Below are 72,089 nucleotides of genomic sequence, written 5' to 3'. Positions count from 1 at the left end.
CGCACCCTCCTGCCGCCCCAGCCCTGGGTCACTGGTAACTCGCTCCCAGGGCGGGTCATTCAGCAGGAATTTTGGATGTGCACAGAACACAGACAGGATTGGTTCCCATATGGTTACAGAACTGCAGTAAAGTGGAACAATTTTCAGCTTGTGTGATTGGAGGATATCTGGATGCATATTATAAGACTGTCCTACATAAATGAGGAAAAGTTGAGGTGCCTTTATTATTCTTTTGTTCTTCTTTGTTTCTATGGGGAATTTGCCAATGCAATATCACTGTTTTCCTTTTAAACAAATAAAACTAAAACTTAATAATAATAATAATAATTTAAAAAAAAGCAATGGCTGTTGAAAATAGCAATTCCAGTCCTAATAACCACTGGGAAGCATTTCTTGCTCAATTTATTCTACGTTTTCCTACAGCAAGTTACAGTGGATCAGTATATTTGATTTGGGAGAAATGAAGTAACAGCTGCCCAAATTGAGCTTGAGCACTCCTGAATTTTGAGGGTGTTCAAATCTGGAAGGCAGGTGCTGGATTCCCTTTCTGAATATTAGCTAAATCTGGAAAAGAAAAGTCAATTTCTGCTTCCATGGCTCAGAAGTGTAAATCTTCCTACATGCCTGGTACTGTATCTAAAGCTGCCCAGTCTAGTAGAGCCTCCCCTCCCTTACTTTTCATTTTAAATTCTAGTGGGATCCACGTACCTGCCTTGCTAGGCTTCAGATAGAGAGGTGCAATGTCCATTTAGTCCACCCAATTCTTTCTTTAGGGGAGAACCCAGGGCTGGGGCGGCAGGAGGTGCAGGTGCGGGGGGGGGGGAGGGGGAAAGCCCAGGCTGGGGCGGCAGGAGGTGCAGGTGGGGGCCAGAGCTGGGGCAGCAGGGAGTGTGGGTGCAGGGGGGGGAGAAGAGCCCAGGGCTGGGGTGGCAGGGGCGGCAGGGGGTGTGGGTGGGGGGAGAGCCCAGGGCTGGGGCGGAAGAAGGTGCGGGTGGGGGCCACAGCTGGGGCGGCAGGGGGTGTGGGTGCAGGGGGGGGAGAAGAGCCCAGGGCTGGGGTGGCAGGAGGTGCGGGTGGGGGGAGAACCCAGGGCTGGGGCAGCAGGGGGGGTGCAGGTGGGGGCCAAAGCTGGGGCAGCAGGGGGTGTGGGTGGGGGAGAGTCCAGGGCTGGGGTGGCAGGAGGTGCATGGGGGGGGGGGAGAGAAGAGCCCAGGGTTGGGGTGGCAGGAGGTGCGGGGGGGGGGGGAGAGAGAGAAGAGCCCAGGGCTGGGGTGGCAGGAGGTGCGGGGAGGGGGGGAGAGAAGAGCCCAGGGCTGGGGTGGCAGGGGGTGCGGGTGGGGGCCAGGGCTGTGGTGGCAGGAGATGTGGGTGGGGGGAGAACCCAGGGCTGGGGCAACACAGGGGTGCGGAGGTAGACCAAGGCTGAGGTGGGGGGCAGCAAAAAACCTAGAGCTGGCTCTGTCCCTACCATTCACAGCAAGTTGTAGCATGAGGTTTCAGTTCTACACTCCTTCCCCCTCCCTTTCCTGTTAATTGCGGCCAAGGGAATGCTGGGAAATGTAGTTCTTTCCCTGCTCCAGGGCTGGCTCTATAGGCAGGGAGCTAACCAAGAAACTACAGCTCCCAGGGCCCCCTGTTGGTTCTCAGCTCTCATGCTGGATTCTTGTGCCCCTGCAAATTTGCCGCCCCAAGCACCTGCTTGCTTTGCTGGTGCTTAGAGCCGGCCCTGGTACTGGGCAATGGTGAAGCCAGAGCACAATGTGCTTCAGTAATCCTCTGCCAGTGGAACAGTCCCCAGGGGACTCTAGCTGATGTAACTTGGAGCTGCCGTTGGCTGCACCTGGGGTTCTGTGCATATGAATGCAATGTAATTTCATAAGCAGCTACTTCTATAAGAGCCACTCTCTTTCCCGTGAAAAAGTCTTAAATTTCCATTGATCACACAGATCATACCATTTCACTAATCAAAATAATTAGCTTTTAGAACAATAATATTTTTACAGATCAATATCACAGTCCGTTGCAAAACATTTTTACAGCTACACACACATACCCACAAACACATATGCAGAGAGAGAGAACCCCACTGAAATGTAGAGTGGTAGCAAAGCAGTGAGCAGCACCTTGCACAACAGTAGGAGAAAGGAGAAAGTTGTCCCAGAGCAAATTCCTCTTTTTACAAAAGTGCCACAGATCTTAAATGTTCAAGCACAGCAGAAAGGACCTTGGATTTTAACATATGATACAAGAGATACATGGACTCAATTTATCTACATCAGAAGTGTACATCAGTGAGTATTTTGAACTTGGAACTTGGCTTCCAACAAATGTCAAGACAGGTACATGTCATATTTTTTTCCTCAGAGATTTTGTTCTGAATTGCATAGATACAAATGTAGCAGCCAACATTTAAAAACTCATATGTAGAACCAAGTGAAAAATTGATTTTTTCAGTTTGCTGGCTGAACCCAAAAAATTCCCTACATTCATTTACTTTCAAACCAAAATAGATTTTTTTCCTTCCCTCTCCCCCTTCCCCCCAATTGCCAAATTTGACCCAATTTCATGAATAGTTTCAGTCACTCCAAAACTACATTTTTGGGGGCAAATTTGCTATTTGACTGAAAAATATCACACAGCTTTACTCATGTAGTAAATACAAGCCAACCCAAATTAGTTGGAGACATGAACTGGAGAGTTCTTTTATTGTGAAGGATAACAAGCAAGGGTCCCAAGAATCCACTTGCACATATATGTCTCCTAACTTTTTGTTTAATTATGAACATCATAAATATAGTACAAACACTGGGCACTTTACCACATTGTGATTTATCATTCTTTTTAGCTGAGGAAGCAGCTTCTGCATGAAGAGAGTCAGCTACAACAAGCATAGATCACTTTCATGCCTCCCATCAGCAGTGGCATTTCATTATTTTGCTGCTTCCTTAGCTTATAAATGCACTTTCTTATTTACTCTTCAAAGTGCATGAAGTGACTACATGATGAAAGCTCACTCTTTCCTGGAAGTTTATAGTGGCATGCACTTACTTTCTGCTGCAGAAGCCTCTGTGGCTCTTTTGAAATTGATAAGATTCCCCAACTTTAAAATAAAAAAGTCTAAGTTAGCAAATAGTAAACAATAAAATCAATAGCCTTCACCTGGATTTTTAGTGTGCATTAAAAAATATGAACTAATAATTAATTACTGTGTGCTACACGGCTTGGGGTTTTTTTAGCCCACCAAAAAATTAATGGCTCTGGCCCATATTCTCAAAAATTTAACCATTCAAGAGGAAGGAATATGTCCTTTATTGCTGTGAAACTAGTCATAACTCACACAAAACTTTAGGGCTACCCTGATATTGCTCTGCTAAAACTCAGACTTTCCAATCTACGGTTGTTTAAAATGAAAATGCTACAATTTATTTAAAATGAATCATGATCTCCACCCCTCACCCCCTCTAGCAAACCACTCTTTCCTTTCTGGATCATTCACTGGGAACTAATGTTAGACTGATGGTCAGGGGGCTACAGCAAAAAAACTAAAACTAAACTGAAAACAGCCTCAACTAGAAGTGCCCTGGTAGCTGGCAAAGTGCCATGAAAGCAAGAGATCCAGCTCACCTGAGTTTGGATTACCCAGGTTCTGAGCAAGAGATTAAAATCCAATCAGAATTGAAACTTGATAATGGTTAGGCAGCTGTTGTGCTGAGACCACTGCCTATTATGCTAACCATTATGGTTGCTTTGTGTCCTTACATCCCACCAGTCTGTCTTTCTGTAGCCACCTATTAACTCTTGTCATGTACTTAGAATGTAAGCTCTTTGGGGCAAGGACTCTATGTTCTGTTTGCAGAACACCTAGCGCAGATGGGGTCCTGGTCTCTGACTGGGAATCCTATGCACTGCTGCAATACCAGTAATAGATACTAATAATAGAATTTGGCCCTTCTCTTTCCTGGAAATTTTGTCTTGGGGGTTGATGGCATCTGTCTCTACTGCTGGGCTAGATTCTGCTACAGATTGAATAGTACCTTACTCCACAAGTATTCCCATGCATTTCGGTGGGACTTCTCATGGGGGAAGGTACTATGCTGCATATGTCTACACTATGAAATTAGGTCGAATTTACAGAAGCTGGTTTTATAGAAATCGGTTTTATATAGTCGATTGTGTGTGTCCCCACATAAAATGCTCTAAGTGCATGAAGTTGGCAGACTTAGTACTTCATTGCTACACAGCGGCAGCTAATTGCCTTTTGGCAGTAGACGGTGCAGTATGACTGGTAGCCGTCATCGGCTATCTGGGTGCTGGCAGAAGTGGGGCTGCATTGCTATATAGCAGCAGCTCCTTGCCTTTTGGCAGTAGATGGTGTTTTACGAGTGGTATCCATCGTCATCGTATTCCTCAGTGAGTTCGGTCAGAGGCACCTGGGCAGACATGTTTTGTCTCCTGGAGACTCAGTCCTGCCGGCAGTCCTATTGAACCGTCTCTGACGATGATGGCTAGCAATCGTAATACAGCATCTTCTGCCAAGCACCCAGAAGATGCCGATGGCTATCAGTCATGCTGCACCGTCTGCTGGCAACCTAAGATGTAAAAGATAGATGAACCAGATTTGTTCTGTATTCATTTGCTTCCCCCTCCCTCTGTGAAATCAACGGCCTGCTAAATCCAGGGTTTTGAGTTCAATCTTAGGGGGGGCATTCTGTGTGACGGTTTGTTTGTGTTTCTCCCTGTTGCACTGCCACCTTTGTTGATTTTAATTCCTTGTAAGCCATGTCATCACTCGCCCCTCCCTCCCTCCGTCAGACAATAGCTTCACGCCTTTTTTCAGCCCAGACGCCATAGCACTGGGATCATGGAGCCCGCTCAGATCACCGCGGCAATTATGAGCACTATGAACACCACGCCCATTGTCCTGGAGTATATGCAGAGCCAGAACATGCCAAAGCAAAACCAGGCGAGGAGGCGATTGCAGCGATTGCAGCGCGGCGACAAGAGTGATGAGGAAATTGACATGGACATAGACCTCTCACAAAGTACAGGGGGGGCCCCAGCAATGTGCAAATCATGGTGTTACTGGGGGGGGTTCATGGGGTGGAACGCCGATTCTGGGCCTGGGAAACAAGCACAGACTGGTGGGACCACATCGTGTTGCAGGTGTGGGACGATTCCCAGTGGCTGTGAAACTTTTGCATGGGTAAGGGCACTTTCATGGAACTTTGTGACTTGCTTTCCCCTGCCCTGAAGCGCCAGAATACCAGGATGAGAGCAGCCCTCACAGTTGAGAAGCGAGCGGTGATAGCCCTGTGGAAGCTTGCAATGCCAGACAGCTACCGGTCAGTCGGGAATCAATTTGGAGTGGGCAAATCTACTGTGGGGGCTGCTGTGATCCAAGTAGCCAGCACAGTCAAAGACCTGCTGATATCAAGGGTAGTGACTCTGGGAAACATGCAGGTCATAGTGGATGGCTTTGCTGCAATGGGATTCCCAAACTGTGGTGGGGCGATAGACGGAACCCATATCCCTATCTTGTCACTGGAGCACCAAGCCACCAAGTACATGAACCGCAAGGGGTACTTTTCAATGCTGCTGCAAGCCCTGGTGGATCACAAGGGACGTTTCACTAACATCAACGTAGGATGGTCGGGAAAGGTACATGATGCTCGCGTCTTCAGGAACTCTGGTCTGTTTCAAAAGCTGGAGGAAGGGACTTTCTTCCCAGACCAGAAAATAACCATTGGGGATGTTCAAATGCCTATATTTATCCTTGGGGACCCAGCTATCCTTTAATGCCATGGCTCATGAAGCCGTACACAGGCAGCCTGGACAGTAGTCAGGGACCTGTTCAACTATAGGCTAATCAAGTGCCGAACGGTGGTAGAATGTGCATTTGGACGTTTAAAAGGCGCGCTGGTGCAGTTTAATGACTCGGGATAGACCTCAGCGAAACCAATATTCCAATTGTTATTGCTGCTTGCTGTGCGCTCCACAATATCTGTGAGAGTAAGGTGGGAAGACATTTATGGTGGGGTGGGGGTTGAGGCAAATTGCCTGGCTGCTGATTACGTGCAGCCAGACACCAGGGCAGTCTAGAAGAGTACAGCAGGGTGCGGTGCGCATCAGAGAAGCTTTGAAAACCAGTTTTGTGACTGGCCAGGCTACGGTTGTGAAACTTCTGTTTGTTCTCCTTGATGAACCCTCCCCCCCCCCCCCGTTCACTCTACTTCCCTATAAACTAACCACCCACCCCTCCCACCCTTCGAGAACTACTTGCAGAGGCAATAAAGTCATTGTTACTTCACATTCATGCATTCTTTATTAATTCATCACACAAATAGGGGGATAACTGCCAAGGTAGCCGGGAGGGGTGAGGGAGGAGGGAAGGAAAGGACACACTGCAGTTTAAAGCTTTAAAACTTTAACACTTATTGAAGGCCAGCCTTCTGATGCTTGGGCATCATCTGGCGTGTAGTGGCTGGGTGGCCGGAGGCCCCCCCACCACGTTCTTGGGCGTCTGGGTGAGGAGGCTATGGAACTTGGGGAGGAGGGCTGTTGGTTACACGGGGGCTGTAGCGGTGGTCTCTGGTCCTGCTGCCTTTCCTGCAGCTCAGGCCATATGCTGGAGCATATTCAATTTGATGTTCCAGCAGCCGGAGCATCGACTCTTGCCTTCTGTCAGCAAGCTGACGCCACCTATCCTCTTCAGCCCGCCACTTGCTCTCTTCAGCCCGCGATTCCAGCCTGCCACCTCTCCTCTCATTCATATTGTGCTTTTTTGCACCCTGACATTGACTGCTCCACGCATTCTGCTGTGCTCTGTCAGCGTGGGAGGACATCTGGAGCTCCGAGAACATATCATCTCGAGTCCGCCATTTTCTCCTTCTAATCTTCTCTAGCCTCTGCGAAGGAGAAAAATTTGCAGCTGGTGGAGGAGAAGGGAGAGGTGGTTAAAAAAGACACATTTTAGAGAACAATGGGTACACTCTTTCACATTAAATTTTGCTGTTCACATTACACAGCACCTGTGCTTTCATTACAAGGTCGTATTTTTCCTCTTATATGAGTGCCTGATGGTTTGGTGTGAGAGATCACTCATGCAGTGCCAGGCAACAGAATTCGGCTTGTAGGCAGCCATGGTAAGCCACAGTCTTTTGGCTTTTTTTAACCTTCATAACATGTGGGAATGGTTTCAAACAGCAGCGCCCTTATTTCTCATACCAAGCACCCGTTGGGTTGGCCATTTAAAATGGGGTTTGCAATGTAAAAGGAGGGGTTGCGGTTTCCGGGTTAACATGCAACACAAACCCAGCTACCCCCGCACACCACACAGACACACACCCAATTCTCTGGGATGATCACTTCACCCCTCCCCCCCACCACATGGCTAACTGCGGGGAACATTTATGTTTAGCCAAGCAGGAACGGGCACCTCTGAATGTCCCCTTAATAAAATCACCCCATTTCAAGCAGGTGACCGTGAATGATAGCACTCTCCTAAGGATAACAAAGAGAGATAAGGAATGGATGTTGTCTGCATGCCAGCAAACACCGGGACCATACGTTGCCATGCTTTGTTATGCAATGATTCCAGACTACGTGCTACTGGCCTGGCATGGTAAAGTGTCCTACCATGGCAGACGAGATAAGGCAGCCCTCCCCAGAAACCTTTTGCAAAGGCTTTGGGAGTACATCAAGGAGAGCTTTCTGGAGATGTCCCTGGAGGATTTCCGCTCCATCCCCATACACGTTAACAGACTTTTCCAGTAGCTGTACTGGCCGCGATTGCCAGGGCAAATTAATCATTAATCATTAAACATGCTTGCTTTTAAACCATGTGTAATATTTACAAAGGTACACTCATCAGAGGTCTCTTGTGTGCCCTCAGGATCTGAAAGCATGCCTTGGGTGAGTTCGGGGTTACTGGTTCCAGGTCCAGGGTGATAAACATATCCTGTCTGTTGGGGAAACCGGTTTCTCTGCTTCCTTGCTATGAGCTATCTTCATTGTCTTCATCATCATCTTCCTCGTACCCCGAACCTGCTTCCCTGTTGCGTGATTCTCCATTGATGGAGTCAAAGCACACGGTTGGGGTAGTGGTGGCTGCACCCCCTAGCATGGCATGCAGCTCTGCGTAGAAGCGGCATGCTTGCAGCTCTGCCCCGGACCTTCCGTTTGCTTCTCTGGCTTTGTGGTAGGCTTGCCTTAGCTCCTTAATTTTCACGCGGCACTGCTGTGCGTCCCTGTTATGGCCTCTGTCCTTCCTGGCCTTTGAGACTTTTTTTAATATTTTGCTATTTCGTTTACTGCAATGGAGTTCAGTTAGCACTGATTCGTCTCCCCATATGGCGAGCAGATCCCGTACCTCCCGTTCGGTCCGTGCTGGAGCTCTTTTGCGATCCTGGGACTCCATCATGGTTACCTGTGCTGATGAGCTCTGCGTGGTCACCTGTGCTCTCCACACTGGGCAAACAGGAAATGAAATTCAAAAGTTCGCGGGGCTTTTCCTGTCTACCTGGTCAGTGCATCTGAGTTGAGAGTGCTGTCCAGAGCGGTCACAATGAAGCACTGTGGGATAGCTCCCGGAGGCCAATAACGTTGAATTCCGTCCACACTACCACAAATCTGACCTCAAAGGCCGATTTCAGCGCTAATCCCCTCATTGGAGGTGGAGTAAAGAAACCGGTTTAAAGGGCCCTTTAAGTCGAAAAAAAGGGCTTTGTCGTGTGGACGTGTCCAGGGTTAATTCGATTTAACGCTGCTAAATTCGACCTAAACTCGTAGTGTAGACCAGGCCTAAGAGTGGCAGAATCTCACCTTCTGATAATATTTTCAGACATTGACACAGTGGTCTAATTCTGCTATCCTTACTTATATTGACTTCAATGGGCCAACAGAGTAAGATACTATCCAGCACGAATAAAGGTGGCATAATCAGCCCCAATCACTTTTGAGTGAGCACAGTAAATGATTTTTTGCTGAAAAATACTAAGTTTTTGCTTCTCTATTTTGCTTGTATTTAGTGGGGAGGGTTTGGGTACTTATTTTTCTGGGTTTTGTATGGCCTGGTCTACACTAACCCCCCAATTCGAACTAAGGTATGCAACTTCAGCTACATGAATAACGTAGATGAAGTCGACGTACCTTAGTTTGAACTTTCCGCAGTCCAGACGCGGCCAGCAGGCTCCCCCGTCGACTCCGCGTAGTCCTCGTGCTGAGCAGGATTACGGGAGTTGACGGGGAGCACTTCTGGGTTCGATTTATCGCGTCCAGACAAGACGCGATAAATCGAACCCAGAAGTTCGATTGCCTGCCGCCGACCCAGCGCATAAGTATAGACAAGCCCTATGTCTTCATGTTTGTGTCTATGTTTGTAGTATTTTCATGGTATTCCTAAGTCCTGGATGTCAAGAATTTTTAATATACATTCTTGGTTGCATAATGTGAGTGTAATACATATGAACTTATTCTTTATGTGCACGTTGTCAGAATTTCCCACCTCTGGCAGGTTACTTGACTTGTTAATTAATTATATGCGGAGATGAGGGCATATATTGCCTACAGTAATTACACATTAAAAATTATATCAGTGCTGACAGGAGGAAAGTACAAATTTAAAAAAAAAACAAACTAGTTCTAAACCAAAGGTGCTTTGAGTTTCTGACATTTTCTCTCCCCCGAACGTTACAGGAGCATTAGTTAGTGGCTTTTGTCTCTCTTGGTAAGGCTGCACTTACAGCAGCATGTAGAGTGCAGACACTGCATGTTCACCTAGCATGAGTGCAAATAGCAGTGTAGATGGTGAGGCACGGCTTGGGTGAGGAGACTACAGATATGCCAGCATTCTACGGTATATACCCTAGACAGTGCGCTATCTACCCAAGCATTGCCTTCCACCTCTACACTGCCGTTTTTAGCAATGCAGTGTCCTGCTGCCTCTCTGGTGCTGAAGACTTTCCCCCACCTCTGTGAAAGGCTTTGGCTGCACGGAAAGACTCTGGCAGCAGGCAGCCAGAGACTTCCTCTGCCCCTGCCAGAGCCTTTCACAGCCACTTGTAGCTACCCGATGCAGTGTGGATGTAGCCAGTCTTTCCCTGTGGCATGTATCTACACATGCCCTACATGCTGCCATAAGGGTGGAACCAGACTGCTGGCACTAAACATTAAAAAGGTTGTAGAGCAATTTTTAAAGTAGGAGATGGGGGAAAGCCAACTGCTGCAGAGGAGCATGTGGATCGGACAGAGACTTCTCTTAGGGGAGAGTCTAATGATAGAGAATCTCCAGGTTATAGTCAGGAGCAGAGGATGGAAGAGGATAATGTAAGGGCCAGATCAGATGATAAATGTTCAGATAAAAAAGAATCTGACACATCAGAAAAGAGCAGACAAATAAATAGTGACACGTTTTTAAAGTGCTTGTACACAAATGCTAGAAGTCTAACTAATAAGATGGGTGAACTAGAGTGCCTTGTGATAAAGGAGGATATTGATATAATAGGCATCAAAGAAACCTGGTGGACTGAGAGCAATCAATGGGACACAATCATTCCGGGGTACAAAATATATTGGAAGGACGGAATGGGTCGTGCGGGTGGGGGGAGTGGCACTATATGTGAAAGAAAATGTAGAATCAAATGAAGTAAAAATCTTAAGTGAATCCACATGTTCCATAGAATCTCTATGGATAGAAATTTCATGCTCTAATAAGAATATAACATTAGGGATCTATTATAGACCACCTGACCAGGACAGTGATAGTGATGATGAAATGCTAAGGGAAATCAGAGAGGCTATCAAAATTAAGAACTCAATAATACTGGGGGATTTCAATTATCCCCATATTGACTGGGAACATTTCCCTTCAGGACAAAATGCAGAGATAAAATTTCTCGATACTTTAAATGACTTCTTCATGGAGCAGCTGGTACGGGAACCCACAAGGGGAGAGGCAACTCTAGATTTAGTCCTGAGTGGAGCGCAGGAACTGGTCCAAGAGGTAACTATAACAGGGCCGCTTGGAAATAGTGACCATAATACACTAGCATTCAACATCCCTGTGGTGGGAAGAACATCTCAACAGCCCAACACTGTGGCATTTAATTCAAAAGGGGGAACTATGCAAAAATGAGGGGGTTAGTTAAACAGAAGTTAAAAAGTACAGTAACTAAAGTGAAATCCCTGCAAGCTGCATGGGCGCTTTTTAAAGACACCATAATAGAGGCCCAACTTCAATGTATACCCCAAATTAAAAAAACACAGTAAAAAAACTAAAAAAGAGCCACCGTGGCTTAACAACCATGTAAAAGAAGCAGTGAGAGATAAAAAGACTTCCTTTAAAAAGTGGAAGTCAAATCCTAGTGAGGCAAATAGAAAGGAGCATAAACGCTGCCAAATTAAGTGCAAGAACGTAATAAGAAAAGCCAAAGAGGAGTTTGAAGAACGGCTAGCCAAAAACTCCAAAGGTAATAACCAAATGTTTTTTAAGTACATCAGAAGCAGGAAGCCTGCTAAACAACCAGTGGGGCCCCTTGATGATCAAGATACAAAAGGAGCGCTTAAAGACAATAAAGCCATTGCGGAGAAACTAAATGGATTCTTGCTTCAGTCTTCACGGCTGAGGATGTTAGGGAGATTCCCAAACCTGAGCCAGCTTTTGTAGGTGACAAATCTGAGGAACTGTCACAGATTGAAGTGTCACTAGAGGAGGTTTTGGAATTAATTGATAAACTTAACATTGCCATCTGGTCCTGGTGACTTGTTATTCACCCAAGAGTTCTGAAAGAACTCAAATGTGAAGTTGCGGAACTATTAACTAAGGTTTGTAACCTGTCCTTTAAATCGGCTTCTGTACCCAATGACTGGAAGTTAGCTAATGTAACACCAATATTTAAAAAGGGCTTTAGAGGTGATCCCAGCAATTACAGACCGGTAAGTCTAACATCAGTACCGGGCAAATTAGTCGAAACAATCGTTAAGAATAAAATTGTCAGACACAGAGAAAAACAAACTGTTGAGCAATAGTCAACATGGTTTCTCTAAAGGGAAATCATGTCTTACTAATCTATTAGAGTTCTTTGAAGGAGTCAACAAACATGTGGACAAGGGGGATCCAGTGGACATAGTGTACTTAGATTTCCAGAAAGCCTTTGACAAGGTCCCTCACCAAAGTCTCTTATGTAAATTAAGCTGTCATGGGATAAAAGGGAGGTCCTTTCATGGATTGAGAACTGGTTAAAAGACAGGGAACAAAGGGTAGGAATTAATGGTAAATTCTCAGAATGGAGAGGGGTAACTAGTGGTGTTCCCCAAGGGTCAGTCCTCGGACCAATCCTACTCAACTTATTCATAAACGATCTGGAGAAAGGGGTAAACAGTGAGGTGGCAAAGTTTGCAGATGATACTAAACTGCTCAAGATCGTTAAGACCAAAGCAGTCTGTGACGAACTTCAAAAAGATCTCACAAAACTAAGTGATTGAGCAACAAAATGGCAAATAAAATTTAATGTGGATAAATGTAAAGTAATGCACATTGGAAAAAATAACCCCAACTATACATACAATATGATGGGGGCTAATTTAGCTACAACAAGTCAGGAAAAAGATCTTGGAGTCATCGTGGGTAGTTCTCTGAAGATGTCCACGCAGTGTGCAGCAGCAGTCAAAAAAGCAAACAGGATGTTAGGAATCATTAAAAAGGGGATAGAGAATAAGACTGAGGATATATTATTGCCCTTATATAAATCGATGGTACACCCACATCTCGAATACTGCATACAGATGTGGTCTCCTCATCTCAAAAAAGATATACTGGCACTAGAAAAAGTTCAGAGATGGGCAACGAAAATGATTAGGGGTTTGGAACAGGTCCCATATGAGGAGAGATTAAAGAGGCTAGGACTCTTCAGCTTGGAAAAGAGGAGACTAAGGGGGGATATGATAGAGGTATATAAAATCATGAGTGATGTGGAAAAAGTGGATAAGGAAAAGTTATTTACTTATTCCCATAATATAAGAATTAGGGGTCACCAAATGAAATTAATAGGCAGCAGGTTTAAAACAAATACAAGGAAGTCCTTCACGCAGCACACAGTCAACTTGTGGAACTCCTTACATGAGGAGGTTGTGAAGGCTAGGACTATAACAGCGTTTAAAAGAGAACTGGATAAATTAATGGTGGTTAAGTCCATTAATGGTTATTAGACAGGATGGGTAAGGAATGGTGTCCCTAGCCTCTGTTTGTCAGAGGGTGGAGATGGATGGCAGGAGAGAGATCGCTTGATCACTGCCTGTTAGGTCCACTCCCTCTGGGGCACCTGGCATTGGCCACTGTCGGTAGACAGGATACTGGGCTAGATGGACCTTTGGTCTGACCCCGTACGGCCGTTCTTATGGTCTTATGTTCTTATGTTAAGGGTAGACAAAGCCTATGTTTTGGGGTATTCCTACAGTATAGGCTCTATTCGCAAAAAAATAATTAAAATGCCCATTCAGGTCAGGATACATTCAAAGTTCTGGTGTCCATGATTCAAGAAGGCTGTTGATAAATTGGAGAGGACTCAGAGAAGAGCCAGGAGAATGATTAAAGGATTGGAAAACATGCTGTATAGTGATAGACTCAGAGAACTGAATCTGTTCAGTTTAACAAAGAGAAGGTTAAGGGGTCACTTGATCACAGTGTATAAGTACCTATGTGAAGAACAGAAATTTAATAATCTTCAATCTAGCCAACAAATGTATAACAAGAGAGAAGGGGGCGGCCAGGGCTACAGCAGGGGCGCTGCCACGCGATCCCTCCCGCTGCGCCGCCTTCTACCGCCTACTGCAAGGGCTCCGCTCTAGTCGGCAGGAAGGGAAGGAAGAGGAGTGCCCTGCAGGGCGCTCTGGTTCTCCGCGCTGCCGCCCCCTACAGGGTGGCCGGAGCGGAACAAGAACAACAACAACAACAAAAATGGCCGTGCCACCCTAGGATTGGGCAGAATGCCGCCTCCAACAATCTGCCGCCCCAAGCACCAGCTTGCTCAGCTGGTGCCTGGAGCCGGCACTGCACCTGAATGTAACATTATGGTTGTTCCTCTATATCTACATCAGCCATATGAAGAAGAAGTGGACAGCGCATGGGGTAAGCCATGACTCCTCCCTGCTACTCACCAGCCAAAGTAGCTGGCCAGGTGCACACAGGAAATAAGCTGTCCAATAAAGAGGAGGTGAAGTAACACTCCCAAAACAAGAGGGAATGATGACTTAGAGGGGTGGCTTTGTGTCACAGTGTGTCCTGGGGCCTCTCCAGGTTCACGGAGCTTATGCATCAAACTTACTTGAGGCTGTGGCTAACCTCAAAAACTAGCCCAAAAAGAATAAAATAAACAAGTGATTTAGAGTTGTGCACTTTCCTGCTGAAATGTTTGCGGCCGCATGTGCCAAGAGAGGCCATGTATTGGTACAGTAAGTGCATAGTGTGGTTACAAAAGGCCAATTCTTTGTGCTACTGGTGAGGGAGGGTGCCAGCTCCCGTAAAACAAATTGTGTCTGTTCAAACTCACGCGCAGAGGCAGCAGAACTGCAATTGAGTGCTCCAACTGTCTGTACACTCTCTAGGGATAACTGACTGCCATGAAAAAGACAGTTACTTTATCTCTACAATGCAGCACATCTGGTGAGTGGTACAGGTAAATGAACCTTATTTTACTTACACCAGAAAAAAAATCCTTAGGTCTTAGTCTGTGATTTTCCCCTTGTGGTCCAAAGAGGACTTCAGTGCCCACTGGCAGAGGGCCCATCATATGTAACTCATATCAAGCCTGATATACACCCCCTACACACTGCTGTCATAGTATGTATCCAAAAGGTATCAAATGTAAACTGGTGATGTGCTGGTCATGAATATTATTATGTGATGTAGGTATGGTAAGCATGTAAAGAATTGTGTATGTGTGCTGGAAATATGGTCTTACAATGTGTTTCGGTGGCAGTGCATAAATCAAGCCTGTCCTGGACAAAGGAATTTGACTTTATCTGTCTGATCAGCTTGATTACAGGCAGAGGACAATAAAGGTACATTTACATATAATGTAAACAAAGCAATCAAGCTAACAAGCAGCAGAGGAAAGAGCTTATTGAGGAAACAGCTCACTGGAGAGACAGAAGTCTGCACCCGCAGGAGGTCTTCCTGGCTCTTGAGACAAAGACATTGGACTTTGGAAAATATAAGGAGAGCAAAGACATTCTGGTCATCCATCATGTAGGGGACATAGGGACCAGCATCCTCCAAGCCTGCAAACTGTAGATCCTCTTGGCCTGAAGGGCAGGAGCTGCTGCTGATTTGCTGTAAGTGAGAACTTATTCTAGGCAAAGGCATGGCGTGCTAGAATTAAGTTTTAGGCTCTAGAAAGCCTGCTATTTGTCTTTTGTTTGCAACCCTTTTCTATATCCTTTATTCTTGTCTGATATCAATTAAGTCTGTGTTCTGTATTAACAAACTTACTGTTGTTTTATTGTAAAACCATCTCAGTGCTGTTATATTGAAGTAAAGTGAGATTCTTCCACTAAAGTAACGGACTGGCATGTGCGATGTCTCTTTGGAGGCGGCAACCATTATAATTTATGTGAATGTGCAGTGAGAGGAACTGGACACTGCAGGGAGACATCCCTGGGGAACTTGGTTTCACTGAGTGTTACCTGCAAGGCAAGGTTCCGACTGGCAGAGTCTCAAAGAGTTTGCTGGCAAGGCAGACAGTCCAGAGTGTCAGGGACCTGACACACAGGTTAGCAGCAGCAAAGCTCTCACTTGCTGAGGTGAGGGGTAATACAGTGTGTCACAGGACACTCTACTCACCACTAGGGGTGCCTCCTTGTGTCCACATCTGGGATTAGCTCCACTCAGGTCTGATGCCTCCTTCTGCTGCTTGTGGCATGTCCTGCCAGCTCTCTCTCACTCCCTGTGACTTAGGGTACTCTGGCTTCGTGGCTCGGCTCCCCAGCCAAGTAACTATTGTCTTCCCCTTCTGGGACATCAAAGTCTTTCCATACCAGTGTTCTCAGGCAGTCTCCTTATGCACTGTCCTGATGGTACTACTTCCCCAGTGGCTGGTAAGGGAACGCGGGCCCACCCACTACTGTGGGTTCAAGTCCAGGGACCCTACACCTGGCAATTGTGGTCTGGTTTCCCTCAGCCCCTGTTGTTCTTTCCCTGAACTCCTTCCTACAGCTTCTGGTTTCCCACCTCTCTGGGTGTACCACCTCGAACTCCCTCCTCCCAGGAAGTAACTGCAGACTACTGAACTTGGCCGCCTCAAACACCACTCCCAGGGAGTAACTGCAGCTACTTCCCTGCAGCCCCTTTTTGTTGCCAGCTTCCTGTCTTTAAAACCCAGCCCCGCTCCTCCCGCAGCTGGATTTTATGAGCACATTAGGTAGGTTGCCAAGTGTCTGCTTTTCGACCAGAAAGTCCAGTTGAATAGAGGACCTGGCAGTGACTGGACACTAACAGTCCGGTTCCCGGAGTAACAGTGATCAGCCTCCCTGCCAAGAGGGCGGGAAGAGCAGCAGTTGCTCAGCTGCTGATGAAGAGAACTGGCTGGCTCCCAGACCTGGTTCCAGCTTCTCCAGTGGAAAGGTGGGTATCGGTGCTGGTGCCACCCGGTGAGACATTTAATGAATGCTCCTAAGACTGGAGGTTTTTTTCTACATGATTTTTCTGTGGAGAATTTAGTTGTAGAAAGGAATCAAGTATGAGAAAAAAAAATTCCAAAAGGCAAAGAACAAACACTTCTTTTAAACCTCTCATGCTCAATGACACCAGCTTCCTGGGAGCGGGAGAAGGAACAGCGGAGGGGAGAGCACAAGCCATGGCAGGAGCGGGGAGAGGCGCAAGCTGGGGGAGGGGCCTCGGGAGAAGAGGTGGGGTGGAGGTGTCTGGTTTTCAGCAGTTAGAAAGTTGGCAACTCTAACATTAGGATTTAGGGAGTGCCCTGGCTTTCCTCCAGGTGCAGCTTACAGGTTAATTGGCATAATTGACCTCTTCAGGCCTTGTGTGAGGTGGATACCCCTGTCATACAGTGTCGGATGGTTCTGGGTTCCTTGAGGAGAGCATCACACACCTCCATCCAGTTGATTACATTTTTCAAATCAACATCAAATACAAGTGCTATTTGACGCCATGAATTCAACTTACGAGAATGAACAGAAATGACAGACTAATGCAAGCTCATGAAAAAATGCTCTCATTACAAGTCGCTCTGCAGTACAGAAAAAGCATTGCCTCTACTGTAGTTCACTACAGAATATTACTTTGGCCCTGGGGGAGCAAAGCACTGAATTGACAGATGTGTCTTATTTTATTAAACACATTTTATTACTTACTTTTTGATTACTGTTCCTTAGCTGATGGAGTTGCTCCCTGAGAAATCCCGTTTGATGCCAGAAAGTCACGACAGTCCCTTTTGCCTGCGCAAGCAGAACCATGACAACAGAAAGCACACCAGTTTTCAGTCAGGTGATTCCTTGGTTCTGTGCCTTTCCTGCACAGCATAGTACTATGCAGTAGAAACAGACAGAGAAGCCAAATGCAGGATAGCACCCTTCCCAGCTCCTTTTCTGCTACTACTTTCTACTAGACCTGTGATTAACTCTGTGTGGTTGGACTTCTGGGATTAAACAAGACCAGGGATTCAGTGTCAAGGTACCTAAGATCAACAGAAGGGTCCCTCAAGTTCAGTTCAGGTATTTTAGTTTAACAAGAGAGCCTGCCTCAGATAGGCCTTCTTTCTGGTTCAACCAACTGGTTCAGTCTCATTAACCCTTTCCTCACAGGGAGGAGGGGCTTAAGCTGAATATTGTTTATTTGTGATTATACAAAGGCATAGGCCCTTCAGAGAGTTAATGGAACCAAGCCATGTTCTCCTGAAGAAAGGAACATGATGTTTCAGGAGTTTGGTAAAATGATACAGAGACAGCCGGTGGAGCCAGTGGGTCACATGCACTGGGCTCCTTGCCCCTGGCACCCAATGGGAATTCTGCATTAAGTTGCATTACCTCTTCTGTAGTCATTCTCTGAATAGTAGAACTCTCTTTCATGAGAGTCTCAGGAGCAGTCACTAATGGAATTAGCCCTACTCTGTCAGCCAGTTTGAGAGACCCACAGTGGGCCCGAGAGTCAGTGCAGAGACACAGGGTCTGCAAGGGTATGTCTACATTGCATAGTAAACCCACACTCAGTAAACCCCTCTAGCTTCCACACACGAAGCCTTCTGACTCACACTAGAAACCTCTCAGTACTCAGACCTGCAGACTTGCCCAGGAGTATGGCTCCAAGCCCAAGTCTTACTATGGCACGAGGCCATGCCTGCTTATTTTGTAGTGTGAATGTAGCTGAAGCCCAAGTCTCTAGGCCAGTGTTGGCTGCCGCTTCCCGCAGCTCCCATTGGCTGGGAACGACGAACCACAGCCACTGGGAGCTACGGGGGGCCATGTCTGCAGACAGTCAATATCAGCAAAACATCTCACAGCTCGCAATCAGATTACCCTGATGGGCCGCAATTTGCCTACCACTGCTCTAGGCTCATGGAGAGTCAGCCAACTCTACTCACAATCTCCTAGGTCTGTTTGTCCCAGCCCTTCTATCCCCAAACTTCCCACTCAGTTCCTAGGAACTGAAAGCCACCTCCTAGTTCAAATACAGCTGCTTGGCATTTAACCCTTTCTTTCCATGCTGACTGCTCACCTGTAAACAGAGTTAATCTTATTGCATATTAGCTGCGGCCAGCACTACAGAGAAGCCCTCCACCAAACACACTGCTAGCTGGCCAGAGGAACACAACTGAATTGTGGTGTAAAGCGTCAAGTGAGCAAGACATTTGACTTCAGCAAGAGTGCAAGAACTGAGCATGTGTACACAGAGATATTAAAATGGTTGCTGGCATTGAGGAGCCACCAAATCACCAGTCAATGCAAAGAATGAATGAAGCACCTCAAGGCCAACTATCACAAAACCAGAGATGATAATCACACCTAAGAAAACTTCCCATCTACCTGCTTCTTCTATGAGGAATTCAATTAGAGGACAAAGGGACGCACAGAAACAGTGAAACTGCGATGGTGTCACTGTATGTAGTGTGACTGCTTTGCACTTTGTTTGTTTTAATTTTTTAATATGCAATGTTTTTGTTTACTGTTTTTATGTCTTCAGGCAGCTGGTCTGTCAGGTTTTACTTTGTTATTTATATGCATGTTTAAAATAAAGTGTTCCATTTGCACAAAAGGTTACAAAAATGGGATTTATTAAAAAGGAACTTTATCACAGCAATCCATAAACTGTGTGTTGAGGTACATGAACAGTTTTTTTAAAAAATACGTAATAAAACTTCATTAAAAAATAATCTTCTTGAACTGCCCCAGCCCCAGAAATTGTGGGATGAATGTGGCACAATTATAAATACTATGTCATTCCCCATCATCCATGACACTATGCAAAATCATTCTGTGGACACACAAAGTATCCATGATTTCTGTTGTGCACGTGAATACTGTTCCAGTAATGACAGGGACCAGCAGTATCTTGGATCCATTCCTGGTGAAATGGCTCACCTTTGGCCTTGCAGACATTGAGTAGTGCACAGCAGGCCACAATAACGTGGACAACATTGACATCGGCATCCAAACAGTTCTGAAGGCAGCGCCATCTTGATTTCAATCTGCTAATCCCACATTCCATCACCATTTTACAGCTACTGAACAGGTAGTTGAACCTTCTTTTTGCCAGGCCTTCTGCAATCAGGTTACAGATTCATAAACTATGGCAAAAAGAGGTAAGCAGGGTCCACTAGAATAAAGTGGGGACAGTTACTCCATTTATAACAATGTCATTTGGTAGAAACAATGTCCCATCTTGTTCATGAAGGTACAGTCTCAATCTCCAGAAAACACTGGCACCATGCACCTTGCTAATACATACTATACTGGTGTCTATGACCTTGCCTCTCTGGTTGTCCAGGGTCTGCAAAATGAACCACCCTTGTGGTTTATGTACTCATGTGTTCCTTGCAGAGGGGAAATTCTGGGCACATAAGTCCCCTCAATAGCCCCAGGCTAGTCTGGGAAGCCCATTCTCTCAAAGCCAGCCATTATTTCAGGAACATTGTTTACGTTTGTGTAAATCACAGTCATGATTGCCTCTCAAGCCTCCACAACCACCACCCTATCAGTTGACTTGCCAACACCTAACTGGTAAGCTACAGACCTGTAACAGGCTGGGGAGGCTTCTCTCTGGTGGCTATAGAGACCCACTTCTGAGTTTGCATGGACACTGAAGGGTCATGGCAAGCTGATTACACAGCTCCAGAATGTCTACTTCTTCATACAAACGTTCTGGGAGCTACTGCAGGTCATTCCAGGTCCACGTGATGATGTGATCCCACCAGTCTGTGCTTGAGGCCCTACTCCAGAAGTGCCAGTCTACATATGGAGAATCTGCAGTTATGGCAACAGGCATGAGCATCATCACCTGGGTTGTGGCTGCCATGTCTGTACCACTCCTCTGAAATGTGCTTTCAACGTGGCAAATACTGCTGCTGAAATGTCCACCAATATCTCACAGATGCTCTGCCTGCTTCCCAAAATAAGAGTGAAAGTACAAGCAGGAGCAGTTCGTCCACTGGTTCTGACTTTGGATGCTGGGAACATGCCCTTGAGCAGCTACAGCTAGCAAAAGATCTAAGAACCCTAGGATATGGCCCCAGAACCAGCCATGTCTGACTCCTGTTTATGTAGTGCAGTGCAGATACGTCTGTCAGCATGGGTCTGAGGTTCACATAGCAATTTAGTGTGGACACTCAAGCACAAGCTTGGAAAAAATGGTCTGCAGGCACGCGTATCACAGACCTGGGTTTACTATGCAGTGTAGCCATACTCCAAATGGCTGGCTCTCCCCTCTGTCTGATCTCCGGAGATTCCTGTGGATCTCATTTTGATAGCAAGCGGCCATTTCTTTAAACATGCATGAGGCTGGTTAAGATGCTATTTGAAATGATTGACTGAAAAGTATTGATTAGGGTGGCGTGAGAGGCATAACAAGAGCGAGGGGAGGAAATTACACAAAGGAAATCTAAGTTGAATGTCAGGAAGTGACCTAATGGAGGTGCTTCTTAGACTGGGGAATAGTGTCCCAAGGCAAGTACTAGGAGCTTCTAGTGCAACATGACACTAGAGAAAGCACTCAAGAGAACAATCCTATGCTGGCAGAGAGGAGTAAGATGACCTAATAAATCTTTTCCAGCTCAAGCTGTTCTGATTGTACAGACTATCCATAGATCATGGGTACAGATTGCTGGCACTTAAAATTTAAAAGGTCATAGAGCAGTTTTTAAACTACAACAGTTAAATGAAAAAAAAGTCCCGTTCAATTACATCATGTAATGGCAGACAGCTAAAAAGTGACAAGTTTTAAAAGTGGTTTTATACCAATGCTAGAAGTCTAAATAATCAGATGGGTAAACTAAAGTGCCTCGTATTAAATAAGGATATTGATATAATAGGCATCACAGAAACTTGGTGGAATGAGGATAATCAATGGGACACAGTAATACCAGGGTTCAAAATATATCGGAAGGATAGAACAAGTCATGCTAGTCGGGGAGTGGCGCTATATCTGAAAGAAAGCGTAGAATCAAATGAAGTAAAAATCTTAAATGAACCAAACTGTACCATAGAATCTCTATGGACAGTAATTCCATGCTCTAATAATAAGAATATAGCAGTAGGGATATATTACCGACCACCTGACCAGGATGATGATAGTGACTGTGAAATACTCAGGGAGATTAGAGAGGCTATTAAAATAAAAAACTCAATAATAGTGGGGGATTTCAACTATCCCCATATTGACTGTGTACATATCATCTCAGGAAGGGATGCAGAGATAAAGTTTCTTGACACCTTAAATGACTGCTTCTTGGAGTAGCTAGTCCTGGAATCCACAAGAGGAGACACAATTCTTGATTTAGTCCTAAGTGGCGCACAGGATCAGGTTTAAGAGGTGAATATAGCTGGACCGCTTGGTAATAGTGACCATAATATAATTTAATTTGACATCCCTGTGGTGGGGGAAACACCACAGCGGCCCAACACTGTAGCATTTCATTTCAGAAAGGGAAACTACACAAAAATGAGGAGGTTAGTTAAACAGAAATTAAAAGGTACAGTGCCAAAAGTAAAATCCCTGCAAGCTGCATGGAAACTTTTTAAAGCCACCAGAATAGAGGCTCAACTTAAATGTATACCCCAAATTAAAAAACATAGTAAGAGAAACAAAAAAGGGCCACCGTGGCTAACCAACAAAGTAAGAGAAGCAGTGAGAGGCAAAAAGGTATCCTTTAAAAAGTGGAAGTTAAATCCTAATGAGTAAGATAGAAAGGAGCATAAACTCTGGCAAATTAAGTATAAAAATATAATTAGGAAGGCCAAAAAAGAATTTGAAGAACAGCTAGCCAAAGACTCAAAAAATAATAGCCAATATTTTTTTTAAGTACATTAGAAGCAGGAAGCCTGCTAAACAACCAGTGGGGCCACTGGATGATCAGAATGCTAAAGGAGCACTAAAGGACAACAAGGCTCTTGCAGAAAAACTAAATGAATTCTTTGCATCGGTCTTCACGGCTCAGGATGTGAGGGAGATTCACAAACCTGAGCCATTCTTTTTAGGTGACGAATCTGAGGAACTGTCCCAGATTGAGGTGTCATTAGAGAAAGTTTTGGAACAAATTGATAAACTAAACAGTAATAAGTCACCAGGACCAGATGGTATTCACCCAAGAGTTCTGAAAGAACTCAAATGTGAAATTGCAGAACCACTAACTGTAGTCTGTACCCTATCATTTAAATCAGCTTCTGTACCAGATAACTGGAGGATAGCTAATGTGATGTCAATTTTTAAAAAGGGCTCCAGAAGTGATCCTGGCAATTACAGGCTGGTAAGCTTGACTTCAGTACCGAGCAAACTGGTTGAAACTATAGTAAAGAATAAAATTGCCAGACACATAGATGAACATAATTTGTTGGGGAATAGTCAACATGATTTTTGTAAAGGGAAATCATGCCCCACCAATCTACTAGAATTCTTTGAGGGGTCAACAAGCATGTGGACAAGGGGGATCCAGTGGATATAGTGCACTTAGATTTTCAGAAAGCCTTTGACAAGGTCCCTCACCAAAGGCTTTTAAGCAAAGTAAGCTGTCATGGGATAACAGGGAAGGTCTTCTCATGGATTTATAACTGGTTAAAAGATAGGAAACAAAGGGTAGGAATAAATGGTCAGTTTTCAGAATGGAGAGAGGTAAATAGCAGTGTCCCCCAAGGGTCTGTACTGGGACCAGTTCTATTCAACATATTCATAAATGATCTGGAAAAAGGGATAAACAGTGAGGTGTCAAAATTTACAAATGATACAAAACTACTCAAGATAGTTAAGTCCCAGGCAGACTGTGAAGAGCTACAAAAGGATCTCTCAAAACTGGGTGACTGGGCAACAAAATGGCAGATGAAATTCAATTTTGATAAATGCAAAGTAATGCACATTGGAAAACATAATCCCAACTATACATATAAAAGGAAGGGGTCTAAACTAGCTATTGTCACTCAAGAAAGAGATCTTGGAGTCATTGTGGATAGTTCTCTGAAAATATCCACTCAATGTGCAGCAGCAGTCAAAACTGAGAACAGAATGTTGGGAATCAATAAGAAAGGGATAGATATGATATTGCCTATATATAAATCCATGGTACACCCACATTTTGAATACTGTGTGCAGATTTGGTCACCCAAAAAAGATATATTGGAATTGGAAAAGGTTCAGAAAAGGGCAACAAAAATGATTAGGGGTATGGAAAGGTTGCCATATGAGGAGAGATTAATAAGACGGGCTGTTCAGCTTGGAAAAAAGAAAACGGGGGTGGGGATATGATAGAGGTCTATAAAATCATGACTGGTGTGGAGAAAGTAAATAAGGAATTTGACCCCTCAAAGAATTCTAGTAGATTGGTGAGGCATGATTTCCCTTTACAAAAATCATGTTGACGATTCCCCAACCAATTATGTTTATCTATGTGTCTGACAATTTTGTTCTTTACTATAGTTTCAACCAGTTTGCCCAGTACTGAAGTCAGGCTTCCTGGCCTGTAATTCCAGCTCAGGTAGACGTATGCGCACTAGCTTTGATCAAGATAGTGTGCTAAAAATAGCAGTGTAGCTATGGTAGTGGGATGGGCTAGTCACCTGAACAGGTAGCTAGGGTTTGAGACAGGATTGTACTAGCCTGTGCCACTGCTCATATTGCCATGGCTACTCTGCTGTGTTTAGCATACTAGCTTGATCAAAACTAGTGCATGTGTTTGTACCCAAGCTGGAAAGCACACCTCTAGCTGCAGTGTATCCATAGTTATCAGTGTAATTCCCCTCTCCCCTGTAAACTCCCACTCCAGTATAAGAGTGCCTTTTTCGGTTTAGTTTGTCAATTGGGAAGGGATTTAAACTAAACCGAAAAACACTCTTGCAAGAGTGTCCGCATGCATGGGAGAGGGTGTTGCTTTCCTCTGTAGACAAGGCATTAAGAGGGAAGTGTCACCTATTGAATTGTCAACCCCATGTTCAGCTCACACTGAGTTCTCCATGGAAGTCTCCCATTCAATGACACACCAAGCCAACCATACTTAGCTGAAAAGTTCTGAGAAGTTTGTGACTGGAGGTAGCATGACCACAGGGAGCTAATCTTCATGGAAAGTTATGACTCAGAGTGCTCAGTTTTTTGCAGTATCGTGTAGGCAGAAGTCAAACTCCTAATGAATTGCAGTCTAACACTTTGAATGCTGAGAATGAATTAAAATCATGTTTTGAAGTTTTTATAAAGGAAGTCATCTTATCAGATATTCAGACAGCAGTTATCACAGGGCTGGTCTACACTACCACAGTAAATGGTCTCTAACTTACGCAACTTCAGTCATGTGAATAATGTAACTGAAGTTGACATAGTTAAAGCCACTTACCATGATGGGTAAACTGTGCTGTGTCAACGGGAGAGCATCTCCTGTTGACTTCCCTTATGCTTCTCAGGGAGGTGGAATACACAAATCGATGGGAGAGTGCTCTCCCATCGATTTAGCATGTCTTCACCAGACCCACTAAATCGGCAGTTGCTGCATCGATTGCAGCGGTGCAGATCTACCAGTAATTGTAGACATGCCCTCAGGGGTAAGAGAAAAGCAACAGGGAAAGCAGAAAAATATACAAAGTAACTTGGCAAAAAATCCCCTGTGAACAGTATAATGTTCATAGCTTTGTGATGTTCCCTACAACTTTAATTAATTCACAGGATTCAAGTTATAATTTATTGTTGTGTGATGCGCAAATGTGCTCATATATTTCTCAAACCTGTCACTTATTTTATCTAGAGCAAAAACAGAATTATAGAAACTAGTACTGGAGCAAACATACTAAATCATCCAGTGCATTTCCTTGAAAATACAGAATGGTTCCCTTCAATTTTTCTTCTAGTGCTGTGTCCAGTTTAAAGGACTCAAACAATGAGGCTCCCAATAGCTATTATATCTTACTTTTTCCTAATACCCAGCCTACATTTTCTCTATCTTAACTACATCTCATTATTCCTAGTCCGATACCCATGAATTACACTGAATAATTCCTCTCCTTCCTTCTTGTCTACATCCTTCAGATATTTGTAGAGGTCCCTCTATTCCTCCAGCCTTTGCTTTCCTCAGAATTGAGTCTCTCCAGTCCACTAATTATTTTTGTTGTTTCCTCTCAGAGCTCCTTCAATGTGTCCATATTTTCCCAGTAATGACTTAGTGCTAGCTGACAGGTTTAGGCCCAGTTCTGAGCCTACTCGTAATTAACATAGCTGTAGAGGTATCATTCTGACTGTACTCACAGCCTTTACCTCTTACTGAAGCCCAAATACAGCAGCCTTCACTCAATCAAAATTATTATTCTGAAGCTGCAGAAACAATCACAAAGACTTGTTCTTACCGAGGAGCAAATCTACAATGACAGCCTCTTGTGGCATTTTGTTTCTTGACATTTTCATAGATAGTGAAACCTATCAGCAATTTCTTTTCTTGTTATGCGTCTGTCCCCAATTATACTGAGCTCAGTTCTGTTCCACCTTTATCACCTTTAATAAGCAGTGATTTAAGACAGGTTTCACTGCAGACACAGAATCAAAGTGTGCTCAGACACTACCGTGATGGACAGCAGTACAAAACCCTAAGATAGGCGATATAAAACCCAGAATAAGGAGAGAGAAGAGAAAAAAATTTAGACTGTTTTTCAAAAGCAAAAATCCTATGTATTCCAGAGACAATGCTCCCCCTAGAGGAAATTTCAGTGTTAAAGTCACATGTATCCTCCTGTTTAATATAAGCCATAAAACATTACTGAGATGTTAGTAGCATGGAGGTGTTGGTTGTTTCTGATGGAAACAAACCAATGGAGTTTGGCTGTCATGTTTACTACAACGGCCACAGAATCTCTTGATCTCCTTATAGGCTTAGACTGGAACTCACATCCACATGCCCAGCATTCATTCTCTTTCTCTTCCTAAGAGCCAAGCCCATGGAATGTAAAAGAAAATGGGCTTAATTAATACCAGATTTGAACTATTAAACCCATGAACATAGGACAATTTAGAGTTTTGCTCTCTGGGAAAATGGTTTGACTCCCCCATTTGTGTGTGTGGGGACTTACACATGTTTTGGATTTTGTTTTTTTTATTCTGATACTGGGAGCCAAGGACAAAGCAGAGCAAGGAGTCAAAAGGGGAATGGGAGTCAGGAGGCCAGCAGATAGATGCTTCCCAGCATGTGGTAAGAGCTTGCTCGAGTTGAGTTCAATGGAAGAGGAGCAATAGAGTGCAGGAGACTAGGGTTGGAAGTGGCTGGAGTAGGAGGGTGAACCAACACCACCAGTGTCCCCAGATAGGGGAAAGTGTGAGCAACAAAGAGGCCACCGTAGGGATGGATGCCCACAAATGTGGCTGCACAGTGAACCAAATTTCGGGGAGAACAAGAAGATGGAGGGCGAGAGAAAGAAAGGGCTCATGATCAGTGTGTGCAGTGTCATGACAATGCACTAACTTTCATTTGTTTTCTGCTGTGTTACAGATCTAATGGGAGCCTGGCCTGTTGAACTTCAGGCCTTGGTGTTTCTTGGATTTCAGCAAGGAACACTGGTCAGGCCTGGATTTGGTTTTGCTTGCTCCTCTGACTCTGTCTCTGCTGGAAGAGAACTTAATGTAACCATGGAACCTCACCTCCAAGCCTTTCCAAACTGACCTCAGATGAACCAATCATAGGAAACAGCCACAACTCTGGTCTGGAGTGGACAACAGTCACCATCCACTTACCACCAAATTGGAAAGAGCAGCGAGACTAGACTTTCTTCCATTTCCCACTTGCTGTCTTCTCTTTAATCTGGTTTTACTTGTCTGGGTTGGTTGAGGAAACTGACTGGACAAAATGTGCAGCTGGGATCATACTGGAACGGTAACGTTAACATTCCATCACTTAATAAAAGGGTTATGAAACAAAGCTGCTTTTGTAACTCACCATTTTTCCTGTACACAGAGAGTCTGGTCCAAAAACCATTGAAGGCCATGGAAAGACTCCGACCAACATCAGTGGGCATTGGACTGGAGCCTTAGTAAATAAAGCAGAAATAAAGGAACCATTGTATGTGGTGGGGTGCAAAAGAGACTTCTAAATAATCCATAAACCACAACTGCGGGAGAAGGGGAGGAAGAAAGAGGGGAAGCAAGGAATGGGACAGAGATTGCTAGAGGTGAAGCCAGACAGATGCAGACGTGAGAGCAGAGAGGTGTGTGGAAGGAAAGGTGGAGGGCATGATTGCTAGGCTAAGGCTGCTGGGGCTGATGTCACCCAAGGCAAGAAAATGGTGGCAAGTAGTTAGACAGATACCGTGAACGTGCCCTTTATTGTAGACCTTGGCAAAGTTTGCCAGGATGGAGTGGTATTGGGGGGACAGGTTCTAGATGTAGCTCATCCCTAATTCCTATGGGACTTTTTCTATCAGTATGTACAAGCAGATCTGACTTATTGGCCTTCAAAGAACTATCTTCTAATTGGTTGAAGCACTTTAAGGACTTAAGTTTGAAAATTATGGCAGTGTTCATAAGTCTTTGCAGAAATACCTACCCTTTGTTTCCATGTACGTATATCCATGCCCCTGTGACATACTCAGCCAGACCACAGTTGGCATGCATTTATTTGGCCACTGTAAAATGTTGTTCTGAAAGTAGAAGCAATAGTTGATAGTGATAATATTTGGTACAGCAAAACTAGCGAACACAAATCCCAGGCATTGTAGAAATTTATATTGATCCTAATATCACATAATAATAATGTAATAATTCTGTTCCAATGTTGATTCCATCCGTTAGAGGAATAGGTTGGTGATTATTTTAATACATATTTATATTTTCTCTCACTTCCTTTTAGCAAGCAAAACAACCAGCCACCTCGACACAGATCATGTTTTATCCGCAAATGTTCCAGCAGGGGGCAGCATTTATTCATTTGTGGAGCAAGAATAAGAAAATGCCTTTTTCATTTTACTGAGTTTCTCTATCTCAACACAGCTTTTCAGCTGGGAATAAACATCAGACATCAGACTTCTAAGGTTGAAATAAAATATTAAAAATGCCATATTCCAAAATGTTTACAGCTGGGTAGACAGATAGCAAATGTGAGAGACGGAGGTGGGGATGAAAGGGTTAAAGCACTAGCTCTAGACCTTCCTTGTCCTGTTCATGAATATGATGCTGCTTTGAGCATGGCTTGATATTCAGACCGAAGTGGCTGGGTGTTCAGATTCAGTGTCAGCAGATGACCCGGATCACAATGTTCCCATTTAGGAAAGCATTTTCATTGCAGTGCTCACAGTGTTCTCCTTGGCTCAAGATATATTACATCAGGGATCAAATATGCTAATGGAAATCCAAAATAAGCTCTAAATAATAAAGAAACATTTGTATTATTATCCCAGACCCCAATAATATTTCCTGGTGCTGCTACAAGAATAATAAAATTCTTCATTCAGTTAGGCCACTGTTATACTGTGTTTTTAAAACTTCCTGTGGAAAGCAAATTTTTAAAATTGAATAGTTTTGTATAATGAATTAATTTTAAATCCATGGTTGTCCATAGTTTAACACCTTAAAATGTCTCAACATTGAGATCAAAACCTCTACAATCATTATTATTTAAACCTTGAGATAATCAAGTTATAATCCAGTTTGAGGAAGAATTCTTTAGCTGTTGTAAAGTACAGGAAAATTATTTTTATAAACAAATTTCTACTTTTAAAATAAATTTTTTTTTTAAATTAGGGGTATCCTAGCCAAATTTGAATGTGGGTTATTCACACCTACCTAGTTAGATTCCCTCTACAATTTCAACTAGGTCCAATATATTTCTTTACTCCCTAAACTGTTGTGTAGCATTGCTGAATCTCACCTCACAGGTGGCTGCATTTCAGTGGGGGGTGAACTCTTACCTACCTCAGAGTTTGAGAAACTTAGTAAGAACTATCTTGTACCTTCACTCTGCCCTATACTGGTATTTTAATATGTGCGGTCACAAATTAAACTACATTGATTTTCAAAGACCTTAGGGAGTTCTTTTTTCTTTGTAGCTTTATTACAGGGCAGAGTCAAAGTTATTTGGATGCCTGAATTATGTATTTCCATACTGTGTCGTGTCTGGATTTCCTTTAACTATAACCTCAACTCTGACATTCTTGGGTTTTAATACACGGTTCTGATATAAATAAGTATCCCTGTAATGTTTTTTTACCCTTTAAGTTTCTGATAAGTACTCTCAACTGTTCGAGGGCTTATTCCTTCACCCTCCCATTTCCCTGGTCCTTCTCACGTGAACGGAGAGCAACAATACCCGAAGTCCGAAGGTGCAAACAATTCTATTGTTTATTGGGGTGAACTTCCAGCAAGCTTAAATCCAAGTTCCTTTTTCCTTATTTTCGAATCCCAACTTACTTTGTTTGCCCCTAATTTATATAGTAATATTCTCGGCTATACCTTAACCAATCATTCTACTGAAATTTACCTAACCAGTCCTAACATATTGTTACATGATTAGCTAACCAATTATATCCCACCACCTTAATTAGTTTACACCATCAAAATTAATTATACAGCAGACAGAAACAATCATAGAACTAGACAGAGACCATGCAAATAAACAATAGCAAAGTGGGAACTATAATGACAAAACAATACAGAAGTGAAGATTTCACAACTACATCTATAAAGACATAAGGGTTTCCCAACTATGATAACTATTGATAAGTGAGTTCTTACCAAACAGAAAACTATCAAACTAAATTTCCCTTTACATCTTCTAGGCTCTTCCCTTTATCTGGAGGTGATAGATCGGATCACCTTTCTAACAGCCCCAGATTTCCTTATTCAGGGCCGGCTTTAGGCCAATTCAACCAATTCCCCTGAATCGGGCCCTGCGCCTAACAGGGCCCCGGGCCCAAGCCCCGGTATGGCGTACCAGTGTGGCCCGGCTTCCCCAGGAGGCAATTTAAAGGGCCTGGGGCTCCCAGCAGGGTCTGGAGCCCAGGCCCTTTAAATTTCCACCCAGAGCCCTGGGGTAGGGCTGCAGGGCTCTGGGGGCTATTTAAAAAGTCCAGTGCTCCAGCTGCTTCTACTGCCCCGGCCCTTTACATAGGCGCTGGAGCCTTGCCGCTTCCCCAGGGCTCCCGCGGCTATTTAAAGGGCCGGGGCGGTAGAAGCAGGGGAGCCCCGGGCCCTTTAAATAGCCCCCAGAGCCCTGGGATAGTGGGGGGCTCGGGGGCTATTTAAAGGGCCGGGGCTCCAGCTGCCTCTGCTGCACCCCCTGCCTGCAGCCAGATGCTGCTGCACCCCCTGCCCTGCCTCCAGCCTCACACCCCCTGACCTGCTCACACCAGCCCTGCACCCCCTGTTCTGCCTGCACCAGCCCCGCTCCCCCGCCCTGCCTGCAGCCAGCCCCTGCCGCACCCCCTACCCGAGCCAACCCTTGCCGCACCCTCTACCCTATCTCCAGCCAACCCCTGCCGCACCCCCTGCAGCCCTGCCTGAAACCAGCCAGCCCCAGACCCCCTGCCCTGCCCGCACCAACCCTGCACCCCCTGCCCTGTCTCCAGCCAACCCCTGCCCCACCCCCCTGCCTGAAGCCAGCCAGTCCCACACTCCTCTGTCTCCAGCCCTGCCAACCCCTGCCACACACCCCTGCGACCCTGCCTGAAGCCAGCCAGCCCACCACACACACCCCTGTCTCCAGCCAGCCCCGCATCCCTTGCCCTGCCTGCAGCCAGACCCTACCTCCAGTCAGTCCCTGCCCTGCCTCCAGCCAGTCCCATGTCCACTGGTGCCCTGCAGTTCCCAGGGCAATAACCCTGCACACCTGCTTCAATGAGGGGGCCAGGGAGCAACTGGGACCCACACATGTGCACACACCCCCGGGGAGTGGCAGGGACCCACACATGTGAAACAGAACTCATTAATAACTGATCAACAGCATATATGACGCAATGTATAATTTTATTATTTATATAGTTATGGAAAATAAATAATACATGGAAGAAATGAAAGGCTTTTTTTTTTTTACATGGGTTTTTTTTTTTTTGGTTAGTCATCCCTGCCTGGCCCCCGCCAAAAATGTTCGAATTGGGCCCCGCACTTCCTAAAGCCGGTCCTGGCCTTATTTCAATATGACTGGTTTGAAATGTGTGAGGACGTGACCATACGCATTCCAGCTTATGGCTGCTCCCACTGTTTAGCCAAAGGCCTACGCTTAAGAACAGGGCCTCAGACTGTCACAGTGGGAGAAGGCCCTTACACAAGCAGACAGTAATTTTGATTCTTTCTTTTATACCTCTATAACTAGCTAAATGATAAGCATATACCTAAATTCTTAAAGTATAGGCCTTTACAGACAGGCCTGAATATCTATATCCTAACACTCCACCCCCTTTTTTTCTTTTTTCTTTTTTTCTTTTGGGATCCTCCTGCCCAGGTATCCCTGGAAAAGCATAGGACATATGGTGACACACTTCCTGATAGGGCCAGGCATCAAGGTGGAAGGTGTTGATATTCCATCTATCCCACTGCCCCTTATGTAGTACAATGCCCTGAACCTTCTCTTGTATGGGCATACCACACCTATTCCAATTAGTGTTCCAGACTTCCCAGTAGTGTGGGCCCAAGAAGGCTGGGTCATATACAGCATCGCTGTAATGTTTTTTTATCCTTAAGTTTCTGATAAGTACTCTCAACCTTAACTCCATTTTAATGCATTTTTCAGTCTTGGAAGTTTCGTTTTTATTTATTTATTTGTTTTAATAATTTAAAAATGGATATATAAACACTAGATAAGAAACCCAAAGATGGTGCAATATTTCTGCAGATATGAAGATATTTAGCATCAACCTTAAATCAGTTTTTAAAATTTCAGCTTTTAAGGCCATATTCACCAGTACACTAGGGCATGCGCAAGGCAGGGGCACAGAGTCCCTCCGGCTCTGGAGCCAGGGCCGGTGCAACCACTAGGCGAACTAGGTGGTCGCCTAGGGCGCCAAGTGGTTGGGGACACCAAAAAGCGGTGCCTTGGCTCGGCAGGGAAGCGCCGCCTTCCGGAGGCACTGGAGAGCCAGAGCCTCCCGCTTGCGGCGGCGGCGAGCCCCAGCCGTGGAGGAGCCGGTGGCTTGAGAGGCATGGGCATGGTAAGGGGAGTCCCGGAGGGCAGTCAGGGAGCAGGGGGAGGGTTGGATGGGTCAGGAGTTCTGGGGGGGGGGCTGTCAGAGGGTGGGGGTGTGGAGAAGTATCGGAGCAGTTAGGGGACAGGGAGCAGGGGTGGGTTAGATGGGTCGGGAATCTGGAGGTCCTGTCAGGGGTGGGGAGTGGTTGGATGGGGCGTGGGAATCCCGGGGGTCTGTCTGGGGGCGGTGGTGTGGATAAGGGTTGGGGCAGTCAGGGGACAGGTAGGGAGTAAGGTCCTAGGGGGGCAGTTAGGGTGGGGAGGTCTCAGGAGGGGGCAGTCAGGGGACAAGGAACAGGGAGGCTTAGGTAGGGGGTGGGGTTCTGGGGGGCAGTCAGGGGGAGGGGTCCCAGGAAGGGGCAGTCAGGGGACAAGGAGCGAGGGGACTTGGGGATTCTGAGAGGGGGCAGTCAGGGGTGGGAAGTGGGAGGGAGTGGATGGGGGCTAGGGTGGGGCTCTCCCCCCGTCCTCTTTTTTTATTATTGAAATATGGTAACCCTAGGCGAGGGGGGAGCTGGTGGGCGTATGGGGGCTGGCGCCCACATGCATCCACTGCAGCCTGCAGGAGCCCCTGGGGGGGGCACCGGGCCGCAGCCTGGACAGGAAGGACGGGGGGCGCAGCTGCTCCCCGCTAGCAGCGCCAATGCCTTTGCAGGGCTGCTGCCCCCCTATGCCGCGCTAGCTCCTTCATGGCTGGGGCTCACCGCCCCTGCAAGCCGACGCTCTGGCTCTCTGGTGCCTCCGGAAGGCGGCTCCTCCCTGTCAAGCTGCTGCAGCAGCCCAAGCCCAGCAAACCCAGTGAGTGGACTTGGGACGGGGGCCGCCGGGGTGGGGTAGGGAGGGCTCGCGGGGGGGCTGTGCACCCTCCAGGGGAGTTCAGGGGGCGGGGTGGAGGGAACTTGGTCTGGGGAGCAGTCCCTGGGCATGGCTGGTCCCTGGGGTCTATAAAGGCTCGTTGGGATTTGCCCCTCAATGAACCGATGTGTGTGTGGGGGGGGGGGGGCGCAAGGTGGAAGTTTCGCCTAGGGCGCAAAATATCCTTGCACCGGCCCTGTCTGGAGCCGGGGCCTGGAGAGCAAGTTCCTCCAGCCCCAGAGCCATGGTTGGGGCAGACAGCTCCTTCACCTCCGGGCTGCAGCAGGGAGAGTGAGCTCCTCTGGCCCGGGGGCAACAGTGGGCCACAGAATGTGCCCCTCCAAAAATCAGTCAAGTTTAAATTCCTGTGCACACCCCAGAGTACACTAAAGCAGTGCAAAGCATCCAGAGAGCACCAACCAATAAAGCTAGATTTGCAGCTGCTTTGCATCACCAGAACAGTGCAGCCGCCAAAGGGTTCTGTTGTGTATAACCCTTAACTTACAACTGACTTGCTGGTTTAGAGGGCTGTGTTTGTGATATTGGTATAGTGGTATTAGATGAAGGAGGTGGAGGTAGTCCAATCCCAAAGTTCCAGTGTCTCTGTTCTTTAAAGGCTCCCCCTGCAATCTTCCCACAGTTTCTCCAACCATGTAGCCTGACGGGGCAAATCTTCAGCTGCTGTAATTTGTCATAGCTCCATTGAAGCCAATGATTGTAATTTGTCATAGCTCCATTGAAGCCATAGATTATGTGGTCCATCTGATTCTGTGACTGCAATTTGCTTGGGAATCGGTACTTGGAAAGCTCCTCTTAGCATTGATGACTCCATTGGCTTCAATGGAGCTATGACAACATACCACAGCCGACAATCTGCCTCTGTCACTGCACAATGGAGTCATCAATGCTAAGAGGAGCTTTCCAAGTACCGATTCCCAAGCAAATTGCAGTCACAGAATCAGATGGACCACATAATCTATCAGTGAGAACACTTGTCACATGTACAGCCATCATACCACTAACAGCAAAAGGGGAGGGTAAAAAGAGGGAAGATACAAGCATTCAGTTAGCACAAATTGAGATATTGAGAACAAAATTAATCAAGAAGTGAACATGAAGAGAAGAAATTCTTGAATTACCTATACACCAATGTAAGAGCCTGTATAACAAACAGGAGGAATTGGAATTGCTCATTTATGAGCATAAACTCTGTCTAGTTAGTATTACTGAAACCGGGGTGGGGGCGGGGATGATTTGGACTATTGGAATGTTAAAATCATTATAATCTGAAATCATTATAACCTATTTAGAAAGGATCAAGTGGGCAAAAAGAGAAGGGGAGTGACCCTCTACATCAAAAATGGCATTACCTGTTTCTGACTCACTGATAACTCAGAAGAAAATAATCTTGAATGCTTATGGATCCATGTCTTAACAGATAAAACACAAGATGGGGTATTAAATGGTGTCTGCTATAGACTACCAAATCACACTAGGGAACAGGATGACCAACTCCTTATGCACTTGTCTATAATGTATAGGGAAAAACCCTATGTGATCATGGGGGACTTCAGTTTGAGTGACATATGCTAGAGATTTTCTAAAGCCAGTACTAAAACATCTTTAGAATTTCCAAACATTACAGGTGACAATTTTCTAATTCAAAAAATGTTGCAGTGAACAGGGAGATTTCTATATTAGGCCATGTCCTAACAGATCAAGAGGAACAGATCAGAGAATTAAAAGTTAACAGTAGCTTAGGTACAAGTGATCATGACTTGATCACATTTATAATGTGCAAGTAGAATAAAAGTCCAGATGAGTAATATATGCTTTAATAGGGCCAATTTAATAGGTACAAAGCTGCAAACAATTATGAGCCAAATCAGCTGAGACGAAGAACTTAATCAGAAAAAAATTAATGCTAAATTGGAATAATTTAAGGACACCTTTCTAGGTGCCCCCAAAAAACCACAATCCGACAACTATGGAAGTAGGCCATGCCAGTTAAAAAAACCAAGCTGGTTTAGAGGGGAAATGAAGGCAGCTGTATATAATATATATTATATTTTACAGCTGCCTTCATTTATACACACACAGCCCAAATGGAAGAAAGGGGAAGTTAATAGCAATGAATATAAATCGCAAGTTAGAAATTGTGTAAATTTGATAAGGGAAGCCAGGGGACCAAAATCTATGGCCAGTCCAGTTAACAACAATAAGAAGGAGGTTTTAAAATATAATGGGAACAAAAAGAATCTTGAGAATGGTATTGACCCACTATTACATGGAAATGGTAGAACTAACAATAACAATGCAGAAAAGGCAGAAGTGTTCAATAAATATTTCTGCTCTGTATTTGGGGAAAAACAGATGATATAGTCTCATCATATGGTGATGGTAATATTCTTTCCATTCCACTAGTATTTCTGGAGGATGTTAAACAGAAGGTACTAAAGTTAGACATTTTTAAATCAGCAGGTGCAGATAACTTGCATCCAGAGATTTAAAAGGGCTGGCTGGAAAGTTTGATGGACGATTAACACTGATTTTCATTAAGTCTTAGAAGTGGGAAAGTTCCAGAAGAAAGCTAATGTTGTGCCATTTTTTAAAAAAAGGTAAACAGGATGACCCAGGTAATTATAAGCCTGTCAGCCTGACATCAATCACAGGCAAGATAATGGAGCAGCTGATACGGGACTTGATTAATAAAGACTTAAAGGAGAGTAATGTAATTAATGCAAATCAACATGGTGTTTATGGAAATTAGATCCTGTCAAACTAACTTGATATATTTTTTGATGAGATTACAAATTTGGATGATAAAAGTAATAATGACATAATATACTTAAACTTCTGTAAGGCATTAATTAAAAGATTGATTAAAAGACTAGAAAAATATAAAATTAACATGACACACATTAAGTGCATTAAAAACTGGCTGACTGATAGATCTCATAATGTAACTGTAAATGGGGAACCATCATTGAATGGATCAGTTTCCAGTGGGGTCCTGCAAGGATCGGTTCTTGGCCTTATACTATTTACTGTTTTTATCAATGACCTGGAAGTAAACATAAAATCATCACTGATAAAGTCTGCAGATGACATAAAAATTGGAGGAATTGTAAATAATAGTCACGGATTCAGAGCAATCTAGATCGCTTGGTAAACTGGGTGCAAGCAAACAATATGTGTTTTTATGTAGTTAAATGTAAATATATACATCTGAAGCCATACCTACAGGATGGGAGATTCTATCCTGGGAAGCAGTGACTATGAAAAAGGATTTGGCGGTCACGGTGGATAATCAACAGAACACAAGCTCCCAGTGTGAAGCTGTGGTCAAATAGAGCTAATGTAATCCTGGGATGCATAAAAAAGGGAATCTTGAGTAGGAGTAGAGAGGTCATTTTACCTTGTATTTGGCACTGGTGTGACCGCTCTAGAACACTGTGTCCAGTTCTGGTGCCCGCAATTCAGGAAGGATGTTGATAGATTGGAAAGGGTACAGAGAAGATCCAGGAGAATGATTAAAGGATTTGAAAACATTCCTTATAGTGATATACTGAAGGAGATCAATCTATATAGATGAACAAAGACAAGACTAAAGGCTGACTTGATTACAGTCTATAAGTTTCTACATGGGGAGCAAATACTTAATAATGGGTTCTTCATTCTAGCAGAGAAACGTATCACACGATCTAAAGGCAGGAAGTTGAAACTAGACAAATTCAGCTGAAAATAAGGTGTACATTTTTAATGATGAGAATAATTAACCATTGGAACCAATGGTGGATTCTCCATCACTGACAATTTTAAATTAAGATTGAATGTTTTTTTCTAAAATATCTGCACTAGGAATTATTTTGAGGAAGTTCTATGGCCTATGCTATATGCAAGGTCAGACGAGATGATCACACTGGTCCCTTCTGGCCTTAGAATTTATGACTCTATGAATCACTTAATCATTACCATCAATAGATTTTAAACATGCAAATTAGCTGTACAGTAAGGGTGGTGATTGGTTGAGTTACCTCTGATGCCACAATTGCCCCATGTAAGAGTTACTTGAGGTAACTCTTCATTGATATGACCCTGTTGTAGTTTCTCTAATCTAAACAATTAGATACAACAATCCATTAATAACAGCTTAATTGAAATCTAATTTATTTCAAATATAGCCTATGCACAAGATTTCAATGAATTTTAACTACATGGAAAGTTTGAAGAATCTGTGTTATTCTTTTATTAAGATTATTTGGGACAAAAATAAAGACACCTAGATGTTAAATTTCTTAAAGGATCCTATTTTTATTTATTTTTAATTTACAAACTATTGAACAGATTTACTTGTAAAATCTTAGTAAATTAATTTTGTACTCAAGGAGTACATTCCGTACTTGTGGGGCAGACATGCTGTATTTTCCCTACAAAACGAGGAGGCTGAATTCCTGCTTTACATGCCAAACAGAATTCAACATTAACTACGGGGTTGTGACTACAGCCTTCGATAATAAGCTGGATGCAGTACTAGTTTGGATCTCAGATCCTTAGCCAACTGCTTCATGTTGCCTCCTATGGCATCTAGTTGTGAGGCGGTTATGAACTTTCTAATGCCAGATTCCCAAGCACATCTTAATTTATCTAAAGTTCTTTCAAAATGTTCCATAATTTATCACTGTTGCCAGTCTGTCATATTTAGCTATACCTCCTGAAACCTTGAGTAAGCTTGGCAGTTCAGGAGCTGCCAGTGCATTAGAGCCATACTGGTCATGTGAAGAAGTGTTGTCTTCTGGAAGTTTTTTCCCAGAATTTCTTTTTAAAAAACAGCCTCTTAGAGCTGTTTGTAGCCCTTACAGCTAGATAAGAAACTCAAAGGCTCATAATGGATCTGATTTGTTTACATTAGCAACATGTAGGCCAAGTATATACTGACTTCCATAGTAACTGCAGTATGCTCAGCACCTTTGAAAAATCAAGGTATTTAAATATGGATTTAGGAGCCTAAAAGATGACATCTATTTAGGAAAATCTTGGCCACAGTGTTCAACAGAAATCTCTTTGACCATCTTATGTCTCTACCTTACATCTGCAAATACCCGTTCATATTTTCAGCTCCAGTTCACAGAAACAATCAAACAGATACATTCAGCACAATGCACGTCTATCTGGGCGTAGCAAAGAGGTCTGGCCTCCCTCAGAGATTGACAGTGAGGGAGGGCCAGACCAGCAAACCAGGAAAGCCACGCCCACCATGCTGGAAGCAGGGGGGTGGGACAGGAACAGGAAGTATAAAAGGTGGGCCCTGTAGCTCAGTTGGGCTGAAGCTGCTGAGGGAGGTAGATGCTTCCACCCTGGTATTGGAGCCAGAGCCTGCTGAGGACTTCTGCTGTCCCAAGGACTCATTTGAACTGCCTGAGCTACCAGACATGCCCAATGCTGAGGAGCAGCTGGGATTACTGCTTGAAGTGTACCCAGGGGAGATGGAGGACACCCCTGAGATCCAGGTACACCCTGAGGGGAGGGAAGGAAGTGGCCCAGGGATAGCTTGGTGCCCTGCCTGCCTGAGGGCTTGGCCCCTGAACCACTTGCTGCTCTACCCTGCTGGAAGGATTGAGCCCTGAGACTGCTGACTTCCCCCATTATTTTAGACTATGCTTACAGGGGTGTGACAGCAAAGAGGTGTGGCCTCTCTGAGATTGACAGTGAGGGAGGGACACCCCAGTGTAGGCATGTGTATGTCTACACTTCAATTAAACACCCATGGCTGGCACATGTCAGCAGAGTTGGGTTCACAGGGCTGTAAAATTGTGATGTATTGCTTGGGCTCAGGCTAGAGCCTGAGCTCTGGGACCCTTCCTCCCCATGGAGTCCCAGAACCTGACATACTTGACAAATCGGACATGGGCCCAGGTCAGCTGACACAGGCCAGGCACAGGTATTTAATTGTAGAATAGACATACCCCAAGTAAACTTGCTTTTCTTCATTGGGCTAAATGTATCCAATTGATTCCATTTTTGTTTGGCAACATATCAGTCAAGAGCCAGCTGGAAGAAGCCAGCTGGAAAGGAAGAAGAAACCAAAAACTAAACAAAATTGAAGAGAAGAATTCTGCATATTAGCTCTAGCTTAGATAGCGCACAAATAATGTTATAGTGCAGGCTGTCACCCTTTCTTGACTTTTTTTTCTTATAATTTTAATTCTGTCATTTGTTGATTGAAAAGGGGGAGTTTCTCTCTTTTCAATCCCTGGTTCTGGATCTTGCATTAGTGTGGTGCTCAGGTCTCTACTAGTTATAACTAATAATAAATTCTTTATTTTAACAGACTCAGTTCCTTGAAAATAGGAATATTTTGTGTGAGAGAGCATTGGTTTTTATTACTTCTAAGACAACCTCGGAGGTCAAGTATGAGATAAGAGGTTATCAGGATCCTTGTTTATGAAATGGGCCCTATTCTGTATGGGGAATATTGCAATAGTCTGTTCTTGTCTTGATTTGTGACTTTTGGCAAGTTCCTCAAGCTCCCTGTGGCTCAGTGATTTTTATCTGTAAAATGAGAGGATAATGCTGCTTAACCAGGTTTGTAAGATGCTTTGAGGTATACAGAATTGGCTTAGAATAGTTTTCTGCTGTGGTCTCCTACTATTGATGATGCTAAACATATAGAGGCGATGCAGCACTCTGCATATACCCCAGTGAAGTTTAGGGAGTATCTAGGTCTTGATCATTTGAGGATCTAAATGCTGCTTATAAGGTGCTGCATGCCCTTGTAACAGATGAACTAAGTAGGAGCTCTAGTGCAAGCTCTGTACTTCAGAGGTGACAGTTACCAGCTTGCAGGATCTGGCCCTTACTTCCTTACTGAGCATTTCTAGCCAGGCTAATTGGTCCTGGTGTGTGACTGGGGCTCCTAGGCTGGTGCTATGGTAATACATATGATGATGATAATACTGCCCATTTTGCCATTTTCTTTCCCTAACTGGGTAGTATGACACATGTAAACTACACTGCTCAGTTTTCATATTCAGATTTTGTAGACTTACAGCTTGGTTCTCCACTGTGTCACTTCATTTTCCAGCAGTGTGACTCCACTATCATCAATGGAGCCACACCAGCCTGCAAGTGGAGGAAAGCAGTGGAAATTCAGGTCCATCCAATTTTTACGCATCAAGTTACTATAAGGGAGAGCACATGTTGAACACAATAGATGAACATAGAGCACATAGGTGAACCCAATATGGTGGGAAACAGTCAACACGCCTTTTGTAAAGGGAAATCATGCCTCACCAATCTATTGATATTCTTTGAGGGTATCAATAAACAAATCTCTTGAGTGTATCCAGGGTACTTGGACTTTCAAAAAGCCCTTGACAAAGTCCCTCCAAAAGCTTTTAAGCAAAGTAGGCAGTCATGGGATAAGAGAGAAGATTCTCTCATAGGCCAGTAACTTGTTAAAAGATAGGAAACCGAGTTAGGAATAAATGGTCTGTTTTCACAGTGGGGAGAGGTAAATAGTGGGGGTCCCCTAAGGATCTGTACTGGGACCCAAAATGCCAGATGAAATTCAATTTTGATAAATGCAAAGTAATGCATACACCTCTACCTCGATATAATGCTGTCCTCTGGAGCCAAAAAAATCTTACCGTGTTATAGATGAAACCACGAACTTGCTTTGATTCACCAGAGTGCGCAGTCCCGCCCCCGGGAGCACTGCTTTAACACGCTATATCCGAATTTGTGTTATATCAGGTCGCGTTATATCAGGGTAAAGGTTTATTGGAAAAATAATCCCAACTATACATACAAAATGATGGGATCTAAATTAGGTGTTACCACTCAAGAAAGAGATCTTGGCGTCATTGTGGATAGTTCTCTGAAAACATCCACTCAGTGTGCAGCAGCAGTCAAAAAGATAGCAGAATGTTAGGAACCATTAGGAAAAGGACAGATAGTAAAACAAAAAATATCATAATCCACCATATAAATCCATGATATGCCCACACTTTAAATACTGCCTGCAGTTCTAGTCACTCCATCTCAAAGAAGATATATTAGAATTGGAAAAAGTACAGAGAAGGGCAACAAAAATTATTAGGGGTTTGGAACAGCTTCCACATGAGGAGTGATTAAAAAGACTGGGGGTGTTCAACTTAGAAAGGAAACTATCAAGGGGGAATACAATAGAGGTCTAAAATTATGAATGGTGTGGAGGAAAGTGATTAGGGAAGAGTTATTTACCCCTTAACATAGCACAAGAACTAGGGGTCACCTAAAGAAATTAATAAGCAGGAGGTTTAAAACAAACATAAGTACCTTGTGACAGGGCTGGAGGGACCCTGTCTAGTGCAGGGTGAGTGCACCCTGTCTGCCTTAGGGTGATACCTGCATCTACGTCACCTGCGTCTATGTCTCCATAACAAGACTCAATATATTTGCCTCTGTTAGCGGAGCAATAATGTCTAATGGCCAAAGTCAATGTTTTAGCCTTGCTCAGTGGGGGAGTATGACCCAATGGCAGCGTCAATAGATCCTTCCTCTTGGCAGGGCAGTAAGAGCGGCTTGTCACGGAGTTGGGGGAGACAAGGCCCTACACCCCCGGCTTCCTGCGATTCACCATGACTCTCAGCCAGCCAGTAAAACAGAAGGTTTATTTAGATGACAGGAACACAAAATTCAAGACAGGTTTTGCAGGTACAGACAACAGGATCCCCTCAGTCAGGTCCATCTTGGGAGGCCAGGGGAGGCAAGGAGGTCTGTCTGGCTTCTCCATTTTTCCAGCCAGCTCCAAACTGAAACTCTCCAGCCCCTTCTCTGCCTTTGTCCCTTTCCCAGGCCAGGAGGTCACCTGATCTTTGTTCTTCAACACCTTCAGTTGGCAACTTTGTAGAGGAGGGGCCCAGGCCATTAGTTGCCAGGAGACAGAGTGTCAGCGATTCTCTGTGCAGACAGTATAACAGGGCCCTCTTGGGCTTTGCAATAATCACACACAGCAGGGCCTTTTGGCTGAAGTCAATTAGAACCGTCCCAGTTCTCAGGGCAGTAAGAGCGAGTTTTCAAAGTCCATGGATTCATGTCTGTTTGCAAGGCAGTACGGCCCAGTGGCCACAGTCAATGGCTTCACCCTCGTTCACAAGGCAATAAGGCCTAATGGCCAAGTGGCTTCCGTCAGGGTAGGGTGCTGCCCCTCTCAGAACGGGGGATAGTGGTGGCCTGAGTAGGGGGGCCTGGGCCCTCCCTCTCTACTGGGCCCTAGCCCAGGGCCCTGATACTGGCAAGAGCATGTGCCACTGAGTCAGCGGGGGAGTCCAACTGAAACAGACTCAATTCCCCAACCAGGCCACTATTTGTTTCCCCCTGGGCTGCTTCCTACCATGTTTCTCACCACTGTGGTCTAGACAGCTCGGATGTCTCTGGGTTCCCTGGACTGCACTGTCCCCAGCGACTCTGGACTCTGCGGGGCCTCTATGCATAGCTTGGGTCTACCTGGGTTGCGGTGTCTCTGGCTCCCACGGCCTCTGGCTTTGGCTGATCCTTGGCCAGAGCCTGCAGTGTGTGTCCTTTCTGGCGGTCCGCCCCAACTCAGCTGAGCTGCTCCCTTTTATACTGATGAATTTGGAGGATGCCCAGTAGAGTTGAGGGGGCATGGCTTCCTCAGCCTACAAAGAGGGTTAACCTCTCCCAGTGCGGGGCATGTACTCCCTGTCACACACCTCTTCACACAATGCACAGTCAACCTGTGGAACCTGTTGCCTTGGGATATGAAGGCCAAAAATATAACTGGATTAAAAAAAGTTAGGATAGATCCATCAGTGGATATTAGCCAAGATGGTCAGGGGAATGCAACCCCATGCTCTGGGTGTCCCTAAACCTCTAACTGCTAGAAGCTAGGAGTGGACAACATGGGACAGATCACTTGATAAATTGCCCTGATCTGTTTGTTCTCACTGAAGCATCTGCCACTGTCCACTGTCAGATTACAGGATATTGGGCTAAATGGACCAATGATCCAAGTATGGCCATTCTTATGTTCCTATGTTGCTTAGTCATTTACTACCTGTTCTACAATCAAATGCTAACAACATTCAATAACACCACCACACATAAAACCCCTTCAGGACAGAAGCAATATAATGCAGCTTCCCAAAACAGTGGACCTGTATTGATGGTTATCTACAGAGAAATGGTATTAAATGATATGTACAGTTGCTACACTAAGGCTCTAGTCTGCTCGCATTGAAATCAGTGTGAGTTTTGCCATAGATCTGGCTGTAAGCCATATCAGGCCCTTAGTTACCACTACAGATTTAACATGTGCATAGTTGTTTTAGTGTAAGTGTATCTGTCTGCAAATAAGACTATGTATAGTGCACTTCAGAAGGCTTGTTTGGAATTTATGGGCCAGTTGATGCTACACTGTTGAAAGAACAGATGTTCCAGTGATTGAACTAGACATCCAGAGAGATTAAAATCAAAAACTTCACTTGGTTGACTAGAACTTGACTCTCATATCTTAGTCTGCTAAAGTATTATACTGCTACCCTGCCCTGGCCTGTAGTTTCCATTCTCATAAAACAGATGAGAAAAATCAATTAGTGTCCAGTGTCCCTAATCATTCTTTTAAAGTGGTTGCTGCTTTAACCATTTGTCCTATTTAATGTGCATGCTGCCGTAACCATTGGTCCTGTTAAAGTGCTTTGCTTTCCACACCAGCTACCCTGAACGTATTAAACATCAGGAGAAGGAACTTAGTAATGCTTTACAATATGCAGATGCTGGTTAACACTAATAGATTATACCATTTGTCATAATATTGGGCTTGACCCTGCCAACAGGTGCCTGGGTAACAATGTAACTACTTGAATAAGTAAGCTTACTCACCTGAGTAACTGTTCTCAGGGTCAGGACAGTAGATATTAAGGAATATTAACTTGATGAAAAGTGAAGTGATTTTTATTAGCACCTCCAAGGTCTGTAACTGCAGATTGCAAGAGGGGAGGGTCACAGAGCCCGAACATCTATACTGCAATTTTTAGCCCTGTAGCCCAAGTCCTATGAGTCAAAGACAACTGACCCAGGCCAGCTGTGGACATGTTGTGGGTCTTTTATTCCAGTGTAGATCTACCCACAGTGAACAAAGACCCAGTCCCTACCTCTAAAGAGTTTACAGTCCAGACTGACCATGACAGGATACTGACAGAGAGGATGTAATAGACAGAATAAAGTAGTGGCGTCGTTTGAGCAGTACACAGCACACCTATGCTATTTCCTAGAGTTGTTCTTGTTTTGTTAAATTCACTTTAAATGATTAAAATTAGACAGAAGAAGGTTGTCTGAGTGATTATGGGACACACTGATCCTCCTACCAAGTTTTTACACTGTACTCAGCACTGTGGTATTCAAACACCTTACAACCACTGGTATTTTTCTGAATACAACCCAGAACCCCTATGCTGCAATCTGATCTGTGCTGAGGTAAGGGGCTACCCATGTAGACTCCAGCTGACATCACTGGGAGCTAGTCTGTACAAGAATCTCTACAGAGGCACAGCTCTCCCATCAGCGTAATTACTCCACTTTCCTGAACAGCGGTAGCTATGTTGACGGAAGAGCTTCTCCCACTGACAGAATGCTATCCACACCAGCGCTTAGGGGAGTGTCACTCATGTTGTTCGGGGAGGTGGCTTTTCCACACCCGAGTAACTTCAGTTACACCGAAGTAAGTGTTGGTGTGTACAAGCCCTGGGACACTGCCCAGGTGCAGGAGCCTGCCTGCATAGATCCAATTCCAGGATCGGGCACAGCAGAGTATTTACTTTTTTATTTTGTTTTGCAGCAAAGTTTCACTGTGTGACTCCTATTCAGTTTATCTCCTGTTAGAAGAATGGGGGGTTATATGTGTTAAATTACACCTAGCTAATATTCCTGCCCGATTTTATATTTGTGCTTTTGTATTTTTCCTTCGTATGTGAACCACTTTATATTGGCCTACACTGAATCTCATCACATTGATTTCAACTCATAGGTCCAGTTTGCCAGCCAGATACTATCCACGGTATTTCAGCCCCAACATCTCTCACAATGATGGCATAGATGCCTGCCTCAAATATTTTCAAGACAATGGAAAACCCTCAGATATTCACCCCAAACACATTGCCAAACTCCTCCATTTCATTCATACCCATAACAGTTTTACATTCACCAACCAAAGCACGCGAACAGCCATGGGTACTAAGATGGCTCCCCAATATGCTAACCTTTTCCTGGGCCACCTTGAAGAAGAATTTCTGGATAAATGCACCATGATACCAATGATATACCTAAGATATACATTGATAATATTTTCATCGTCTGGACAAATGACTTAAACTCCCTATGACTGGAGGGGTGTTAATGGGCCACTTCACCTTGAATTGTCCTTTGAAATATGTGTTAGCTACTTATGCTAAACAATCTGTTCCACCTTGTATTTAGCTGTCATAATCTGAGTACATTTCCCAGCCCTGAAGAAGAGCTGTGTAAGCTTGAAAGCTTGTCTCTCTCACCAACAGATCCAATAAAAGCTATTACCTCACCCACCTTCTCTCTCTAATATCCTGGGACTGACAAAGCTACAATACTGCATACAACAATCTCTTCATGTTAAATTTCATTAGTTAAATGGGACAAGCTCACCAAATGTAACTGGTAGTTTAAAGCTCCCTAAGAGAGCAACATAGGCAAAATTAACACAGAGAAGATCTCACATTTGTCACCCACAAAAAAACTCTCCACTCCTTCCCTGAACACCCAAAGGAGTTAAGTAGCTTGCTCTGAATTTGAGAGATCTTATCCCCAAGGTAGAACAAATATTTTTCCATAGCAAAAAAAAATTCAATTCCATTTCCAAGTATAAAGAGCCATTAATATCACTATGGATTTTATTTGTTTCCTTGATTTATTTACCTTGGATTTCAAGGATAAATATTAAGAAGACATTGGGAAAAAAACCAATAAAATAACACTTCTATTTAATGACAACATCATTCTGATTGTAATCAGGCACTGAGTAATCTGATTTGACTTGATTATCTGATATCAGGCAACCCAAAGCAACCATCAATCTGGAGGACTGCCATATGTGTTGGTCACACAAATGGACATTGATTTTTTTAATAAGCTGAAAGCCAAAGCCAACATCAGTCCTGTGATAGCTTTTCTCATGAGGGATGTTTTCTCGCTCACGCTTGGCACCAGCTCTTCGTTATTACATTACAAGAATTACATGGGTGAACTAGAGTGAAAAACATCAGATCATTGGGTCATGTGATGAATAAGGCAATTAAAGCAATTAGATGCAAAGTTACTGAGTTTTAGTTAGGGTTCATCTTTCTCACCACACCTGACAACCCTGGATTTCAGATGTACAAATACACTTGTTTCATTACACAGTATGAAATCTGCTTATATGCTCAGGATAGTAAAGTTATTTAGGATAGTCAAGATTAAAGAAGACTGCAAAGAACTTCACAGGGATCTAACAAAGCTAGGTGAATGAGCAGCACAAAGGCATTTTAAAGTCACTGTTGAGAAATGCAAGCTAATACACATTGGAAGAAATAATTCAAACTATTTGTACACATTAGCAAGTTGTAAATTAACTGCAGCAACTTCAAAGAAACCTGAGATGACTTTGCTCATGTGCAAGAATGGTACAAAAATAAGACAAAATATTAGGATATATAAAGAATGGTATAGAAAATAATACTGAAGAAAATAATTTATATAAGATAATCAATGGTATATCCTTACCTGGAATACTGTGTTCAGATCTGGTCCCGCTATGTCAAAGACAGAAATGGAAAGATGTTCAAAGAAGTTCAGAAATTGGTGACACAAATTATTACTGGCACACTCTGACTTTCAACTATATGAGAAGAGATAGAAAAGATGGGGACTGCTTATAGTTTATTGAAATGACAAACAGGAGGAGATGTGCTAGAGATATACAAAATGATGAATGGGAAAAGTGAATCTCACATAATTCAAGAATAAATGGACATTCAATTAAATTGAAAGGCCACAGATTTAAAAGGGGTGAAAAGAAATTAGGGCTGTTGATTAATCACAGTTAACTCACGCAATTAACTCAAAAAAATTTATCTCGATTAATCGCAATTTTAATCATACTGTTAAACAATAGACTACCAATTGAAATTTATTATATTTTGGATGTTTTTCTACATTTTCATATATATTCTGTGTTGTAACTGAAACCAAAGGGTATATTTTTTTATTAAAAATATTTGCACTGTAAAAATGATAAACAAAAGAAATAGTATTTTTCAATTCACCTCATACAAGTACTGCAGTGCAATCTGTCATGAAAGTGCAACTTACAAATGTAGATTTTTTTTTTGTTACATAACAGCACTCCTAAACAAAACAATGTAAAACTTTAAAGCCTACAAGTCCACTCAGTCCTACTTCTTGTTCAGCCAATCGCTAAGACAAGCAAGCTTGTGTACATTTACAGGAGATAATGCTGCCCTCTTCTTATTTACAATGTCACCAGAAAGTGAGAACAGCCATTTGTATGGCACTTTTGTAGCTGACATTGCAAGGTATTTATATGCCAGATATGCTAAACATGCGTATGCCCCTTCATGCTTTGGCCACCAGTCCAGAGGACATGCTTCCATCTGAGGCTTGTTTTTTTAAATAATGCATTAGTTAAATTTGTGACTGAACTCCTTGGAGGATTGTATGCCCCCTGCTTTGTTTTATCCGTATTCTGCCATGTTCATAGCAGACTTGGATGATGACCCAGCACATGTTCCTTTTAAGAACACTTTCACTGCAGATTTCACAAAACGCAAAGACAGTACCAATGTGACATTTCTAAAGATAGCTACAGCACTCGACCCAAGGCTTAATCTGAAGTGCCTTCCAAAATCTGAGAGGGATGAGATGTGGAGCATGCTTTCAGAAGTCTTAAAAGAGCAACTCTCCAATGTGGAAACTAGAGAACCCAAACCACCAAAAAAGAAAATCAACCTTCTGCTGGTGGCATCTGACTCAGATAATGCAAATCAACATACATCGGTCCATACTGCTTTGGACTGTTATTGAGCAGAACCAGTCATCATCATGGACACATGTCCCATGGCATGGTTGAAGCATGAAGGGACATATGAATCTTTAGTGCATCTGGCACGTAAATATCTTGCAATGCCGGCTACAACAGTGCCATGAGAACGCCTGTTCTCACTTTCAGGTGACTTTGTAAGCGAGAAGCAGGCAGCATTATCTCCTGCAAATGTAAACAAACTTGTTTGTCTGAGCAACTGGCTGAACAAGAAGTAGGACTGAGTGGACTTGTAGGTGCTAAAGTTTTACATTTTTTATCTTTAATGCAGTTTTTTGTACATAATTCTACATTTGTAAGTTCAACTTTCATGATAAAGAGATTGCACTACAGTACTTATATTAGGGGAATTGAAAATACTATTTCTTTTTATTACAGTGCAAATACTTATAATCAAAATAAATATAAAGTGAGTACTGTACAGTTTGTATTCTGTGTTGTAATTGAAATAACTATATTTGAAAATGTAGAAAACATCAAATTTAAATGAATGATATTCTATTGTTTAACAGTGTCAAGCGATTAAAAAACTTAATTGTGATTAATCAAGTGATTAATCACAATTAACTTTTTTAATCGCTTGACAGCCCTAAAAAAAATACTTTTTAACACTATGTATTATAAACCTGTGGAACTCATTGCCAAAAGATACAACTGAGGCAGAGAGGATATTAGGGTAAAAACAGGATTAGCTTTAATAACATTTATTTAGATTTAACATTTTTAAATGCCCATACAAAAGCTGCGAACTCCCTGGCAGTAACTAGATTAACAACAACAATAACCACTCAGCCACATAAATATTAATATACAAATAACTTTCCTTTGCCACCCAACAGCATAAAATAAACAAATTAAATTAACAATTTACCTCAGCCAGACAACAAATAAAACTGGAAAAACTCCAGAATAACCCTTCTCCCCCCCCCCCCCCAAAAAAAAACCCCAGTCCCAAGATCACACCCTCGTCCTTCCCCAAAAACCTTATCAAACAAATGGCAAATCTGCAGATACATGAAATTTGAAACCCCCAAACCCTTACAGGCATGAGTTAAGAAGAAATTCACTTTAAGAACAGATTATTCCATAACTGTCTACTAGGATTTCTTGCACTTTCCCCTCTGAAGCATCTGATACTGGCTACTGCATTGTCAAAAACATGATACTAGACTGGACAGATGAGTGGTCTGATCCCGTATGACAATTCATGTGTTCTTATTTCTGTGTCTTGTTACTAAACAAACAAAAAGTCACTTAACTCAGTCACAGGAATCTTGTCTTTTTAATTGAAAAGTCCATTTCAAACATGTCTTCCTACACTTTTCTGTTCTAATTAACATAACCCTAATCTCCTCTTCTTTATTGTTGCAGTATACTTCATGGATTTCAGATCCAATGTGACCATTATGATCATCTAGTCTGATTTATGTAACAAAAGCCATAGAATTTCACACTGTGATTCCTGCATCTTGACAACAGCTTGAGGTTGATCTTTCAGAAAGACATTCAGTCTTGATTTAGCACATCCCTTGGTAATCTATTCCAATGGCTAATTACTCTCACTGTTTAAAAAATATCACTTTATTGCCATCTTGAACTTTGATAACTGCAGCTTCTAGCCACTGGATCTTGTAATGCCCTTGTCTGCTAGATGCGTATCAGGTTTCTCCCTGCGTAGGCACTGCAGACCATGATTTAATTGCCTCTTAACCTTCTCCTTGATAAATAAATTGAGCTCCTTTAGTCTCTCATTGCAGGGATGTGTTTTCCAGAATGCAGTCATAGCTCATCTCTGAACACTTTCCAGTTTTTCAACATCCTTTTTAAAGTGGGGACATCAGACCTGAACATAGTATCCAAGTCATGGTCTCACCAATGCCATATACAAAGTAATATCACCTCCTTCATCCTGCATGTTGTTCCCCTATTAATATAGCTACAGCATCACACTGGGAGTGCATGTTAGTTGGATATTTACAATGACCTTTTCAGAATTCCTTTCAGAGTTGCTGCTTGCCAGAATACACTTGCCCATTCTGCAAGTACTGACTACAATCTATGGAGTGACAGAGAGAGGAGGCAACACTGCATGCTAGCTCCATGCCTGTGTAAAGGTACCAGCTCCCTGCAGTCCCTGGGATGGGAGAGCAGCACCAGGGAGCAAAGAGGCAGGTGGCTGCGGAAGAGAGGCTCCTATGGGGGTGGAGACCACAGCCGTCCTAAGGGCTCCTTTGCCACAATAGTTAAAGAGAGGGAGCACGAATAGCTCAGAGAAGCATGTGGCCAGCAGGAAGCCCCTGGCTCAGAGGCTTCTCAGTGAGCTCTGTGGGTCTTTCCAAAGAGACCCCCCACCACCTGCCACAGAGGGGGAGAAATTGCTCCAGCCAAATAGTGGAGCTGAGTACTGCTGCTGTGAAAGACCAACCTGCTGTTTGCTCTCTGAGCCACCCCTGGGCTTCCAGAGCAACTCAGCTCTCACAAGGCCCAGAGACTGTATCCAATTGCCAGCCCTGCTGCTCCCTCACTGCCTACATGGCTAACACGGCCTGTGGTAGGACTTGCCATCTCACTGGGGTTCCTGCAGCAGCTCCAGCACCAATTGGTGGGCCCAGCCTCATCCAGGCAGCTCTTTCAGTGACAGGCTCAGGGCGTGAGCCAGGCAAATGTACCAATTGGAGCTAAGACTGCATCCTGAGCCCAGAGGGGAGCCATCCCCTGCCGTGACCTAGGGAAGGCTGAATGGCCAGGACATGGTCACTGACAGTGCAGCAGAGACCAGCGAGGCTGTAATGACAAGCTGGTAGCAATCAGTGCACCAATGGGAGCTGACCAGATTTTGACTTTGATGTGCTTGGTACATAACCAGTGCCCAAGCAATGGAGAAATGCCAGCACTGGCAGGGAGCTTAGGGCATTGTGCAGGTTCTCCCATAGAAGTCAGGATCCAGGGATGGCGGTCAGTAGTTAATCTTGGTATGACAAATATGATGGATAATTTCCCCAGCCAGTCAGGTACAGATATAGGGTGAATTGCCCTCTTGCATATCTCTGCTCCCAGGAGCAGAGGGGCACAAACATTCAGCGGCAATAAGCACACGTTACCCCTCTTTCTCTACATGACCTGTATAGCACAGATATTTTTCCTGTAGTCTGTCTCAATTAGCTGTAGCATCCAATCTGTGGAATACTGAATCTCAGGCCTTGTCTATATTCAAGAACAACCTTGATTCAAGTATCAGAGGGGTAGCCGTGTTAGTCTGAATCTGTAAAAAGCAACAGAGGGTCCTGTGGCACCTTTAAGACTAACAGAAGTATTGGGAGCATCTGAAGAAGTAAGGTTCTTACCCATGAAAGTTTATGCTCCCAGAAGTATTGGAGTATGCAAACTAGACACAATCAACTCAGGATTGAATAAGGACTGGGAATGGCTGAGCCATTACAAACATTGAATCTATCTCCCCTTGTAAGTATTCTCACACTTCTTATCAAACTGTCTGTACTGGGCTATTTTGATTATCACTTCAAAAGTTTTTTTTCTCTTAATTAATTGGCCTCTCAGAGTTGGTAAGACAACTCCCACCTGTTTATGCTCTCTGTATGTGTGTATATATATCTCCTCAATATTTATTCCACTCTGTATGCATCCGAAGAAGTGGGCTGTAGTCCACGAAAGCTTATGCTCTAGTAAATTTGTTAGTTTCTAAGGTGCCACAAGTACTCCTGTTCTTTTTGCGGATACAGACTAACACGGCTGCTACTCTGAAACTTAAAAAATAAGGTTTCAAGTAGTGAAAACCATGAGTAGCTCAAATACTGCACACCCTGGCTTGCCCATTTAGGGAACGTCCTTGGTATAGGATATGTCTGGTGCTGGCCACTGGTTGCTGAAATGTGCTCTTCCTGAGCATGGAAAGGCCTTAGCGAGTTGTAGATTAATATGAAATTGTTTGGCACATGGGGAGACTGCATTGTTTGCACAAGTATGAGAAATCATTGGATACATTTTCAATTACTTTTTCACTTTAGAAATAGGAGACAATTTGTATTATAAGAAAAAAATATAGAACTGTCATGGAAATCTCTATGGCATCAAAATCCATCCCTAACAAAGCAGTTCCAACAAGGATTAATGTAATCAATTGTGCTGCTCATCATAAAGCAGAGACATAGTGAATCTCCTGCTTATAGCTTTGGACTGGGACTTTCCTTCCCATCACAAGTTCTTTTATGTCCAGGGGCAAAATGTGCCCTTAGTTAAAATGATAGTCTTGTTAATTATAATGTGTTTGCCCCAGTGCAGCGGAGAGCAGAATTAGGTTTAATTACAGCTCTATGCAATAGTTACCCTAAGGTATTAGCATCATTTAGTGGCACATCTAAATTACTGCTTGCTAATAATTCTTACCAATGAATGGAGTGAAATTCGTATTCTGCATTTTTGGTAATCTGTTTGTGCAACATGCACAAAATTTTCCATTCCAACAAATGCTGTGGAAAATTCCTGACGCTGTCTTCATAATGTAAAACATGTATGATGTGGCGACTGGGAAATTCACACAGCTCTTCTCTAGAGAGAGGCCAGTGCTCCAGATATGTGTTGATAGCTAGAGCGCTCAAGCACTGTTAAAAACCTTATACTTTCTGGGCTGGAATTCCTTGTCACTAGTAATAATAATATTAACACTGAAGTATTTTGGGATCTTTCTAGGATGGCCTTAAGGGGATGTCTGATTGCCATTACTGCTTGGTACAGAGAGTAAAGGCTTCAAGAATACATGACTCAAGGGTTAAGATTGCAGACATACAGGCGAAAAAAGCAGACTGCTACAAATTGCTAGTGGAACTTGGAAATCTGAGAGGTGAGTTACGAGAAACAAATTAGGTTTCAAAGAATTTTTATGAGTACAAGACAAAAGCAGCAAGCTCAGGAAATGGGTGCACAAACAATTGGTGTACGCACTGTAATATCACTTGACAGAAAACCACTTCTATGTTTCTTGCCTGTGTGCTCTAATTTCAGACATTTAGGGCCAAAATCTGGGCTCCATTGTGTATAAGCTTATGTGCACACCAAAATGGATTCAATGGGCAGGAGCAAGCTAAAGCCAGGAATCTTACTATGTGAAGTAAAGGTGGACAAGTTTAGATACATGCTTGGAGCAGATCCCCCTGGAGAGGTGACTATAACTATAGGCAAGTGAGCCTGCCAAGTGGAACAGTCTTAAAAAAAGAGAGGAATAAGCATGTCCCCCCCTCCCCCCACATATACAAACAAGAGAACCAGTTATGAAAAGATGGTGCATACAGACAATGTAGCTGAAAAAGAGCACTGTTAAGCAGACTTAAATATTAATGAACATGTCTCTTGTCCACCTTTATTGCTGGCACTCATTTGTTTTATATCTTATGCACTGTTGAAACATTAACCCTCATATTTCCCATTCCTTTACTCCATGGGAAGTGCGCTTGGAAACAGAGGGACACACCTGTGCACACATCTGTGCAATGTGCATTTTTTTTTTGACAGAACCTCCTTTTTATGCATCTGTAGACATGTCTTTTGGCATATGTGAACTTTAGGATCTTCACAAGCTATTGTACTAGGTTGTGTGTTACCTTTACTTCTTTCCAAAGGGATAGGATGTGCTGCTGTTTCACTGAAATGTTTATGAAATATTTTTGTCTCACTATCCTAGATAACCAAAATTTTAAAATAATCATATATATCTTTGGCTAGTGCTCTTTGATCTTTAATGAAAGACCTTATAATCTATACCTGAAAAAGGCCAAGGACAAAGGTGATAAGGGCTATGAAGAAAGCTCTACACTAAGCCACTTGTTACATTTTGTCACTATTTATGCCCTCTGACAATATGTCTATTATTTTCAGTTTTTAAAGAAATGCAATTCTGTCAAAAACTTAAGAAAAATTAGTGGCCAGATTTTCAACAGTGGGAGCTATTGTTTACTTTCCAGTCTTTTGGACATGTGACCATAAATCACTTACCCTCACAGGACAAGAGTCTGATCTAATTGCACCAGTGACAATCCAAAGTAACTCCAGTGACTTCAAGAACAGGGTTCAAAAATCTTTATATTAGGAAAAATAGATCTCTTCCTTCTGTAGTATTTGTATAAAAGTATTGTTTGAGTCTTTGTGGATATATGCTTCAACTAAGTGGTCGTTTTACCTTTTATATACTTAAATAAAAGAAACCTCTTTGTTTCTGCACTTTTCTTTTTTGGTTTTACATTTGTTATTTCTCCATTGCCAACAGGTAGTCTCTCTCTTTTTTTTTTTTTAATACAATAGTCTCCATAGACTAAGAACAACGCCTGCATTTTTGATCTAGTTTACTTTTATTTCCAGCTAAGAAAAAGAAATAAAGAACAAATATAAAGTCTAAAGAGAGGAGGAAGCATAGTGACTCAGTTTCTAATAGTCTGCAAATGAAGCAAGACAAATTGACAGCTGTTTCTGCATTAGAAAATGGGGACTTCTCTACATTTAAAAAGACAGTACAGTGTGTATAGAGGGGTGTGTGTGCGCGCGCAGGATTGGGGCCTATGTCCCCATCCCCCATGAGCTTCTTGCCCCCACGTGAAGCTACAGCTTGGCTGAACTTGTGCAGCTAAGTGCTGAGTACAGTCGCTAGATACAAAATCAATTTTCTTTTAGTATAGCAGTGAATAATGCAAATCATACAAACTTGGCCCTTGACCCTACAGGACTGGAATCAATGGGAGCACTGTGATTGACTTCACTGAGCACAGGACCAATCCTATATTGCTCAAGTACACTTCAGATCTTCCTCATCTTATCTTAATATCCTAAAGAATGTAGGCCAGATTCTAAAAACCAAATCCTCAGAGTCCCTATTCAGGCAAAACTCCCACTTGTGTCTATGCCTAGCTACCTCAAAATGAGACATTCATGTAATAGAAACTCAATCCCTATTTCTAATGAATGAATGATTGTTTTTAAACTGATGCATTGTATATTATGGGAAAGAATTTATGATTTACCAAAAAATGTCCTGCTGAACTGAAGCCAAATGGAGGCAAATCTAGGCCAAATTGCTCGTTGTCCATGACCAAGAACATGTTTTTCTTTCTTTTTTTCTCCTGTTTTATGTATATTTCTGGACTCATTTCATCAGCTGTCAGTAGTGAAATACCATTTCAGTAAAGGTTTATTATTGTAATTTCCTCAATTCTGTTTGTTTCAGCTATGGTTTCTTTAACCAGAATCAGCTTATATAGCAATAAAATATATTTTGCCTTTTGTGCCTTGCTAAGGGCCCAGCCTGCAAGGTGCTGCATTCCCTCAGATGCTCAGGACCTCACAGGACCGGGCCCAAAATATACAGCTTTCTTTTGTGTGCTGAATTCCCTTATTCAAGGGATATCACTGATTTTTAGACTCAAAAGTTAACTTCCTCAGGTCAAACTCAGCAACCTGCCAGCACATGCAAACCAGAAAGTGAAACTTACTAGAAACAAAAGTAAAATTGATTAGTCCCTTGTCATGTGCCAATTGAGCAAAATGCAAAGAGGTAAACCAACACCGTAAATGGGGAAAATAAACTAGATTAAAAAAATTATTTCAGCCTTAATAATCTTAGGAGGTTTTAGTGCCATATGTAAGGTCACTTGTATTTTTTCAATGTTATTTTAAAATTGCCATATTTCCTTTAAGACAGAAATAATAATTCTACACTATAAGGACTAAGCAGAATCAAATGCAGTCACCACCCCGTTGGAAATGAATGATACGCATATAATACACAGGGCCTGATCCAAAGCCCATTGAAATCAATGGGATGGTTTTCCAGTGATTTCAGTGAACTTTTGATCAGAACCTTAACAATAAACAATGATAGAACAGGACAAAATACATTACCATCACCTCTCTCAACATGCAAAGGTCCAAAGGTGGGACACAATGTATAACAAAGACCTAAACTGAGCAAGCCCCCAAAAAAATTTGGTTCCCAAGTGCTCAGGCCATTACTTGCCTTCTTGGCTCAGACACGCCTTATGTTCCCAGCAGCAGGTAACCACAATTTAACAGTCACCACAGCCAGTTCCATTTATCTGACCTAAAAGCAGAGTTTATTGGGCACAGGGTGGCAAGTAGAATACTCAAAAATGAAAGTTAAGCAAAATATATTTACAACTCTGTAATCTCACTGAGAATAAGTAGGCTAACACTTCCAACCCCAGGCTTTCTAGCATGAGACAGATCCTAAGAATTGTGAGACAGGTTTCAAAATCATGAGATTTTTTTTTTTTCAAATAAAAGGTTGGGTTCTTTTTTATTTGCTTTCTGGGTATTGAGCATTTAGGGTTCACATTTTCCAGCTTTCCTCTGCATCCATAAGGACTGGAAATTTACTTCTTAAAAACATGAAAGCTAAGATTTTCATTTAATTGTGATTCCAGGAGGTGGAGATTTAAGAGAAAAAACAAATATTGTGAGACTTGCAATAAAATCATGAGTTGGCAATATTGCTAGGCCTTAAACTTGGTTACACTACACAGCCAGGTTAAGCAAGATAAAAATGTTACTCGCCTGTATTAGGAAAATCCTGTCCTGACTCTGCTCTGTGTTTTAGCATCTCAGTTCTATGTTTACACCTGTCAAGTCCCAGCAAAGTATGCATCTCCCCTCTTCTGAGTATATAGCCGGATGCAACGCCCACTGAAGTCAATGAGAGTCCTTCCATTGATTTCAAAGGGTTTTGGATTATTCAGATAACCTGCTTAGTATTCATATTTAAAAAAAAATTAAATATGAAAACCTAAATTTTGAAGTCACTGGAGAAACAAAGAAAAAAAAACTGGAGCTGACATGAAATTTGCAAACCATCATATTGTTCACGCTGCTTGCATGGTAGATTCTTCCTTCCCCTGCCCTTTGTCTGTCTTGTTTAGTTAGTCCCTGCCCCCAAAGAGTTTACAATCTATCTATTATGCTGTGTCTGCACAGTGCCTAGCATAACAAGGCCCTGATCTCAGCTGCAGTCTCTAGGTGATACTGAAATACAAATAAATAATAATTATTGGAAGTTTTGCCTGAAGGACTGAATAAAGACTTTAGAATTCGGCAGCAAGTCATGGATTAGCCCTTTTTATTGCCCTGGGACAAGACCAAAAATGCTGCCGCCTCTAATGCCCATGTCTGCTTCTAAAAGAAAGGAAACTAAAATGCTTGTCCCCACCTACCCTTGAAAGGTTGTCTAGGGAGCTGGTAGTGAATTTGGCAAATGAGCCAAACATGAAATAGAAGTTTGTTTTCCTGTGATCAGAAAGGTATCCAATAAGCCAAAGCAAAACACATGATCAAGACAAATCAAAATGAAATCAGGTTCAAAGAAATCTAGAAGGTAGATAAATATTATTACCTACATTTTACAGATAGGAAACTGAGTCAGAGAGATGTTAAAAGACTTTTTCAGGATTATGCTGGAAGTCTGTGGTAGACTCAGAAATGGATCTCATAGCTGATTTCCAGGGCTTCACACCTAACTAGAAGACAATCCTTTTTCTACATATTTAATCTATTTCATAAAACATATACATGATATATTTACTTGGTTTATAAAAAAAATCATGTCTGTATTTCTCAACACATGCATGTTTTCCCACATTTACTTGTCATTGTTAATATGTCAGTACTTGCGTCTGAAGAAGTGAGGTTCTTACCCACAAAAGCTTATGCTCCCAATACTTCTGTTAGTCTTAAAGGTGCCACAGGACCCTCTGTTGCTTTTTACCGATTCAGACTAATACAGCTACTCCTCTGATATGTCAGTGTATGTACTACAGTAATTATTTCAGTAAAATTAAAGTGTGAATTGGTTTGGAAAAACCATGAACCCCCATGAACCTTCACTCAGACCTTGATCTCAACCTGGCCCAGATGTTTTTTGAGGTGCAAAAACACTTGGCTAAGTTTGCTTAATTACTTTTCATTTTCTCTTGCCCCTGCTCCTCAACATTGTAGCAGGTCCTGAAAGCAGAAGCCAAAATACTGCAAGAATGACCATTCTCATTTCATTTCTAGCTTACCTGGAAGCAGAAGGTACCAGGGAATTTGTAAATTGTTGTGCCATTTCCAGCAGACCTATGTAGTTCAGACTAGATAAACTTCCAAACGTTGGGGCACTTATCTAAATTGAACCAAAGCCTTTAAAAGTTCATCTATCACTAATCTTAACTACCATTACCTGTTGCTTTGAGATCTGGTGTCCATTCCTATAAGAGTTATATAAGCTTCTGCGATGCTCAGAACAACAATCTTTCTTTCCTTTTGCAAAGATTTATTCACCAAGTTTAATGCATTTGTGGCTTTGACACTTTGGTGCATGTAGTATTTTATTGGCTTTTTGCTTGGTAGTACACATTTATTTCATCATCTGATACTTAAAATAAGTATAGTAAATAAATAAAGGAAAAATGTGTGTACCATGCAAGACCTTTAGCTATGCCAAGATTGCTTAATTCTGATTAGCAATGACCATTAAGCAATCATTTATGGATTTACTGTGAGTGTTCATAGATACTAATGGGTTTTAGAATTCCTTGGGAATCCTCAAAGGTCAAAGGAAGAAAATGAAGTATGAAGTGATAAAAAATGTATTAGGTGACTAATGGACAGGTTGTATATAGAATGGTTCCAGCACAAAACATTGCATTTTTACCGCTCAGATTTAAGCAAAAGTAAATCTTGAGAGCAGTGGTCCTTCCCCTGTCACTCCTGAACCAAGCCAGTAAAGAGAAAATAATAGCATTCTACTTTACAGAGGGGTAGGCATTTAAAGAGCTTATTTTATCCTGTCTTCAAAATATATATAGATATGGTCCAGGCAAGGTCACAGCTACTATGTTTGCATTTATTAGACTTTTTAAAAAACAACTGGTGTTATTATTTTAGCGTGATTGTTTTTAACAATACATTTATATTAGGAGATTTTAAAAAATATTATATGCTATAATACTTATCTCACACACAGCCCCTGGCAGGACACTTACCCAGCTGCTGTGTTTGGACCTCACACAGTCAGCCCATATGCTCTTGAGCTTCCTTTGGTCTCAGTAGTATTTTGCACTGTCTCTCCCTTTGTCCTCTCTGGCACACTTCCTGGGCACAGGATCTCTATCTGTTACACCTTTGTGGAAATGGGGCCCCGTGGCCCAGCTGTTCTAGGCCCCTAGGACCAGTGCTCACCATCCTAGATTTCCCAGTAGCCTAAGCAAACCCTTTCCTAGTGCTCCAACCTTGTGGGCACTCTGGGTTCACAGTTCCCTCTACAAGGATACGTGATAGTGAAAACAAATAGAAACATAGGCTTTGCAAAGGTTTCTAAACACAATTACTCTTTACTTTAGATAGCACAAAAGATATATGAACTCAAGGGGAAAAACTAATAGAATAAAATAAAAAACCTACGTGTGTTTCCCGGACTCAGTTTCCTCACCACTCAGGATCATTCTTAGGTCAGAGTCCTGTGAGGTGTCTAGAATCCTTCTCCTAGACCTCATGCCTTCCTCCTATAAATCATGCAGTGTTTCTTTCTCTCTCTCTCTCTCTCCTCCAGATCAGCTTCCTTTGCCAGTCCCACAATCCGAAACAGTCCTGTATGGTATATGTGCATGCCCCTTTTGTTCCTCTTCCCTGCCCTAATCTTCCTCTCCCTTGCTTTGTGAGTCCCTTGAGTTTCCACTAACACCTGGTTCTTTTGTTCTATTGTTCCAGCCCCCTGCATAGAACTTGGAGAAAACTGGCTTATCCAGGCCTTCAGCCATCCTTTTGTGCTGTGCAGGACAGGTCTGTTCACTAGTTGATAGTCTTTAACAACTGTCTCTTTCAAAGACTCACTCATAGGTGCCACTCCCCTGCTCCTTAGCACAAAGAGCATGAAGCAGTACACAGTAAAAGACAATCATAAGAAATAAACCTGCAGTCAGTTCATAAAATCAAACTGGAATTCGTAAGTTGAATATTAATAGCTCCCCCAAATTGTTACAACTTATCAGACTGGTTTACCATTTTCTGTGTGATAAGCACTTGATGAACATTTAATGAATTTAGCCTGACACCAGACCATTAGATAGGTAAATAATATGATCCCCATTTCACAGATATGGAAATGGAGACTTTTAGTCTGAAATAGAATGCAGATCAGATGTTAGGGTTCCCTCCCTACTCTGTACTCTGGGGTACAGATGTGGGGACCCACATGAAAGACCCCCTAAGCTTATATTTCACCAGCTTAGGTTAAAAACTTCCCCAAGGCACAAATGTCTTTCCTTGTCCCTGGACAGTATTGCTGCCACCACCAAGTGATTTAAACACCCATTCAGAGTGGGGCTACTTGAAGCCCTATCCCCCCGCCCAAATATCCCCCCAAACCCTTTCACTCCCTTTCCTGGGGGGGCTTGAGAATAATATACCAACCAATAGGTTAACGAAGTGAGCACAGACCAAATTCCTGGTGTTTAGGGCACTGAAAATCAATCAAGTTCTTAAAAGAAGAATTTTATTTAAAAAAAAAAAGTAAAAGAATCACACCTGCAAAATCAGGATGGAAGATAACTTTACAGGGTAAATAAAAAGATTTAAAATACAGAGGATTCCCCTCTGACTCTGCTTCCCAGTTACAAAACAGGAATAAAATTACCTCTTAACATAGGGAAAATTCACAAGCTAAAACAAAAGATAATTTAACTCATTTCCTTGCTATTACTTACAATTTCTGTAATTTTAGATGTATCATTTCAGGATCTTGTTAGGAGCTGGTTTACCTGCTTGGTCTCTCTCTGTCCCGAGAGGGAACCAACAAAAAGAACACCAACAAAACCTACTCCTCCCCCCAGATTTGAAAGTATCTTCTTTCCCTATTGCTCCTTCTGGTCAGGTTAATTGAACTGATTAATCCCTTACAGGTAAGTAATTCTGTACCTCTGGCCAGGAAGGATTTTATGTTACTGCATACATAAAGGTTGTTACCCTTCTCTTTATATTTATGATACCTGTGCTTTAATACAATGCATACCTGGACTTGTGACTTAACCACAATACTATACTTTATCCTTTAAGTCAGGGGTTCTCAAACCTTTTTTCTGTGACTCCCTTTGAAAATATTTCAAGCTGTGATGATCCCTTCCAAAACGTGACAACAAATTACTATACATATTCATAGGAGAATACTTATGGTATTGTCACCCTTACTTCTGTGCTCCTGCTGGCGACAGTGCTGCCTTCAGAGCTGGGTGGCTGGAAAGAGCAGCTCCTCCCAGAGCAGCATAGAGTCAAGGTCAATGCAGTTAGGTCAATGCAGTGTCAGTGTAGAACACTGCATTACTTACATCAACTGTTACTGGCCTCCAGGAGCTGTCCTACAATGCCTGTTGTGAACGCCACTGCCCAGGAGCCAGGTGGACAGGAAACCATCCCTACCCTTTAAAACCTCATGAATTTTTGAAATTTCTTTTCCTGGTTGCCCAACTTGGTGAGCACAGATAGCAGCTGTCCATGGTTTTGTGAAGTTGCCCAGCTGACCATGCCAGCTACATGCTGCAGACATGCTCGTGCCTGGAGTAAACAAGAGGTGTTGGATCTCCTAGATATGTGGGGAGAAGAGGCTGTGCAGGCACAGCTCTGATCAGGCCATAGAAACATGGACACCTATGAGCTGATTGCTCGGGGCATGGAGGAGAAGGGCTACAAGAGGGACCAGCAGCAATGCCACGTGAATGCCACAGTAGATCTGGTGCAAAGCCCCAGACAGGCCACTTTTACAAAGAGCTGCATGCCATCCTCAGTGGAGACACCACCATCACCCCCAAGCGCCATGTGAATATTTCAGAGGAGCCTGAGTCACAGGCCTCCACCAGGAACAACGAGGAGGAGGAGGTGGGTGACTATGGGGGACAGGCGACTGGGGGCTCTAGCTGCGCAGTGAGCCAGGACATGTTTTTGACTCCACCACAGTCTAGCCAGTCCCAACAGTCCAGCATGGGCAAATCTGATGCAGGGGAAGGAACAGTTTGGAACGGGGAAGGAACGGTAAGTATGCAGTTTGCTTGGAAATTGCAGGGAGGGAGCCCCCCAGAGTATCAGGACACATCTGTTGATTTATTCTTTTTCACTTCTGCTAGAAGAGGTAGTGAAATAACCAGTAGAGGTAGAGTTGCTCTCTGCTTCTCATCCACCTCTAGAGTTAGGCAGAAGAGGCCATACGGAGCAGTTTGTTGATGTGCCCTGGGATGTCCCTTGAATCCTCCATAGAGATCTTGATGAAACTTTCATGGAGGTAGTCTGCAATACTCTGCTGAAGGTTTCTAGGAAGGGCTGCCTTATTTCTTCCACTGTGGTAGGACATTATCCCACGCCACTCAGCAATTACTTCAGCAGGCACCAGGGCAGTACACAGGCTAGCAGCATACAGACCTGGGTGGCATCAGGACACCACCGGCAACTGTGCTTTCTCTGCCTCTGTTAGCTCACTCCTGAGGGTATCCGCTAAAATCACCACCACCTGTGGAAAACGGTGCCAGTATTCAGTTCCACTGCCCTGTACACATATACTCATGTCTGTGAGCTATCCCGTCCTCATTTCTCCAACCCTCCCCATCCCAAGGGCCATATTCCCCATGGATGATGCTGTAACTGGCACTGTGCTGTATCAATTCATAGGAGACATGAGAATAGGGTGACCAGATGAGAGGTCAAATATTGGGACGCGGGGGGGGAGCAAAAAAAAAAGGAGGCCCCCCCCTTACCCCCCAGCCAGAGGGACCTGCCAGGGGGCCAGGTGAGTCCCAGCAGTGCTAGCCTTATCTGGAGCGGCTCCCAGGAAGCATCCAGCAGGCAGGTCCCGTCCCTCTGGCTCCTAAGGTCGTGCAGATCAGGTCGAGGGGTGTGGGGGCAGGGGCAGGGGGGCTCTCTGCGGGCTGTCGGTGCCTACAAGCCCCGCCCCTGCAGCACACAGTGGAGACCTCCTCGCTGCCTCTGTGCGTGCCTGGGGAGTGGGGCTGCAGCACTCTGTAGGCTCCTGATGGCCAGTGGCTGGCGGGCACTGGGAGTTCAGCTGCGCTGCCCCAGGGCCCAGGAAGAAGAGGTGAGTGGCGCCGGCAGCGCCGGCTTGTGTCCTCCACCAGTCGGTCCCCCGATATTGGGACAAAGTGCATCCTGACTGATGTAAGGTCGGGACGCAGGACAAGTCCCCTAAAATCGGGACTGTCCCGATAATATTGGGACGTCTGGTCACCCTAAGTGAGAAAGTAGTGCTTCTAACTTTCTGGGATCAAGGGGAGTGAGTTTAATATCCTAAGTTTGGGTTTCTGTCATGAATACACGGACATTGGTATCTCTGTGTGTTGTATCTTCAGCTGCTGATATTGTGGCCTTGAGGGTCTCCCCCCTCCACACCCATGGAACGCCTAAGCCAGATAAGGAGGAGAAAGAAGAGGACTGGAGGATGACCCTTGCAGAGAGGAAGGATAAGAGCAAAGATAAGAAAAGAGTGGAGAGGAGAAAGGCCCAAGAGTCTAAGCAGCAAAAGGAGAGCAGGATGCACCAGGACATAATGGGGATTCTCAGGCAGCATACAGAAATGCTGTGGACTCTGGTACACCTGCAGGTCCAAGAATCCCATGCTCACTTCCCTCTGCAGCACATACACAACTCAATGTCAGGACCTCCCTACACCCCCTCAACATTCCACATAGCTTCAGGAGCCACTGCACTACCCCTACCACTCCACCCCAGGGGACATTAAAGACGGTCACAGCTGCACATATACTGACCTGTGAAAGACACAGTTGGTGTATGTGTACCTGAAAGGGAAACAGCTGTTCTTTCCCCTTCATACGTTCTGTTCTCTTAATTTACTAAGTTTTATGAAGTTCTATATGTTTTTTATTTGCCTGGTTCATGTTGCAGAATAAAAATCTATTTTTGAAACATAATTCATCTTTATTAGTTCACAACATGCTGGCTGGGGTGAGCAGGTTTGACACCCATCGATTTCCTGTTACTTCATTTTGTCACAGAACCTATAACATCATTCACAGACAATATTAATAGGTGCATTAGCAATGTTATATTCCTACACAAACAGCACGCACTACAAAGTTTATACTGGGCTGCAAAAGAGCAAGGCCAGATAGAGCACACTACAGCAATACACACCACGCTGTCTCACTATTAAAATGGTCTTTCAAAGCCTCCCCAAGGGCTTGTCTCCACTTACCAGTGGATTGACGCTGCGGTGATCGATCCACCAGGGGTCGATTTTAGCGGGTCTAGTGAAGACCCGATAAATCAACTGCAGATCACTCTCCTGTCAACTTTGGTTCGCCACCAGAATGAGATGAGTAAGGGGAGTCAATGTGAGAGCATCTCCCATCAACATAGCATAGTGTGGACCCTTCAGTAAGTAGATCTAAGCTACGTTGACTTGAGTCATGCTACTAATGTAACTCAAATTGCATAGTTTAGATCGACTTTCTCCCGTAGTGTAGACCTGCCCTAAGCCATATAGCTTCTCATTGAGCTCTTCTTATAGCTGTTGTATCTGCCAGTTCAAATTCAGCAGACAGCTGCTCCACCTCCAGCCCAATGGAAACTTCCTCCCTTGCTTCACAGATATTATGCAGGGCACTGTAGATAGCTATAGCCATTGGGATTTTTTTTTTTTTTTTTTTTTTTTTTTTTTTTTTTTTTGCTGAGGTCCAATCTCATAAATAGACAACACCAGCAACCTGTCAAATAACTAAATGCACATTCAACTGCCATTCTGTACCTGCTCAGCCTGTAGTTGAAATGTTCCTTGGTGCTGTCGAGGTGGCCGGTATACAGCTTCATGAGCTATGGGAGCAAGGGGTAGGTTGGATCTCTCAGGATCAACATTCCCAATGGTAATCCGCCTGTTGGGAAAAAAATGCTCTGCTTGCGGCTTTCTGAACAATCCTGTGTTCTTAAAGATGCGTGTGTCATGCACCTTCCCTGACTAGCCCACACAGATGTTGGTCAAGCATGCCTGATCCACTAGCACTTGCATTACCATAGAAAAGTAGCCCTTTCTGTTGATGTACTCTGTGGGAAGATGGTCTGGAGCTAAAATAGGGCTATACATGCCACCTATTGCCCCACTGCAGTTTGGGAACCCCGTTGCAGAGAAATCATCCTATGTCCTGCACATTGCCCAGAGTCAGTCCTGCATAGCAGGAGGTGGTTAATGGCCGTGCACACTTGTATGACAACTGCCCCTGCAGTGGCTTTCCTGACTCCAAATTGATTCCTGACTGACTAGTACCAAGTTTCCACAGTGCAATTGCCACTTGCTTTTCAACTGTCACCATGGCTGTCATTTTGGTGTCCCAGCGCTGGAAGGCTGGGGCAAGCTCAGTGCTCAGATCCAGGAATGTGGCCTTGGGCATCTGAAAGTTCTGTAGCCACTGCTTGTCATCCCAACCCTGAATGACAATGCAATCCCACCAGTCAGTGCTTGTTTCTTGGACCCAGAATCGGCATTCTACCATCTGCAGCTGCTCCGAGAACACCACCAACAACCTTAAATTGTTTCTTTCTATGTACCACAGCAATCTCGCCTCCAAGGAATCATCATGTTCCCCACAGCTCCTCTTGTGGCTCTGCAAATACTGCCGGATTAGGCACCCTGTGCTTGCAATGCTCATGACAATAGTGCAGAGCTGTGCAGGCTCCAGGCTTCTGTCAGAGATGGTGGACAGAGAGAAGGGACGTGTGGGTTTGTGGGGATTTTGAAAAGAGGAGCAAATTATTGTGGGAAGCAGATGAAATTATGGGATGAAGATCATTGTATTATGGGAAGTTGAACCCATGCTCCCAGTCACCCATTTACAACTCATTTCAGTGTTATGAAGCATTGCAAGAACTCTCCAAAACACCCTGCACTGGATGGTGGTAAATTGCACAATGGGAAAGCCAGCCACGGTGCACTGCACTCTGCATCGAAACAAGAAGCATAGTGTGCACACACACAAGCGATATAATAACCTGGGTGGCTGTATGCTGACATAATTTAGGTCAACATAATTTTGTAGTGTAGACATGGCTTTACTCCATGAAATAACAGAATAAGCATATGTCTATACAGTGGAGACTATCCGGGCATACCTAGGCCGCCGTAGTTATTCCAGTAGTGTAGTCGCAGCTTATGCTGACAGAAGGGTGTTTCCATCAATGTAGGAACAGCACCTCCCTGAGCAACAGTAGCATTCTTCCATCAACACAGCTGTGTCTATGCTGGGGGTTAGGTCAGCATAGCTATGACGCTCAGAGTGAGCTATTTTAGCTATGTCGACATAACTTTTAAGTGTAGACTAGGCCTTAGATACTATTTGACCTAAGAGTGGCTGTCAGTGGTTAATCAGCCCTTCCTCTGTCTCAGGGTTGAGACTTGATCACAGTCAGTAAGTACCTACATAGCAGAGTGTTAACTTTCACCTGGTAAATAAGCACCCCCACTTTCACAATAAGCCAAAAATCAGGCTAATCCCATTTCAAATCAAGGCCAAAATAAGCCAAACCCTAAGAACCCCAACACTCTATGTGACTAGATCCCCCCCGGCATGCAGTCTGGGAATGTAGTGGGCCTGCTGTGCATCCCTGACTCTCTCTCCCCCCCATTGCCCCTGCTTTCCAGGAGCCTATTAAAAATAAAAGAAGCAACCAGCTACAAGCTACAAGCCCAATAAGCTACAAGCCAAAAACTAGCCAACAAGCAACTCACAAGCCAATTAAGCCAAAACAAGCCCAATTTCTGTGGGTTTTTTAGCGGGTTTGTCATGTCTGCTACGTAGGGAATGAAAATGTGATAACAGGCTCTTCAATCTAGCAGAGAAAGGTATAACACGATCCAATGGCTGGAAGTTGAAATTTAGCAAATTCAGACTGGAAAGAAGGTGTATATTTTTAACAGTGAGGGTAATTAACCACTGGAGCAATTTACCAAGGGTTGTGGTGAAGTCTGCCAATTTTTAAATAAAGATTGGATGTTTTTCTGAAAGATACACTCTGGTTCAAGCAGGAATTAATTCAGGGAAGTTCTACAGCCTGAATTATACAGGAAGTTTAGACTGGATGATCACAGTGTTCCCTTCTGGTTTTATAATCTAGTAAATCATTTCAAGCATGAAGTGTTCTTCCCAGTATCATCAATGCAAAGAATAACATGATTTGAGAGTCCAAGCCATTTTAGACAAGTTTAGTATGTTTTATAACAACTTTTACAGAGTGAAATGTAATAAAGGGATAACAGATATGAATAAGCTTCTAAATGTTTTTGAGATACTTCCATTTTCAGCTGAAGACAGTAAATGATGAGAAGAATATAATACCTGTAATAAGATAGAACAGTGGTTTTCAACCTGTGGTCCACATACACCTGGGGTTCCGCAGACTGTGTCTAAGATCTCCAAAGGGATCTGCACCTCCATTCGAAATTTTTTAGGGGTCCACAAATAAAAAAAGGATGAAAACCACTCAGATAGAAGATGCCACTAACTGTGTCAGTTCTGGGGAAGCTCATAGAATAGATGGTTTACTAAAGACTTTTTAAAGTTATTTAATTAATATCAGTTAATTCCTAATTTAATCTTCAAATCCAGATTCAGCTAGTTACATAAGAACATGCCAATGGGATTACTCACATGCTCAAAATTAGGCACTTACTTAAATTCCTTGCTGAGTTGGGACCTCACAGAGGCACAAACTGAGGAAAGTTTTGTTATACATCTCTATAGAACAATAATATGTCTAATTTCACTTAAAAATGGCAATTTCCTGCTTTATGTTATACAATCGTGTTACAGTGGCACCATACTCATTCCTACAGTTCACGACTGGTAAATAGAATGGGCAGAAGTTGTTTCCTATGCATCATTAATTAATAAAATGTAAAGAGAGCTATGGGAACTCAGTTTGGTTTGGGGAAATTTCTTAGATCATATCAAAGAATGCTAATATTGCTTTCATATTTACAGGACACGTTCCTTTCTGATCTTACTATAGCATTGTTGAGGATAATGTATTTTATGTTTATACCTTAAATTAATTTTGTAAGGATGGTTCCAGTTTTGGTCATCACTGCATATTGTATGAATACCAACTATTTCCTTATCTGTGGTTTTTTGTCTTTCATATGTGTGGCGGTTGTTTACAAAAATGTCAGTGAAGGGATATTTTTAAAGTATTGTTTTTAAATTACTAATGTGAATTATTTTTATTAGGTTTTGGGCTGAGAATTGGTGAATCTAGATACTGATGAGACTGGATTTGTATATCAACTAAATCCAACTGGAGATTTATCACAACCCTAATGTCTACTAAACCTCTGTAGGAGAAATGTTAGCCCACTTGCAAAGCAGGGCAAATATTTAACCATTTCACTTCTGTTAGTTACCTCAGTTTTAATCAATAATGATATGAATATTATCAGAGAGGATTTAAGTGCTCAGTGCTCCACCATATGGTCATTTTCTGAAAGAGTAGAGTTCAACTGGTCAATTATCTTTATATCGAGATGCACTTGGTTGTTTCCCTCCCCCTCCCCCAAAATTATAGTGCCTGGAACCAGTAAAAGTTGAAAGGAGGGTATCTGAAATGATAATCTTTAAGGTGTGTGCAATGTTTTCACAGCTTTATAGATCAAAGCCCTTTACTGAAGTATGTTATTATCAGGCTTATAAATCAGGCTCAGTTCATTTTATGAACATTAGTGCTGCCATCAATTACATGCATTTAGGACTAATGGTTTTACAGGAATGTTAATAGTTCTACATTATTTCCTGAAAACCAGTACGGTAGGCAATTAAAAAGCTATATGTAACCTGCAATATTATTTGTTTCTGGTTTTTAAGGCCCTGCTGAGAGTGTGCATTTAAGTAGATTTCAAACCAGTTAAAATCCACAGATTTGAAATTTACTCACAGAATAGAACCATTTGCAAACCATTCTCTCCTTCATTACACTAGGGCACAACCAGTGGTGCTGCACCTTGCACCCCAACCCCCTGCCCTGAGCCCCTTGCTTCACCCTGCACCCCCATGCACCCCAACTCCTTGCCCTAAGCCCCCTCCCTGCACTCCGCACCCCTCCTGCACCCCAACCCACCTTCCCTGATCTCCCTCATACACTCCGCACCCCTCCTCTGCCCCAATCCCTTGCCCTGAGCCCCTTCCTGCACACCGCAACCCCCCTCCCACAGCCCGCACTCCATCCCGCATCCCAACCCCCTACCCCAGCCCTGCATACAATTACCCCACCCCGATGTGGCCCTCGGCCCAAAACATTTGTCCACTCCTGCCCTAATGTCTCAAAAAAAAAAAGTGGCTTTGCATTTTAATTTAATCTCATGATACGCTCTTTTAGTTTTAAAGTATGGATTGTTGTATTATGCAATAAGCGCCGAATTGCATAATATATATGTTGTAGAAATGTATAGAAAGCCCGCATTTGCTTGCAGCATGCATCCCCACTACTGTGGCGCTGCAGTACCATTTGTCTTCCCCTCCCCCTCTGACTACTATTCTAGAAAATTCTTTGACCTATATAAGCGGCCGCGTCAGGCGTGCCCAGAGCAGTGTCTACAGTGTTTGTAATCTTTGTCACATGTACTCTACTGAAATACCATAACAAGCCCGTGGCTTTACATTTTAATTCAATTGTATGATACTCCCTTTTAATTTTAAAATATGGATTGGTTCATTGTTAAGATAAGAAAAGGAGCAGACAAACTGAATTATAATGAATGTGCTGATAGTAGTGCAAATACCTTGGACTCCTCGGTTAAGAACTTACATGAAGATAATGCCGCCTCTAGTTCCGGTGCGTGCAATAAACTGAGTAATGACCAAAGAAACAGACTTTGTCTCTTAGTTCAGGTCAGTGTAGTTCCTATTCAAAGCCATCAAACATTCCATCTGATGACCCGGTCTGTGATATTCCAAAAAATATATTAGACCGCTGGTCTCGATTATCTAGAGGTCCTTATCAGCCTAGATTGAGCATGTTTCCTAGAAGTAAAATAGGGAATAAACAAAAAAGTTTTCAGTCTGATTGGTATGAAAAGTATAGGTGCTTAGAATATAGCCCATCAAAGGACGCAGCATTTTGCTTTTACTGCCGTTTCTTCTCCACTAATGATGCAGCAAACAAAGGTCATACTGATCCAGCATTTATTGATAAGGGATTCAGAAACTGGCATAGGGCTAACAAATGTTTTAAAAACCACCAGCTGTCAAAATCTCATGTGTTGAGCTGTTCTTCATGGTCAAGTTTTAATGAAGGGAAACCTATTGATGTATTGTTGGATGAGGGCAAGCAGGCTTATCTGTCTAAACAAGAAGAAGAACGGCGCCATAACTGAAGTGTAATGGAGCGACTGATTGACATTGTTCTGTGTTTGGCGAAAGGTGGGAGACCATTCAGGGGTCACAATGAAAAAGCTGACAGTTTTGAGAAAGGTTTATTTCTAAATCTTGTCAATATACTCCAAAAATATGATCCTGTAATGGCAAAGCACGTGCAACAATCTCCTCGAAACGCTACCTGTCTGAGTAATCGCATCCAAAATGATTTAATTGTGGCCTTGCACAACGTTGTGCAACAAAAGATTGTGTCTTCACTAAATGGAAAAATGGTCTCAATAATTGCCGACAACACTATTGACTGTGGACATCATGAACAGATGTCCATTGTGGTGCGGTATTTTGACAATGAAAAACATAGTCCAGTTGAACATTTTGTGTCTGTTCAGAGACTATTAACAGTTGATGCTCAGTCTATTTTTGACCAGTTCAATGACGTCCTTGGCATTCTTAAAATTGACTGGTCATCAGTGATGTCTGTCTGTTTTGATGGTGCATCTACTATGTCTGGATGTACTGCAGGAGTTCAAATGAAATGTAAAGAAAGAAACAGTGAAATACTCTATGTACACTGCTATGTGCATTGTTTGAACCTCGTCCTAGTAGATGCATGCACTTCAAGTAAACAAAACAGAACTGTCTTTGATCTTTTTGGTGTTATTCAGACTCTTTATGCCTTCATGGAGGGGAGTCCTGTGCGACATGCAGTAATGGAGAAAATTTTACAAGAAGTAGGATCCCAGTTGAAGACTTTGAAGTCACTATCAAACACAAGATGGGCATGCAGAGCAGAAGCAGTGGCAGCTGTAAAACAAAACTACTCCATCATTTTACAAGCTT

General features: G+C 43.3%; 1 protein-coding gene across 1 annotated transcript; it reads left to right on the top strand.

The window, feature by feature from the left end:
* The first annotated feature begins 39,035 nt into the window (after positions 1-39,035).
* On the top strand, positions 39,036-64,910 carry LOC135981174 (uncharacterized). The gene is made up of 3 exons (XM_065582432.1): positions 39,036-39,208; positions 53,536-53,686; positions 64,227-64,910. The coding sequence occupies exons 1-3, from the start codon at positions 39,131-39,133 to the stop codon at positions 64,613-64,615; spliced, it is 618 nt and encodes a 205-aa protein (XP_065438504.1). The 5' UTR covers positions 39,036-39,130; the 3' UTR covers positions 64,616-64,910.
* Positions 64,911-72,089: the final 7,179 nt, after the last annotated feature.

This window comes from Chrysemys picta, chromosome 2 (assembly GCF_011386835.1).
Source record: "Chrysemys picta bellii isolate R12L10 chromosome 2, ASM1138683v2, whole genome shotgun sequence".
Taxonomy (NCBI): Eukaryota; Metazoa; Chordata; order Testudines; family Emydidae; genus Chrysemys; species Chrysemys picta.
The sequence above is the reverse complement of the archived record's forward strand: the minus strand, read 5'-3'. Positions and strand labels throughout refer to the sequence as shown.

Bases quoted from the DNA above. Each gene is read 5' to 3' on its own strand.
- LOC135981174 (XM_065582432.1), top strand. From the start codon at position 39,131: ATGCCCAATGCTGAGGAGCAGCTGGGATTACTGCTTGAAGTGTACCCA. The intron at 39,209-53,535 runs GTACACCCTGAG...GGATCTTTCTAG, and splicing joins AGGACACCCCTGAGATCCAG to GATGGCCTTAAGGGGATGTC. The intron at 53,687-64,226 runs GTGAGTTACGAG...TTGTATCTTCAG, and splicing joins GGAACTTGGAAATCTGAGAG to CTGCTGATATTGTGGCCTTG.